Source organism: Sipha flava, unplaced genomic scaffold, assembly GCF_003268045.1.
Source record: "Sipha flava isolate LNK unplaced genomic scaffold, YSA_version1 127_pilon_pilon, whole genome shotgun sequence".
NCBI lineage: Eukaryota > Metazoa > Arthropoda > Insecta > Hemiptera > Aphididae > Sipha > Sipha flava.
Genome location: NW_020271753.1, coordinates 899,440 through 971,528, shown reverse-complemented (window position 1 = coordinate 971,528; position 72,089 = coordinate 899,440). Strand labels below are relative to the sequence as shown.

The window sequence follows — 72,089 nt, the reverse complement described above, 5'->3', positions numbered from 1 at the left end:
TATCGATCTACCTAGTACTACACAATTACCAAGATTATTATCTTGTGAAAAAAATACGTTTGAAATATGTTGTGCTAAAAATATTAAATCCCCACCTTCGAATGATGTATAGGCACGTATTTGCTAACAAGCAATCATATTCATTATAATTAGGGCCCGGATTTAAATAAAATAAATAAAAAAATAAATTTAAAAAAATAAAAAAATAATTTTAAAAAAATAAATTTTACCACAAAAATGACTTTAAAAATGACACATATTTTTTTTATTTTGGCCATAATTTAACACACTATTTAATACATTTAGATCACAAACACACATAAAGGTCTATTCACACACTTCCGAGTCCGATCCGATCCGTTCCGAGTTATAATTCAAAAATATACTCTACGGCAATATGACATTAGGGAAATATCAGTGATTTTCAAAATTCAATCTAAATATATCCCTTTTTACCATTTTAGTCTCCAGGTCCGGACGAGAAATATTGTTATTGATTAATCGTCGATTTCGTAAAAACAAAATAATGAACCCTGTCCAGCGTAAATTTGCTGACAAATAGTCTTTAAATCAAAGTTGCATTATGGGCGTTCTACGAGCAACGGTTTAACGTTACATTTCTTTATAATGAAAATAAAGAATTCATTTTCTTGGCGTTTTCCGCTCAAGCAAGCCTATTATAATGACCGCGCTCAACTACAGGAAATGACAACATCAATGCGTGTTCAATAAATGAACGTCTTAAAAATCGTATTTTGCTGACTATATGAACATCCGTATATCCGAATGTCTATATTATTATTCACACGCGTGCACACACACACACACACACACACACATACACACATACACGTACGCACGCATACACACACACGCGCACACACTCACACACAAACTTATGTGTACAGACGCATACCGAAACAAAATTCAATAAACACTGCGCAAAAAAATGAGAATCTGATAAAAAAAAAATAAAAAAATGTTTTTATTTTAAATTTCAATACGTTATGATGGTAAAAGGATATTTTATTTCTAATGAAACGTATTGCAGTTATTTTTCAAAACCAATAAAAATATCACATTATTATTATTTTTTTATAAATGTTTTTTTTTTCACAATGGGCTATACATGAAAGTAATAACGGTAAGTAAACAGCACATAAAGTACGTTCATACGTTCTTTTTTTATGATACATGTTAAAATTTTACTAATAATCATCAGAGTGAGACATTTAACGCATTGGAAAACTGTGTATTACATATCGTATATACATTGGATATTTTTGCACTAATTAACTTTGAGTATAAATTCATGCATAATAAATTAATAAAAAATTAAATGTACAATTTTATTTGTTGCCTAACGAAACAAAAATACAATTATTGTAAAAAAAATAAGTAGAAAATGACGTGTGATTATATATATGTAAAAAATAGGATAAATTAGAAAAAAATCAGTAAAATGCTATGCCAAAAATTACATTTCAACCTTAACATTTTCAGTAATTATGAAATAAAAACATTAAAAAATCGATTGATTTGTAAAACTACAATAACATGAAAAACGTGTATAATAATGACCAATGATAAATATTAGATCTGTATCTCAGTTATTTCGATTTCAGAATAAAATTCATGAACATGAAATAAAGACGAATTAACTATTGAACTCGATATTAATGTCAATTTCAAATAATTTACTAACACATGTGTTACATCTTCCCTAAAAGATAAACTTAAATACTAAAAAAAAAAAAAAAACTTTTCAATAAATAACTGGAGCAAATAATTGGTGTAAAAAATACTTTTTTTTTTTTGAAAGCAAGGATTACACGTGTAATAAAGTGTTATACTACACCACATTAACACTATTAGATTCATATATGGCTTCTGGAGGTATTTAGAATTAACATCTACAACACCTGGAATTAAATGTTTTTACTATCATTATAACTTATATCTTTTATTGGTTATCCAAGATTTATTTGAATATTTTACTTCTACAAAATTTGTACTACGATTTGAGAAACAATTTGGCTCTCGTATATTATTATGTAAAACTAAATATATAATTTTTACAAATTACCATTAACATAGAAGATTATAAAATTGTAAAATAAATAGTTGCAGTACTAAAATTACAAAGTTAAAAATTATGATTAGCTAATTCCGTTTTTGTTTTGTTACATCATTTATCATACATTTTTCATTTTTATATTTATGTTTATGTTTATGTTTATTTTTTTGTAGGAATATTTCACATTTAACATTTAATAACAAAAGGTTTAATATTTTAATGCCTTTTAAGGGTTAATAGTTTACTGATATCTTTTATAAATCATAAATAATAATTATAAATTCTTTTTAATAATTACGACTTAAGAATAATTTTTCTAAAATAAAAGACATTTTTCTACAATGAGTTATGAGTATTTTACAATGTTTTTTGATTTTATTTCGATACTATCAGAGTTTTGTTTTAACTCGAGATGGTAATTTCTGAAATATCATATTTTGAGCAAGAGTGGTCAATTTAAACATAGATACACAGATAAATATAAAATCAAAGTAAAATATATTAGTCATACATTTGAATGCAGAAATAAATTTTCTAGTTTTAATATTCAATTAGTTTTATTGATATTAAGACGACATTGTTCAAAATTCAAAGTGAATCTCTGGCCCAACAGAAACAGTTCTATAAAAGTAGCTTGTTGATAACATTTTCAGAAGCAAAAGCTTCACTGGCGTGGTCACGAGTCATATTAAGTCATATTAAGTATGAATAATTATAATACCAAATATTGTTGTTTTATTATTTGTTATGTATTGGATATTTAAATTTTAACTTTGTTCTATTTGATATACAATAAAATATATCCCTAGAGTAATACATATATTTTCCAGTAAATATACTCAACATCTAATTTTTTTCATTTACATCAAATGAACTAATTTTCAAGAAAATTCGATTTCTATTTATGAAAATGTTTTTGTTTTTTGCATTTTAAATATGGAAAAATCAATGGAGTATATTTATGAACAATTTAATGAATTTCGATAAAAATTTATTCTGTAATTTTAAAAATCTAATAATTCCTGAATCGTGATTTGCTAGCATAGAGCTACAATACTACATCTAGTACCGAATAAGGATTAAGCCGTATTTTTTTATTATTCTCAATCCTTAGAACGGAAAAAAAACGAGTTATAGAATTTTTAAATTCACTACATTAAAAATAAAAATCAGTTATTTCCTTATTCTTTCAAGTATTAATTCGATAATATTTTTTTCTTTACGTTTTCATCACTAAGTTGTCCGATTGCTGTAGTGTTCCAAAATCGCCCTACATAGTTTTTCTATTTTCATTAAAAGTGATACTCTTATTAGTCATGGTCAAATAGAACGGGTACAGATGTAAAAATAAAAAACCCTTTCATTATTATGAAACCAATGTGTACAAAAAATCACATTTTATTTTTTACGAAAATCGTATTTAAAGATATGGTTTTTATAACCATGTGTATACTCGTATATTTATTAATACGATCGATTGTATTTTATGTCAACATTGAATTATATTCATTGACTTTTTTTCTTTACACTGTCAACGATTACAGCTAACATCCGTTCGAGAAAATTATGTACATCACATAATAATGTACGTTACGCATTTGTGTACCCTCGACGAATATACGAGTAAACAATGTCTGAATCGTTTTGTATCGTTATTACGGTCATCTCTATGTCCTTGGACCAATTTTAAATCAAATAAATAGTCTTATTCCTGCGACTATGTTATGTCGATATTAGGCTACAATATACGATTTTTTTCCAATAGTCGTCCCTCTTTATTTATGTTTAAAACTTTACATATTCGGTACAACGACGCGTATTATATTATGTTCGAGATTGTTTTCAGAGACAGTATATTATTCGTCTCTATATGACGGTACTGTTGTCTGTCTATAGCACCCAGTGGTGGTTGTTTATAATGTTAACTATTCTTCCAATGATAATAGTGTCTGCCGGATTTCATTATTCAAAATAATGTAATTTTTGTGCATTCATATTGAAACAAGTTTTTTTTTTTTTATTTAATCGATAAAGTACGATAATCTAAATTTTAAAATTCAATCATTGGCAAAAAAAAATTTCTCTTTTGGAACAAAACTAAATTTGTTGTTATATAAGTAGTCAAGTTAAATAATATTTTTTGTCGAGCATAGATTAGAACACGATACTAATTATCAATTACTGATGTTAATTATTTCAAAAAGTATGGCATAAAAAAAAAGGATGTGTAAATATATCATATATTAATAGGTTTACTTGAAAAAATCATGACGATTGCACGCTCGATTAAAGCATCGTATTTTGTTAAACCGTGTTTTAAGTCCGTTCAACTACTTTAATTTGGTAAAAAACCTTTTTTTTGTATATTTCTAATAGACGCACTTATTGGTTCGTCAATTTGGTTTTCGTCCGCACTCTCATACCTATTCAAAATAAACTGACTTGTGTGTGTAAATTAGACTGTGAAAATAGATCGGGGTAGAAAAAAGGGTCGTTGAGCGTGTGGGCCCGAAGCCGTACGGCAAGGTGCTGAAGCCTTGTTCGTAAATCGCGTTAAGCACACACTTTCTGGTATAATTTTTCACACACAAATACACGTGCCTGTACATGGTGTAACAATCCGCATCAATATGCCCGTTGTCACAAGTACACACCCGGAAACGTTCGCGTGAGACAATATCGGCTTTTACTGTAAGGCAATCCGAAATAAAAACTTTTTGACCCACTGTGGAGCACACTGAAGGAAAATATAGAACATAAAAAAACTAAGGGGACAATTTATAATAGAAAAATACCGTCTAGTTGTTTTTCTTATAATAAGTAGGGATAAGTCCAAATATGCAATCATGTCACCGTAATAGCTGAAGGCTTATACCTATAATACAACAGCTCGGATATAAATTCGTCTAAATATTACGTATATATATATATATATATGGATGAAAGGACAAATATGACAGAATAAAAACTCATATATAGTGTGGTTTAGTTTCAATTTGATATGCGGTTAATACATTTCTACCGGAGTCAACTTGATGTAATGGAAAACAATTTGTGTTAGTTGTTGAATATATTTGATATACAATTTTCCATGCACAGGAAAAAAATACTCTTCATCACGATTAAATATTTTAAGACATTCAATTTATTTTTGTTAATGTTGTCAGAGCATACCTACTTTTATACACTAGAAATAAAATATAAATTAAAATGATTCAAATTTCCTTAATTCAAACACATAACCAGGGCTCGGGACTTAAAAGACTTAAAATCATTAAAATAAGTGCTTATAAAAGCACTTAAAAGTTATAAGCACTTAAATAAGCATTTAAAAAATATAAATTTAAACAAAAATATTTAATAAAAAAAAAAATTACCTAGGATAGGAAAAAATTAGTAAAAATTTCGAAATTTTCTTTTTACATCAATTTGATAAAGTGGAAAACATATTTTTTAACTGTGCTGAAAATATAATTAAAGATTAAAAAAAATATTTTAACAAATAAATGTAGTCCATATTATGATTTTTTAATCGAAAAATCAAAAAAAAAAAAAAAATAATAAATCTTTATATTGTAAAAAAAGTCTAACTTTGACTTTCGAGATTTTTGCCTTATTGTTTATGAATTTTCCGAGGAATTTTCTGAAAAATAAAATGTAAACAATATTTATAAATAGTTGAAAAAATCTGGGTTAGGTCCGTGGCCTACCCCATCGTTTATACTTAAGCAAATGTGCAAAAAAGCAAAAATAATCAGAAAAACAGGAAATAAGCATTTTGTTAAAAAATTGTCGGAAAAAGGAAAAAAAGCACTTTCAAATTACATAATTGAACGTGTTATAACATGCCATACACTTCAATAACTCTCTGTAATATTTTATGTCAAATCATAAAAATAAGCAAATGCTTTAAGTCCCGAGCCTTGCACATAACCAATGAAGTCGAATAGGTATTTTAATATTTAAATTATAATGATTTCAAATAAATTCTTATATTAATAATTATAATGTTTACAAGATTTTTTTTAACTATACGCTTTTTCGTTATATTATAAGCAGGATTCGGATTTTATACGAGTAGAATTTGCTACTTATTATAGTATAAAGATAAAGATAGTAAAGTGAAGTATTCATTTGTGTTATTAACCAGGGACTTCAAATTAGAAATTTTATTTTGCTATTTTTTGCATATTTTAAGTCTTTTTAGATTTTTAGTGCTATTTTTTAAGTTTTTAAGTGATATTTTTTTTTAATAAACATGATTTTATTTTGTATTTTTCATAAATCTCGTTTATACTGAATGAAAAATAGTATTAAATTAAATGAATCCAAAAATGTCCACATTTTCGTTTCATTTTGATAATTGATAAATAATTTGGTATCTACTATTTAACACGTTACTAGAATCTATTTTTAAGTAACGTGGCGATATCAAATATATATATTTATATATTTACATATTTGTGCCCTCTTATCTGTTTTATTTATTTTTACTTTATTATTATTGTACAATATATTGTCGTCTATCATACATATTCATGCATTCAGTGTCAGTTTTCCGTATTGTTTGATTTCGTTTCGTATTCGTTTATTACTCGATTGTGTATTATTTGATTTTCTGTTTCGATACTTAACGTAAAATGCCGAAAGTTAAAACATCGAATTATCGAGACTTAGATATTTTGTGTCTGAGTTTGGTGGCAATGATGTTTTTACAATTGACGCAAGTATTCTATTTTACAAATTGTGTGAATGTAAAGTTAATAGTGACAAAAAGTTTAACGTTGCTCAACACTTAAAAACGGAGAAACAGTTACATACAAACGATGTCATCATTCAAGGTAAAACAGGTATACCAGGGGCGGAACTAGGGGAGTTCAGGGGGTCAGCTGACCCACAGTTAGTATTTATTGACAAAATTGGCCTCTTGGAAATTTTTTTCTCTTTTTAGACCTTCATTTGGACTCTTGAACAGTTGGCCCATCGGAGTTACTTGAAAAATAAATGCCATGTATATTCAAAATTTAAAATTTTTCAATTCATAATTTATATTTTCAATTATATCGTTTTAGTAGAAAGTTAGAAAGTTAAGTAAATCATATTTTATTCCGTACGTTTGTTGCGCTGATAAAATTGGATTATATTTATTAATCGTAAATATATTGGTGGTATCATTTATTCTAAAATGTAATATAAATATACTTATACACTTTTATGAGCATATTGTGTTTTTTTTTTTTTTTACAAGGTATTCATTTCTAATTCAGTTTCATCCCTAATAAATGGCCTCTTGCAATGGCTTGACCCACAGTTCCCCGACTCTGGATCCGCTCCTGAGGTATACATACAACAAGACGTACCACATATAAGTTTTTTGAAATTGTTAACAGAATATGGTCATTTTAGTTTTTTTTATTAATGTATTACTTCATAAAATAATACCTATAATACATTTAATAAAATTTTGACTTACATTTTTTTTCTTTTTTTGCTATTTTTATTATCGATCGCCAAGGCGGAAAGAGCGGCATTTGCCTTAAATAAGTTCTTAAAATCAAAATTATTTTCAAAAAAGCCTAAAACCAGACTATATACAGTAACAATAAGACCGACTCTCACCTATAGCTGTGAAGCATGGACTACTACCAGCACAACCGAAAGAAGACTTAGGACCTTTGAAAACAGAATTTGGAGGACAATTTGTGGACCAATTTATGATAGCGTCAATTTAACCTGGAGAAGAAAATACAACAAAGAACTACAAGACGAATTGGGAATTGCATCAGTTATCAGCTTTATAAGAGGGCAAAAGATCCAATGGTTAGGACACGCGATGCGGAGAAGTGAGGATGATATAAGTAGAACAATCCAAAACTGGAAACCAATGGGAATGAGACCGCGAGGAAGACCCAGGAAAAGGTGGTTGGGTGTTGTGGAAGAAGACCTTGAAAGATTGAGAGTACATATTGGAGGGAAGTAGTACAGGACCGTGAAAAATGGAGAGATATTGTGAAGGCGGCCAAAACTCTTAGAGAGTACTAAGTGCGAGAGGAATAAGAAGAAGCTATTTTTATTGTTTTTAGGGCATATTTATAGAACATATTTTAAGGTTTTTTTGGTCATATTATAGTACATATTTTAATATTTTCAGTGCTATTAAGTCCAAACCCTGATTATAGGGTTCAAAAAATTCCACTCTAAAAATAGGCAGTATAGTTGTATATTTTAACTACATAATATTTTATTTTGAAATTTTGATTAGTCATAAACCGCACTGAGATCCATGAATACACATTAAGTTTCTTTTAATGATTACATAATTTAAAAAAGTTACTCTAATACTCGTAGTTTGTATAAACATGATAAATCACATTTTTGTAAATTAGTCCAAACTCATTTTCGGTGTACTACACGAGTATACTCGATTTATTTCATATATTTTAATACTAGTAACTCATTGATATAATAAATATAATTGAAACCTTTAAAAGGACCGAATATCCTCGAGACATTTTAATATAAAACTAATCGTAACTATTCGCATGTCATGTATTTCAAACTTAAAAAATATATGTATTCCAAAGCTTAAGATTTTTGCACGTTTGTGTAAAATGAATTACAGTTAACCTTGTACTCGTATGACATTATAAACATAAGACACATAAATACATACATACCGTAGCGCCGAACTCGAGGTTCAAGTCTGTGGTGGATTAATTATGAAACGACCACGACAAGTATACGAGTAATACGTGAATTAACCTAATAAGCTATAAATTATAATACTGCCCATTTATTAATTACTATTTAAGATATATGCGAGTAAGTACCTAAATGCTAAAATTTAAAAAAAGTTTTTAGGATGGGTTAAACTTCCAACCTCTGTACGTCCATGGGTGGCTCATATTATCGTGGGATGGACTATAAATTGTAAATTGAGTGAGTATTGACAAGACAATTCAAAAATTTGTTCAGCGCCACTAAATATATACATGAGCCAATAAATGATTAATATAGGTACGATCGTCTTGTACCACGGAACTTAAAAATTAAAAATGTTAAACGCTTATAAGCCAAAGTTAAACATAAATACAGAATCTATTTTTTATCGCTTAAAAATTATTTTTTGTAATTAAACTACCCCTACAAACTCAAATTTTGAGATATTTGAATATTTTTTTACTTTACCTAAAATATTATATCTAAAATAATTGTGAATAAGCATATATTATTCCATTAAATAATCCATTACAAAATAATTGTTAATTAAAATATTGAATGTCGATTAAAAATGTACAATATAAAAAACACAGATTGGAAATATGTTACATGATAGCATTTTATTTATTTTATACTCTTGTAAATAAGTATTTAATATATCGTTAAGTTTCGGTATTTGTTAACATTTCAAATTATAACCAATAGTTATTATCAAATTTAACATTTTAATTAAAAGTTGTGCATTTCATATTTGATGAAAATCAAAAATATTTTATTTGAAAATTAATTATATTTTAAATCTCAATTTGAAAGAACCAAATCAAAACATAAGCACTTAAATGTTGTGATAGTAACTATTAAATAAACGCAAACGAGATACTTCGGTTACACTACAATATATTTGAATTGCAAATAATTTTGAAAGACATCAATATTATGATAATGATAATTAAGAAAATGTTGACTATTTATGAATAAACTAAACTTACTCAAAATGAATAAATATTTTTATAGTACTTTAATTTTTAAAATTTGTTATCATATATATGTAATACTAGTTTGCATTCAATTATTCTAAGATAATTTCAATGTAAATCTAATTTACATTAAATTAATTTATAATATATTTTATATATTATTGTATATAATTTATTTATAAAATAGTTCTAAAGCTTTTCTTAGACATTACGACCCTAAACTACAGTGGAATGGTATATGGTTATAAGATCGAGAGATTATCATTTACTAATTTTACTCCTATGACAATTTACTGATGGAGCACATACAGAGGGTTAAAACTTGATAACAATACAAATAATCGATATGTTTTTAATTGTAAGTTATAGAGAAATAAGGATTCAATGGATCATTATATTTAAATAACAGACTGAGTATTATGTAGGTCATCACAATTGATGTATCATAGTTGTACTTTTTTCAAACATGTAAGTAATACTAATCACCACAAATAAAAATTATTCTAAGCAAAGGTCGGAGATATATACAGATACAAATGGTACCTTGAATATTTAATTTAAAAATAATTAAATCTCCAAAGGTTAACATGATACATAATTTATGAACTAAATTATACGCTGCATGAAACTTTTGATGCATTTTTAGAGTCTTTATAAATGTTAAGAGAAATGTACTTCACTTAAAGTGTAAAATTTCTTTGAAAAAATATATTTATAAAAAATTTCAAAAAATATTAATGATAAATAAACGCGTAATGAAAAATTTAAAAAATATTACAGATTCAAAATAGATTCAAAATTCAAAGTAATAACTCTGTTTTTTCAAGAAAAATATTTTTAAAATTAACATTTAAATAAATAATATGTATCGCACATTATGAGTGAATCATAATATTATTGAATTATAAATAACCGTATTATTGGTATATTGTCCTGCACAATTATATTATAATCAAATTAATACTAAATATTGTAATGCATAATGAAGTATTAAAAATATTAATTTAATGTAAAGTTACTGTACATTTTAACGATAAACTTCGCCGGAATATAAATACCAATGTATTAAGATAATTATATAGATTTAATAATAAATGGATAAAATGAGTAAAATGAATGTTTTTAAGAAATCTAAAATGGTTTCAGTATTTTTAATTTATTTTTATAATAACTACATTAATATAATAACAGTATATATTAATATTACTGTACAATATAAATACGCATTTTTAATACTAGATCAATTGCTGTTAACCTTAAATATTATTTCTTAACACTATATTCGCTATTGAGTGATAAAAATATTTATTAATAATTTAACGATATTGTATACTTTTGGTAAACTTTATTAAAGTAAAACTATTAATAACTGATAATTATAATTCGTTGATATATTTTACCTATACCTACTCATTGATTTTTAGCAACTATAAATTTATTAAATTAAAAGTATATGAAAAAGGTTTGTTGATTTCTCCTATCTAATAAAAAAAAAAACAACTACCCGTGTACGTACGTGTGTACTATTTGTGATAATGACCATATGGCCCCCTTCCATCAACGACTGATAACATTTTTTTTTGGGAAACGAACGCTAAATAGTTAACTTATGTTTGCTGTTACGGAAAAGAAACCCGGCAATGGCAATTCACTTGATACGAAATATATTAAACATTACTTACTTTGAATCCAATCGATATCCTTTTAGATTTGTTTGATAGAAGTTGTCATTGAAATAACATTGTAACGTATACTCATTCAATATTACACTTGCACAGTATTTAACTCGTTGTACAATATACAAGCTAGTGTATGCTTTCGTGGTGTTTCATAATAGTAGTTATGAATTCATTTTTTTTCTCTCACAATCAGAAGTTATGTGCTAAAATAATAAATAAGCGTATATAGAATATTTTGGCAGATAAGACGCACAGTGGGATAACTATGTAACATCTAATTACTACTCAGAGTGCATTAAAGGTCGGGCACGTGCAACATGCATATTTTAATGACGTAATTGATAATAGTTTTCTTGATAATTTCTATTTTTCGGAAGTGAAGTCCGTTTTGAAAATGATTTCTTTGCCGTCAAGCCGAATAATTGGCGTGGACCTTATCGACCCGCCTTTTTATAGAAATTTACGGTAAATTAATTTAACCATAAACAAGGAACTTTACGTTACCGTTTATCTTTGGTGAAAACGTAATTGTGTTTCATCTGAAACCGTAATTATAATATTAACAAAGTTAAAGTTTCCGTACATTTCTAGTTCATGTTTTATAATAACATACTGCCATTTAAGTGCGCGCATTACTTACCGTGCCGTTTTGTCTATCGCTATTAATATTATTTTCCATAATTACGGACTGCAGGACATATCCACAGGGTATGTTCACAACCGTGTCCGTCAGTAGTCAATTTATGTAAATTTTTTTCTTCTCGTGTTGATTTACTTTATTTTTTTATTTAATATTCAATCGTCGAGAGTTTTAATTGAAATCAAATTTAGTTGAGACCGATACAGTTGATAGGTTAATGACTCATTTTCAACAGATAAGAAAGCTAGAGCAAAAAGGTCTCGAGATCATGATTTTTCATGATAAGCCAAATGCTAGTTGTAAAGATCCTTTAAGCTCAATATAAGATTGAAGAAATTAAATGTATTTAAAAATCTAATATTTATATTCTACAAAATGTGTATATTGTACCTATATGATTTTGTTTTCTAAAACTATATTAAATATTATCTAAATACCATTGGGTATTGGTTACTAGTATGTACGATATCACTCTATCCGTGAATTATTATTCAATTCAAAATTTTAAGTACAATGAACATTTCTAAACAATTGTTATAGTACACACATATTAATGTTATAATAGTCATATAAGTTACAATTTTTAAGTTAAAGGTTGAAAAATTGAATAAAAGCCTCGGTTTTTTAACCGTCTAATCATAATTATTTTAAGCATTTAAAGTTGAAATGCGTTTTAAAGTGTAAATTAAGAAAATATTTACAAAATGTTTAGTAATATAATATAATAATATAATAATAACATATACGTATTCATGTTTTATGTGATTTAAAATATTATATTTTAAAACAAAATTATTTCTCACCACTAGTTAATAACTAAATCGAAAATATCTAGAATTTAAGACTATCAATATTCGTATGAAATACTAAAATCACAAAATAATATAGTTATTCGATCAACATCGTAACCTCTCACGTAACCCGGTAAAATACCACATTATTTTCGCTAATTGAGTCTATAAATTAGTTTGGCTATATAATGTCAAATCGGTTGTATACATACACGTACGTATACATAGTTATTGTACGGTAATTTTTTTTAAATTACATTTAATTATACAAATATAATATACACATCCATAATAAGTATTGATATTATATTATCAAAATCATTTAAGTTTTATAAATGAACGTTATTTTTTTTAAACGCTTTAATATGTACACGCTAAGAGTGAACTTTGAGTATTATTTATTATTCTGTGAAATTGCAACGGGAACTCCGGTCTAAACTTTGTGCAATAGCGTGTAGTTAAAATTTTATTGCAATTACGATCGTTTATCATCGTGGATTTTATCATCGATCGTTGCTCATACCCCTCCCCATCCCTTCTCACCATCAGTTATAAGCTATTTCAATAACGATCTCTACAATAAAGATTCTGTAATTAAAATAAATGATTTGTTGTATCGAAACATATTTATTATAATTTATAATAGTAATGAACGGTTAATAATTTTTAACCGTTACCCGAAGCAATCCTGTCGAGTAGAACGTAATCAACAACGCTGAAAACACAATATAAATATGACATGTACGTACGCGGTGTTTATTTCAAGGGGTAACCGGTTGGGGGGGGAGGTAATACCTATGGTGACCATATATTTTTCTTGTCAAATCGGGATTAATTATTTTTATTTAGTAATTATTAACAAAATTATGTACTATTATGGTTTTAAAGGAGAAAAAATTAAATTTGATTAAAAACAACTTTTTTTTTTTTTTTCAAAATACGTAGGTACGTAAAAACGGGACGTATGGTCACCTTACTAATACCCCCCGGAAAAGTGTATGACATTATTACGTAAACTACATATAATTGTGATGCGACAATATGTGAAACGAGTTATTGGACAATTGAGAGTTATTTTGTGTGTCACAATTGATAATAAAATAAAATTAATATTTACTTTACTAAATACTATTTAGTATAATAAATTTTGCGGGTATTACCTTTTCGTATACCAATAATCAATTAATGTGTATCAAAGTGTATATCAATATAACTGATTTTAGATACCTTATCGCACGTGTGTAATTTTTAAAATGTGCTGTCGTCTGTCCACTGGTAATATTTACTGTAGTGGTTTACGCGTTTACGACTACGTCTAATTTTAAGATTAATTAATTAATTAATTCCTCTAGTTTTGTGCAGTGTTTATTTTTTGACAAAAACAGAAATTCCTCATACTACTAAATATGAACCATTATTAAATAAAGTAGTGCTAAAACAAAATCAAGCTTTACTTGAGTGGAAAAACAAAATGACAGATCGACCTACGTGAGTAAAAACACAGCTATTGAAATATTAAATTGTATTGGCACTGTTCTTGAAACTCATTACTTATGTGAATTAAAAAATAAATACTTTTTATTAATGGCTGACGAGTTAACAAATATTAAAAATATTTGTGAAATTACAATAATTATTCGTTTTGTAACAGATTGTAGTAAAATTAGAGTATTATTTTTATATATTGTATAATTATCTGGCACAAATCCGCAAACCATAACAGAAAATATTGATTGAGAGTTGAAAAAAAAGTTGTGTATAAGTAACGTATGTATAGTAAATGTCTGTTCTATTTATTTATTTTTTTTTTTTTTTCATACAATTAACCAAAGTTAGATTTTTTAAGAATCTACGTATTCGTAGGTATCTATCTAATATCAATAAATTGAGCTTAAAACGATACAATTACTTTACTTAATTATTTACTTCTAAGACATACACCCTTGGAAATTTATGATACCACCCCCCCCCTCCTCCACGGGATAGAAGGTCTGAAATAAACACTGTACGTGCGTATACGTTCAGGAGAGTTCAAGACTCGAGAGGCGTTGGTTCTCCGGTGGAAATTTTATTCGTTACAGATTCCGAAACGTTTCACCTCGAGTCTCTTCCGAGAACATTCAATGTGGTCCTCGGCTGAAGGGCTTCCCCGCTCTTGTCCCGCCCTCTCTGTCGGTTTTATCTCGTCTCGGTCGGTATCGGGGTTCTTCGAATCGGCACGCGGCCGGCGCCGCGGCGCACCGGAGTTTTTTTCTCTCCCCCGCCGTCGCCGGGAACGCCCGAACGTTTTGTTTGTTTCACATACAAACATGTCGTGTGAATAATAATAATAATTGATAAAAAGCTGTGTCGGTGGCAAATTCGAAAACGACGGACGCGAGGAGGGGAAATGGAAAAAAAAACCGACAGGAAAAAAATTGGCCACAACAATAATGATAACAATAACAATGCATCGTGGAAATTCGAGAAGAGAGAGGTGTTTACCCACGGCCCACTACGACGTAGCGTTCTGCCCACGGGCGCGTTACGTGAAATCAGCAACCAGTGTTGTTTTTCATCCCGCACCGGCCGCCAACAACACAAACGTTATGTGTGTTACGACATAGTACACGCATACACGCATAACGTGTTATATCGCAGACGGATCCCGTCGTCTTTTGCCGCGGTTAGCTGCGCGTGAAATAAAACGTCAGCGGTCCTCGGACAGCGTGTGCGCCGCCTCTGTGCACGTCTTTGTCGTCGTACAGTCCGTCGGCCGCCCTTAGCGTTAGGAAAAATGTCGTGACTTCGCACATTTGCCCCGCGTAACCTTACGCGCGCGTTAACGTTTTCTCTCTCTCTCTCTTTCTCTCTCTATCACTCTCTTTCTCTCTCGAAATTCACGTTACACGCGCGCGTGCGCGCACACAATCGTTCGTATTATTTTCCCTCCGTTCGTCTTTCCAGATAAAACATTGTACGCACGATTGTTGCACCGCCGCGCGTTTATCTCGACGCAGCAACAACGTATTTCCGAATCCCACGCGCGCCAGGCCGATACGCGCCATTTCCAAGTTCTTGCGCGGCGGACCAGGGTGATTAGATCCGACCCACGGCCCTAGAAGCATTTATTTTCGGCCCTGCCCCGTAGAAGACTTGTATAAAAAATTATAATACAACAAAACCGTTACACGATTGTATTATTTTTATGTTTTTTAAGTAGGTGTACGTGTGCAACGAGTAAAGTCCATGATTGAATTCAGCTCTCTACTACGTGCGTGTGTGGGTATTTTTGGCGGCCCGTAGTATTTTTATGAAAGTGTAAATTGGCCCGCCAACTATAAAAGGTTGAACCACCTTGGTATAGGGTATCCCGGTAGCGTAGCCATCGACACGGTCGGCACGTTTACGGTCACAACCATTTCGGTCGCACTTGCGGTCACTCGTTTTTTAGATATACCTAGGTATATCATATACTAATATGAACTAATAAAACATTTATACTTGAATAAATTAAATTTTACCTTCTCACGTCAACGTTTTACGTCATAATGTCATAGTATGAAATTTCTTGGTTGTGGACGATTTTCAATTCAGACAAATGAAATTGGGGATGTAAAGGTATTACGATTAATATTATCGTTTATGTGGCTTTGTCTAGTAATTCGTACTTGATATCAGTGATTGAAATAATCGTGTTCGATCGAAACCATATTTATCAACAATTTACATCAAGGACGTATTTGAGTTTCAATCATGATGGGAGGGGGGGAAACAAATTTTGCTTCAATACAAACTTAAAAATAATTTACTGTTCATTACCTACAGCTCATGTTTCTGTTATAATGATAACATATTATAATGATAGATTAGTGATTTATATTCTTAATTATTTGTACATTACATTTTTTAAATAAATCAATGTATTATATTCAAAAAAAATACGAGCCATGGGGGGGGGCGAATGCCCCCTTCGTCCCCCTTAAAAATGCCCTAGATTTACATTCGTGTAAACCTGACATAGCAGTGATTAATGTAAAAAAAAACAATTTAACCTGGCTGGAAAAAATGTGTAAAAATTATTATGTACACCATCTCAAGTTTTTCGTTAATAAATGGTCCCTTTCCTTCACAAAGTTTATCACTATGTAAATCATATTCCTAAATATACTTCCACTAGGACAACTTTAAGTAAGATTAAAAAAAAAAAAAACAATTGGTAGTGCTTTAGATCCAAACACAAAATAAAAATAAATGATAAAAAATAATAGTTGTCCGTGATAAAATTTCTCAATTTTAAATAACGGAATGTTTAAGATTATTTAAGTGTATAAAAGTATGAATTATATTATATATATAAAACAAATGACCGTTAGTGCGACCAAAAAGGTTCTTACTGAAATAATGTGCCGACTGTATCGGTACCACAATCATCCTCATATCTTGTGTACCGCTGACCCTCTGATTATTCACAAGACTTTTAACAGTCGCATCTCCAGCAAAAAATGTCTGGTTAGAACTGAGTAGGGAAAATATTTGGCCTATGGTATGGGGGGAGTGCATTGTAGATTCTCTATCCACATGCCTGGACCATATCCAATATGCTCTACAAATGTATTTTATATGACGTGATAAAAGAAAACCTACTTAAATTCATCGCATTAAATTGTATCGGGTCTAGTACGTTTGTAAACACTGCGCGGAGACTCGACTCTCTTATCCGCTGACCATCCCTGCACAGTGCATGTCATATAGTGACTATATATTTCTGATCGACCACCATTGATTTATTGATTTAGTAATAAAAATAATATTGTACAGTTGGTTTTCGATTGTTCCGTAACACATCGTTTGTAAGTTCGACGGCGAAAACGCTGCATCGTCGACACGCCGTTCGATTGCCGCACGCCGACTGCCCAAAACACGGTTATTTCACGTTCTTGCAGTACTAATGGGCGGCGTTGCACAGCTATTACGTTGTAAAACAATAACCAGGTACCTATTTCGTGCACCATTGTACCGCGTGTGCATAATACATGATGACTAACAATGTATTTTTCAAATGACCTTTCCATAACCTATTTCCTAGGTAAGCCATTTTAACACCTATTTGCTTGTGCAGAGGAGCGCACAAAACGAACTATATCTGAACGTTTAACGATAACTATTGTTACATGCATTTGAAAACATTTGCCAGTGGCAAATAATATATTGTCTTATTCCTGTATAACTAGACGGGCAGAATAAACATTGTACGTGATTCTGAACACAACAGTTTTCATATGAATCGGTGATATTACCCAGTAGATCATTCTTATCGTAAGACATTCGCAGACCATTTTCGTGGTAAAGGTACGTGTTTGCATTCCTTTGCGAGAACACGGTATATTATTGCCGTTTTAAATCAATATCTATTTTTATCATTAGATTGATAGTGTAGTATAATACAATACACATTTTGGTAAAATGGAATTCGGGTCAAGACGTAGTTGTCGACTTGAAAACAAAAAGATTTTGCTTCTTCTTTTTGTAGAAGTTCCTCTATCCATTTCGAATGTTAAAAATCATATTTGATGTTGCTTCTTTCACCAACGATTAACGAAATAATTTATTTATTATTGCACTTATCCAGTCGTGGAAATTTTTCGACAAAGATATCCTTTGTCTAACAACACTTCTCAGGTATTATTGATTTATTTATTTGTATATTATTATAAATGTATTAATTTAAAGATAAATTAATAGATTACTATTCTAATAATATTCTTCTTACAGATGTATTCCATACACACGTTTAATTTTAATATTTACTATTAATTATATTTCAGTTAATATTTCTGTCTAACAATTAATGTTGTTCTTCAAAAATAAAATGTTTTTGAATGTTAATTACTGAATGTAAAATTTTAATATTTTGTAATATTTAATTTTTCGTTATACTCTCAATAAAACGAAAAACATTCTTATCCAGGACAATAAAATAAATAGTTTAGTTTGTATAAATATCGCTTATTATTTTAATTTAATAGATATTAAAACTAAAATGCTTCTATCCTGTTTCTTTTCCGTAGCGCTGAAATGATCAAGAATTTAAAATTCCCATACATATACACAGAATTGTAATCGTATATTTTTGTAATTTGAGAACTTGAATATGAATAGATCGAGGTATTAAATAATATTACAGACATTTTTTATTTTTTTTTCACAATTCTATTGTCATAAATATAATAATATAATATTATACGCATTCAAATTATAACAAATTATATTAAAAAGTGACGTAAACCTAAATTTAGCTATATTTTTACTATATAAAGATATATAAGGTGTTTTAATATCAGATTATGGTTTTATTAAATAAATACATATTGTAGGATTATTACGATTATTGTTGGATTATTATGATTATAATAAAAAAAAATAATCTAAAAATAATCAATGATTAGTTGAATTGTTTTCATTATTTTGTATAGTTTACTTCTTCGTACTTACCATCTGTTCCTAATATAAATAAAATACAATTTTTTGTTTGTTGATTGAATATTTATAAACATTAATTTAATTTAGCTAAATATATACTATACTTATATATCTAAAAAAATTTAAATTTTTTATTTAGATGTCCATATAGGTGATATACGTTTTATAAGTTTAAATTTTTTGTCGAATTAAGCATTTAATTCAACCATGCTTTAATTAGCAGGGACAGTAATAAAGCGCATTAAGTAAACTGCATTAATGATTTATGCATTTAGCTTACTATTTAGACGAGTAAATAAATATGAATTATACCGTAATAATTATAATTTAAATAGGTTAATCAATAACATTTTCTAAGAATAAATAAAAATAATTTCACTAAATTAAATAATCAATTAAATAATTTAAAAAAAGAAAAAAAAATTAAACGAAATAATTCAAATATTTATGTGTAAAAATGATTGCAAAAATATTTATTCGTGCACTTTAATTAAAAAAATACTTTAATAATGATTAACATACATGTTTTTAATAATTACTTCAACCTTTTTGAATATATACTGCAAATAATGATAATATAATATAAAGTAATTATAAAAATATTTATTCGGTTTGTTGACCCTTAGCGTCTTCGATGAAATAATGAACAAATCTCGAACATTATGACCAATTTATTATAATTCAGTTATTATAGCTTAATGAACATAATAAAAATATCTGCCAAAATAAATCTTAATTGATAACCATGGTTTTCGTTAAGTGCATTGATTTACGGTACATCAGTTTTAATTGATTTTAATGTATACACGAAATATTATAGTGTATAGATGTTCTTAATGTTTCATCGGAGTTCTCTCAGTTGATTCTTATCTAATATCGGTAAGACGCGTACCGATAACTTTATTCTCCGTGCACCCATTAAAGTTAAACAAAACCGACCGATCTTACGTTCATCGCATTACTTGAAAAGTTCAATAACATCAAAACTGTTATTAACAGATAGTGGGTACTCGTATCCCTCTTTTGGAAATAAATGCACGGATAATCATCACGGTTCATGACTTTCAACACGAAATCTTAAACAGTTCTTACGAGTCGCTAAGAATGCAGTACTGTTACACTCGTATCTACCTACTTAACTAAAATGGTCGAAAGAAAAAAACCACGTGCGCATACGTTTTCCTGTCAACATTTTAATAATTAGCCACCGAAATCATTGCATAACAAGCTGGAACCGTTTGAATTTAAAAAATTAAAAAATTAAGTTAAAATTAGTTAAAAAGTGTCGGAACTGGTTCCTGTAATCAGTAAAATATAATATTAATGTAGCGTTAAACGAAAAATTATTTTATAATACTTGTCAGAAACCAATCCACTAAAATAATATTTCTTACTAACTCAAAAAAAAAAAAAAAAAAAATGATTAAAAACAATTTTGGTTTAATGATATTTTTGTGGTAATTTGAAGAGTTCCACACACTTTTCCCAACATTTTTGGTCCAATCGGTTAAATTTTTGAAGCATATGTGAATGTCCCTTGATACCTGAACTTTATTATATTATACATAAAATATAACTTTTTTTGGAAGAACAATCGAATTCTAAAAAACGCATTACACCCGTGGAAAAGTTATAGGAGTGTACAAGTGCGTTGTTATAATCGGTATAGTAAATAGTCGGTATGAATTAAAATCACACGGTCGATTTGGCCCCGGAAAAAACATGATATTTTGTGTTCATCTGGTGTAATGTAAAATGACTGGTACATTGAATTTCATACTTTTATTTTTGGTTACACGTTTTCAAAGGGTCGGAAAACTGGGGAGGAAAAAAAAACAGGAAAATCGGTGCGTCTTGGACACGGGACACCACGACGCAAGAATCGACGGAACGACCGTATGCGGTGGCGTGCGATAGGGGTGTGAAACGTTGGCGCACAGCACCGCCGAAGACCGTGTTCGCAAAAAAAAAAAATCCCGTCGAGACAGGCCTCCGGGCACAATTAAGAGCGTTATTGTTTAACCCGTTTTGTCGAGAGCAATTGTTGTGCAGTGGCGGCGGCAGTTTTAGCGTACCTGTTCCGATTCGTTCCGCGCGGTCCCGTGAACAATGCGGCGCGAGAACGCTCGACCGCGGCCAATTAAATAATCAAAACGCATTCACCCACGCGGCGCCGTCAAATTGCCAACGTGCGCGTACCGTTCTGAGTGTTGAGCAATGCGTAAAACGATATTGCGACCGGTCGATGATCGCGACGGTCCCATGGGGTCCCGGCGATAGCACAAGCCCCGGGTTTCTCCACCCTACACCCCTGTCCTTTCGGATCGTTGAAAATTCGTATTAACGAATCGACAGCCGTGGACAGATATACGCGGCTACGCGATTGTTTGATTGAAATTACATAAAACGTATAATATTTCGACTGTTAACAACAAGAGAGAACGTGGTGTTATAGTTAAGTTACCAGCGTAGGTAAACGGATAAAGATTATAGAACGACTAATTGGTGTCTAATAATTGGTGACTAATTTTCGTCCGTTGTTTGACAAATTATATTTTGCACAGTGCAGCAGCAATATCGCTCGCGTGTATTGTACATCCGCGTACGAGTATATGCTAGTAGGGAACGGGTTTGAATGCGAAATTCGTTTTTTTTCTGAACGTCCGAAAACACTGCTTTCTGACCACAAAGTTCAATTCGTACTTGGATGAATCGAAAAATGTAACTTTTCTTTGCATTTTTTCGTATTTTCAACACTTTTTTTATATTTTAGAGCATATTTTGACATTTTTAACACATATTCATGTCCATGAGTCATTTTTATATATAAATGTTAAATATAAATTTAGTCGAAATTAATTTATTCATTTGAAAACAGGCTTAATTTATTACGAATATTTATCTATTTAAATTGTATATTCGTTTTTTGGAAATAATTTAGATGATAAAATAAATATAAAAGAAAATAATAAAACAATTATACGAATAATTAATAAGAATAAGCATTTATTTAACAAAAAAAATCTGTTACGAGTGGATAAAATTATATGTTGTAAAAGCATTTTTCTTATATTTTACAGCATTTAAATCCGTTTCTTAATTGTTAGTGTAACGATAGTCGATATTTTACGAATAATTGAAGACAAATATTATATATCTCAAACCCGAAAAATTTGTTATTACATAATTTACAAAAAATTTAAATAATTAGAATACATTTATTTTTTGTTCGATAAAATAAATTTGTTGCTCTTCAAATTTTTCCGCCGGGTCTCACGGGCCTTGGCCAAAATTCGGCCCTTACTGTGAAGTATAATCCGTACGCACGTGCGTTGTTACGCGAATTCAATAATATTGATTTTTTTTATTCCATTAAGTTATTCGCGTGCGACGAGACAAAAGGAAAATGCGTCGCATAGACCGCGATCCGTCCGCATAATGTAACACTTATTGCACGTATGTTATAACATTTCATAAAATGCCGCACGAGTATGAAAATAAATAAAAACGCAATAAAAAAGAAAAATATCAAAATAAAATAAGTACTAATAAAATTACGAGTAAAAACCAATTTACGTGGATTCACGATGAGACGTAGTTTTTTCGATGGTAAAATATCGCGTGAAAATGTTTGGAATTTATGCGTATTTATTGTAATCCCATTGTTTGTCGGTGGAAGATATCAAGTATCCGATATCTTTTTTCGTTTTTCATTTCAAACTAATTATGTGAAGTATTATTCGCAGAGATAATCATTGAAAATTATAAGCAATAATAATACGCATGTCACTTTTGTTGTATTTATTGCATTGACAGTTGATGACAACAATGGTTTAATAACCTGGAAAATTAATAACACTAAACGGTTTTCGATCGCATTGTTTTACGTTATTATTAATATGCACGTTATTCAAACATACGTTCCAAAATGAAAATAACCTAGGGATTGGATTTAGAACAAATTTTTAGTTTACTTGATATAGACCTACATAACTATATTGCGTTTAAGATAACACTATTTCCGAAGACACATCACCAACGCATCATTATTCTATAGTATAGATAGAATCTATACTATTGCGGACAGAGCCGAGTCAAACATTTCAAAGCTCCGGGGCAAAATTTTTTCTTTGGGACCATTTTGGCACAGGTACCATATTAAATGCTAATAAGGGCGTCCCTTTTACAAAACTACGGCGCCCGGGGGTGATTGCCCCTTTGCCCCAACTTAATACGGCCCTGATTGCGGTAAATGTTAATTTTGATAGGAACGCATTGCCGTCACATTACAAGTGCGATCGATATGTTCAAGTATTATAATACGTTACATAATATGACCCGTGTGCAATGATCAAACGGATTTTAACCTATTACAATATAACCAACCGTTTCGTTCCGTAAACCAAAACAGTCCGAAAGACGTCCGTCCGTCTGCATGTTTAACTCGTGGTGACCGAACGTCCAGCGTTTGCCGCGTCCCCAATGAACCTTTGATCGTCCGAGAAAACTTCCTTGCGCAAGCACGTCGCGTGCAGCGTTCGACCCAAAGTTTTCTTCGTTCATAAGTTTATAGACGTGAGCGCGCCAAAATAATAAGTGATGGTGCCGTCCCGAAATGCGATTCAAGAAACCGATCATACGATATTGTAATCTTGTCAAGCCCTCTCCTGCAGCCTATACAAGAAATGAGGGTTGAGAAATTTCCGGTGCACACATAATACTCGTACATATAGGCATAATCTCGCACTGTATTTCACGGTAAATTGCATTTGATTGAATTCCCCTTTTGCTGCCTTCGTTCCCCGTATTATATCCATTACGACACACGCCCGGGCTCTGGATGAACCCATTTTATTATTTACGTCCGATCCGAACAATCTGTGACTAAAATAATATGCATAAAATCGCAATTTCCTATCTACTTAGTGCGCGTAATCATCGTATAACTAGTATTAATATTGTATTTTACACTGCGATGAAATATTTTTATTTAAAACAAATTCCAAAACCATAACAATTAGAAAAACATCGTCGTGAGATTTCGAACTACAATCAATTTTCATTTTACATTTAATGTAATTAAACAAAAAATGATTTTCTTCGCTTTTCAGTAATACGTTCTGATATTTAAAGTATTGGTCGTAAGTTATTATATAAAAGATTCCTAAGATGAATTGTATATATATGTATAAATTTATCACTTGTAACACAAGAACAGTTTTTTATAAAAAAAAACATCTTCATAAATCTACAGGTTAGGAATATTGGGAAAGTTTTTTTAGTAAATAGTCAAAAAATTGATGATTACCTTTTAAATATAAAAGACACTATTATTATTTTTTATTAGAATAAAGGTAATGACTTATCTACATAAAGATCTAATCTTATTCAATTGGTTTTATACTTTGTTACTCATTGAAATTAAATTAAATACTTTAATTTATCTTGTTTGGTTAATAATTTACATTAACTATCATATGAAATAATTTTTATTTTACTATTTACCGTTTCATTAAACGATTAAAAACTATAATTATAAAATAATATTTTAACATTTATTTTATTAATATTAATGAATTGAACTTAAAAGTTGTACACTATTTGAAATTAATAAATTAACGATATTTTAATAATAATTATTATGAATAATTAAATTAATTTAAAATAAACTAAAAATATCGATATTATATTTGAAAAGAAAGTAATTTTGCTAACAAATTGCCATAGTCATTAATTATCATTCGATTAAAATATTCTAATAATCAATCACCTATTTATTAGGAAATTAAAGACTGTATTCAATAACTTTATAGTTTTTCTATGTTCAGCTATGCTATTCGTAATAATACAACGTTTTATCGTTTTTAAATCTATCTCTCTCTTTCTCTAAATAAGTATTTAAGAATAAACTCATAAATCCATTTTGTATTACATTTACCCAGTTTTTTTTATGAAATAAAAGTGACATATTCTTTTACACGAATAATAATTATATTTGAAGTTATGAGCTTATAACTAAAATACCGCTTATAAATCACGCATTTATAATTAACTCACTATGTCATCCATGAACCATGACGAGTTTCCATTTAATATACAGTTATAATACTGTAAGGGTACATGTGAGAACCTCTCTTCCCTTTATACTGCTCGCTTGGAGTATCTCGTATTAAATTTTCATCCCTTAATTACATCCACATCGCGTAGGGCGCATTTTGAAAACAATTTCCATTTTTACTGTGATGTAAAAATTAACCTTTGAAAAAGATCTACCCAGGGTATTTTGAAACGATAAGAAATAAACACGCTCAAAATTGTAGGTGTAATATACATGAGCGTTTAAAAAAATTCGCACAATCAAAAAATTACCATCAAAATGCAAAATCACAATGACAATCATTGCAATTATTATTCAAGTTTATATTATTATTGCCTTTTAATATCGATTGTTAAATGTTATTTATAAAATGGTAATCTTTTTTTTAATTTGATACAAGTCGTCTAAGGTTGACTGTATAAACTTAACCACAAAATATGAAAATTACAATTTAAATTATTATTTAAACTATTATTATTATTTAAATTATTTAAATTACAATTTAAATAATAAATTTCTAGCATAATGCAATTAAATTGTATACGGTTATCTATTTGAACTTTTTAAACGATGCCATTAAATTTATTATTTAAAATTTAGATTTTTCAATGTGATCAATAGTTAAATTATTTTTATTTTACTTTGGAATTGAATGATATATAGTACATATTATATACTAACGGCTATACATAATTTGAATATTATAAATTGTTTTCAATCTCGTAAACCTTTATTCCATTCTTTATTCGCTGATTTTAATGACTACTTGATAATGAATATAAATACACATCTGTAGAAACTATACAAGTATATCAAATATCATTGGCAAAGATTGTCTATTTTTAGTTTTGAGTAAGGGAGTTATAGTTGAATACTAAAAACGATTAATATTATAAATAACTAAATGTGTTCATTTTATTTATAAAAAAAAAAAATCCCATTCAATAAAATAAATAAATTTAGACAAAATATAGTTTTTGATACCACATATATACTAATGGATTATTTTTTAATACTGTAAATTTAAATAAATCATTTTTGAACAAAAAAATTTCCCATAAATCTAATAATGACTACTTTTTATTGTTGACTTTGTTTTCACAAGTAATTTACGCTTGGTGAGTTCATCATGGTACGCTTTGCCGGTCCACAGCAATATAATTGATCATTGCACACAAAGTTATACATATCTACTAAGAAAATCGTTTTGGCGTCTAACTGTTGACATCCGTATGTTACGTCATAGTCATGTTTTTTTGTAGAGTCGTTGATGTCATTAGTTTGAAAGTACGGCCAATATTCCACCATGTTCATTTGATCCTAAAAAAAAAAAATCAGTTGTTACGGTAGAATTTAAAATATAATTACATAAAAATTTACTTAAAAGATTAAAGACTAATATAAAATATTTAAAATTATGTTTGAATCATAAATAATAGATGTGATAGTTAGTTCAACAAAAAAAAAAAAACAAATAAATAAATGAAGTCCACCAAATGTATTATGTCGAACAAGTAAAAAATGTATTAAAAAAAAAAAATATCGCAGGTAAAAAAGTTAAAAATAAACCCCTAAACACCAACCATTTTTTTCTCTAAAACCTGATTAAATGATTATGGTGCAATACTCTGAGTACTTTCCACACTTAGTTTGGCCTCTAAAAATATTGTTTTTTTTTCTCAGTTACATACTTTGTTCGTTGATCTTTTCGGTGATTCCTTGATGTCGTTGTTTCTACGACCAATTCTAGGCACTGACTTTGAAGCCTTTAAGAAAAATTCTTCTCCTGCGAAACCTCGGCGGGTTATCTTTGGATATGCACTGGCATCTTTCAGTATAATGTCACTAGCTGTTTCAAACTGATCGCTCCGTTCGAACCTAGATGAGGGCTGTTTGTCGTCCATATCCGTTAACCAAATGTTTTGCAGCTTTTTATCTGTATATTCATTAACTGATATTGCGCTCAGTGCATGCAAACACACTAAACCTGTAAAAGTGATCGTATGTTTTGGATTTTATTTTATTTGTTAACTAAATAAATACAATGTAGGTGTATATTCTCCTAAATACCTATAGTGGTTGGAAAATTATAGGGTTTTATCCAAAAAATAAACGTAATATTATAATTATATGATGAGGTTTTATGATAAAATTATACCTAGGTAAAAAATAGGGGAAAATTAAAAATATAGAAAGTTTAAAATCAGATATAAGTTGTAAGTTTTCATATTCATTGTTTTATGATTTAAATACATTTTCATTATCAATTTAATAATGTAGACATTATTACATCAACACGTAAATATACATTTATACATTTATGATACATTTGAAAATGTTATTCTCTATTATATTTGAATATACATTGCTGTATAATTGATTATTATTTATTTTTTATTTTTTTACTAGATGATGATTCATAAAATATAGTTATTTCGTGTGAAACAACTTTTGTTTGCGAATAAGCTATAATCAACTATGATTATATTTTATAATATCAAGAAATTAGAAAATAGTATATATGTAATAGTCCCGTTAACTCAAGGTAATCAATTTTTATTTTAACTAATATTTAATAAGTAACAATAATTAAAAACAATTTTCTGCTTAAATAATAATTACACAAGGAAGAATATTAATTTTTTTTACACAACGTATTAAATGATAGAAATTAAGATTAAATATTTAAACTGATTGCTGATTTTCTTAGTAAAGTATTATTGTAAAAAGTTTTTTATTGTGTTTTGTCCTTCAAACACTAGGCTAGTTACAAAACGATTATTGATAACCACTATAATGATTAGCAAGCGAATGATTTATATACCTATTTTGATTTATGATTTCCTATTAATTAGAAACTCTTACGCCTAGATGTTTATTTTTAAAATAACACTTTAATTTAAATATTAGGTTACTATAATATTCAGATTGAACAGTCATAATTTTAAGGGAAAATATCTTATTCATTATTTTATTTTTTTATTTTTCATTTCACCTTTAATGACGATTTAAAAGTTACTATTTACTACTAATAGTGTCATAGATTTTTTTTAAATAGTCATAATTTAATCACTTAAAATCTTTCTACCATTATTTTTAAGTACAATTTTAATAGAAATTATGGTTTAAGATTTTTCAACGTATATGATTAAATAACTAACGATTCACTATAATTTTAATATTATTAATATTATTAAAAAAATATAATAAAGTATAGTAAATTAAATTAAATAATTGAGTACAATATACAATATACAGTTAAAATATTTAGTTAATTAATGTGTTCGTGATTTTTAACGAAATAATAAAAACAAGTTACATTTTAACAACTACAATAAACTATGGATATACTGTGAATTTATTTTAAACACTAAACGGTTTTACTGTTCTGATATTTTTTACAGAATATAAGACTATTCGTTTTTGATAATAACTCAGCAATACATGTTTTTTAAATCATACTAGTTTTATAATATATTTTTTACAATATCATGGTTTTAAATTGTACAGTAACTTCGTGTGAACGATATTTAGATTTTATTCTTTTTAATAAATATTTAAAACTGAATTAATTATAATATATTTTATAATCAGCACTAAGACATTTTCAATTCGATATTTATAAACAATCAAAATATAATATCATAACATTTTATTTCACGTTAATAATAAGTCATTTATACACTACCTCTATACCACTGTAATTTTCAATATGAACACAGTTAATATAATTTATAATGTAATTAGTTATGAATAATTTTCACTGTAGGGCCTTTTTAAAAAAAAAAATATTTTTGTATTATACTCTAACCATACTCAGAATAATATCATCGAATTAATTAAGTGGATGGAATTTTTCGAAGTTTTCCATGGTTTATATAATCATTTGGAAAAACTAAAAAGAAAAAAAACTTGGTTTTTCAAGTAATCATAATTTTTATGTAATTAAATTTATTAGAATCGAAAATATAATATAATGCTAAATATTTTATAAAAATTGATTAAATACCTACATTTTTTGAGTTTATCGTTCAGTGAACAACTTAAATCATTTAAAATAAATTAAGTTTTCTTCAACTATCATAGCGTAAACTGTTTTACATACTATAATACGAATTAAATATGTGCTACGTGGCGCATGTATGTTATAGATAGAGTGAATGTACGTAGGACGTTGTGTTAAATTATGCATATCATATAAATTATAAATAAAGAATAATAAAAATAAATACCAATGCATGGATTGTGCTACAATGATCTTCGAAAATAGTGAATACTTAATTAATTGTAGTTTAATAATATTATTAAAATATAATAAGATACTTAAAAAACGATCGACTAATTATTACGTATAACTAATTGAAAATAAAATAATAATCCTCGCATATTTATATCATTTAGACCACTTTATATAATAATTACCGATGATAGTCAGATATCCACTCATTTCTTTTCACTGTATTAACTTTCGGTTCGTCGAAGAAATTCTGTAAAATAAATATTAATGCTATATAATGAACAGATTTTGAACAATATTTTTCATTAAATTTAATTATTTGTACGTCAATGTCATTAATGGAAAAAATAATTTTGCGAAAAATTTCTCAACATATATTAAATACATAAATATTCTATTTGTCTATACATTAAAAAAATATATATATGTTAATTTGAAAACTATTTTAGTTTGTAGACCCGAAAATATGAGAATTTAATACCAATGTGAATATTCCGTTTAATATTTAATAAATTAACAAATATGCTGATCTGTCATAGTAAAAATTAATCAATGAAAAATTAACCATCAACTTTCTTGTTGACTATTTTATTATTGTTTTTTTTTTTTAAAAAAAAAAAATACATTTTGATATAATATTAAATTACATATTGTCAATGAGTGGTTTGGATGTTTAATTGCTACGAGAATGTTTTTTTAGTAATCCACTAAAAGAATATTTGTTTATTTTTTGTGAAATATTTTTGCGTTATGTTTGTTTGTAACATAAGTATTTATTTGTTCGCTAATCAGAATCGTTCCAACAAAATGTACGTCTTAATTTGTATGCGTAAATAATATATATATATATATATATATAGTTTTAAACCAAACGTTTTAAAAAAAGTAGTAATAATAATAATTAATAATCAACAGCTCCTTTTATTTAATACGGCTTAGCAAGCAATTTTTTTATTCATCGAAGTACGTTTCTCTTGTTAAGGTTCTTGACGTCTATCAATATACTATTTGCTATGTCGCTTTCTAATTTTTGAAGTGTTTTCCCCTTGTTTTGATTCGATCATGAATGAAAAACATTTGTACATCACGCCGAATTAAAAAATTCCAGGTTAACGAAAAAGTAATACAAAAATAAAAACTGTGCTTAGAATAAAACAAAATGGAATGTAGGTACTTACAAAAATGTCCGGTTGAATACGAAGTCTACCGTTGCTGTCCAATGACTATCTGTTGAACCAAAGCGAATGTTCATATATAAAGAGCAAAATTTCAGGAGGCACTTGTCATATAAAATTTACAAAAATGTGTATAATAGGGGTATCGAGTGAATAACCTTGTTAAACTTCGATATTCATTAAGTGGGTATGTCGAAACATTGATGTAAGGTTGTAAAATAGTCATGTAAAAGCAATAATTAAACACATTTCGAACAAAAAACAATGAAACGCTACATGGCTTATAAGCGATCCCCGTGAACATCTAATGGCTGTTACAAAGTATTCATTTTTTTTCTTCTTGTTTTTTAGTTATAACAAATTTTAACTATATGGTATTGACCTCAGCAATGACGAAATACAAAATGAACGTGGTACGGTGAATAACCGAACGCTACAGTTTAAACTAGTCTGATTTCGGATTAATTTCAAATATTACTTATTTATAACAACGTGATTCTACTGCACTCATAAATGCTTTTCACGATTCGCCTTTTTCCGTTAACTTTATTGACTCGTTTTTAATTGCGTAATGAGACTCATCCGATGCAATTATGCGTATGTACATCTCATACAATACAACAGATGTATTGATTCCGAACGGCTACGTAATATTTTTAAATGAAATTCAGTTTATCACCGAATAACCGAGAGCCGAGAATCTTATTGTTTTTTACACGTGTGTTTATTAATTTAACGTTTTCCGTAAATCATAATCAAAAGATTTTATTCAACTGTTCAAAGTTAGATACTAATTGTATGTACCGTAGTTACAAAATTCGATTTTAGTTTATGTATAGTGTACGAACAATATAATAATAATCATATTCTATACATTATGTTTACTATACAGTATGTTAATTAATTGGAAAGTCAGTAGTTATTACTTCTAATATAATTCAGGTTAGCTATTTTCGAAATTGTTCAAAAAATTTTTTTTGAAAAATTAAAAAAAAATGTTGGTAGTTTTGAATTTTGAATTTTTTTTTAACCATGGTAAAAGATGGACTATAAATTACAATTATGTTTAAAAAAACGAAATTTCAATATCTGCATTATATTATGAGTAATAACTACTGACTTTCCAATTAATTTACATACTGTATACCACTGTGTTCATAATATAGAATTGAAATACAATTGAACTTATGATACTTTCAATATTTGGCATTATAATATAATATAACATGCGAGATTGTAATGATAAAAAACTAAGTAATATAAAAAATATGTTATTAGGTTTGTAAACAGTACTCGGAATAATAAAATAAAAAAATAGTATGAAGTATTTGAAATTAACAGAATTAAAATATACTTACATATTAATAATGTTGAAGCAAATTTAACTGTATTAATATTTCAAATTAAATTGCAGTATACGTTTTAAATTTGTAGATGAATTATCATAAAACTATATAGTTTCTACATTAAGGTATAGAAAACAAGTTTTATAAAATTCAAGTTTTATTATACATACAAGCATCTTTTTATTATTAATTTTATACAATCTCAAAATTAACAAATAATAATTGAGTATGGTATAATATATTATACTTTTGTAAATTAAATTACATTTTTTAAACATTTCTTTTCTATAAAATAGAAAATTTCATAACTTAATTAGTGCCACTGTATTATAAATCAATTTTACCAAACACAAATACCTACATTTAACTTACGTATCAAGTTTTTTCGTACTTAGCTGCTTAAATTCATTACTCAATTAAATTATAAACTTACCACTTTAATAATAAAAATACTCGTGATATATTTTATATTAAAATATAAATTATATGAATACATACTTGATGTATCTGTAAAAACTACATGATATTATACCACATAGTGTATAAAATATTACATATCAAATCACCTATAGTTAAACTATAAATTATGAAAAGTAAAACGATACATATGAAGTTTTATCTTATTAGTAAATTACCGTTTAAAACGTGTCTATGATGTGTAGTATATTTAACCAAAAGTTTGTTGATTAAATTTTAAATACATTTTTTCACGATATATTTTTTCTATTTAATCAAAAAATCATGAAACTGTAACACTAAATAAAAAACAATAAACATATTTTAATTTTTTCACTCAATACGTTTATAATTATCATTATATCGAAAAACATTCACTCGATTCCTTCCAAATAGAATGGACTACAAATTAAAAAAAAAATATAATATCTGTATTCATTTAAAAATCTAATACTTATCTATTAAATACTTATATTATGTGTAATTGTTGGAACAGTGACAAATATTTATTTTTATTTTTTTGATTTCGCGTTAAATTTACATTCCCAACGAATTGTCTTTCGATAAACTTGCGATCAATTGACATATTACACGTATCCGGTCTAATTTTAAAATTAATTTCATGTTTATATCTCTGATCTTACAACTTGTGGGGTTTTCTAAATATTTTAAAGCAACGATTACATTGAGATATTATCGGTCAAATCTAATTACATCAGATAGAATGGAAAATAAACGTTTTTAAAAATTGTCAAAATAAATAATAGTATAACAATATGATTTTTATAAATAAAATAAACACATTTATTAAAACCAACAAGTCATTTTGACTACACCCGAAGAATCTAGTGGTGTCTCCATAGTGCTTTGCTGTCTAGTAAATTTAGGTCTAGCGCTTCCCGATGCAAGTGCTGTTGTTTCTGTTGTTGGAGACATTTCTAGTCTTTCGGTAAGATCTTCATACGAGTTTGAGTGCTCTGGTGGCCTGTAAATGAAACGTTTTCATTTATAATGAAATATTATCCAACATCTAAATACTGCCGGTACAGCATATTATCGCGATCCGCGCACGTGAGAATAGTATAAAATGATAAAATACAACTATAAATATAAATTAAATATTCATAAATTATTTTTGCAAACTATAAAAATTACCTTTTAGGAACGCAGTTTATACAATCTGTCACGGACCAATTTTTTCCGAATTCTTCACCCTCTTCGACAGTTTGCGGCAACTTATAATGTAGTGTCTCGGGAAGTCGAAGACCTGTTATTCCGCCAATGACCGACAATATGCCCATGATCAACAACGGCAATACTAAGTTTTCACGGCCCTTCGGATTAGCATTTAAATTAAAACAGTGTAAGTACTTGTTTGATTTTACTGCATACAATTTACATAATTTGATGCATCAGGTATGTTTATAATAGGAGTTGGTTTCACATATAATGAGAAGAACCCAATAATATTTTTTAAAACAGTATTTCATTAAACACATTGAGTGTTTAATAAAACTAGGCCGTAGCATGTCATTCATAAATGCATACAACTATTTATTCAAAAAAGGCATGTTTTTTTTTTTATACACATTCAATTAGTGGTATTCAGTTCTCATACAACAATATATTATTGATAATAATATTCAAAGCCAACTTATATGTAGTTCAAATTGTATTAATAAATCAGATGATTCGGTGCTAAGAATTGTAGGTATTACTTTGTGTGTGTTATTAAATTATTTAAATTATTTAACAATTGCCGAATTTTGGCCTAATCCCGTGAAGCCCGGGCCTAGGGCGCGGGAAAATTTGAAGAGCGGCAAATCTATTATACCGAACCAATAATAAATGTATTTTATTTATTTTAATTTTTTAAAGATCTCGTATTAAAAACAATTTGGGTTACGGGTATATTATTTTTTTCTATATTTATTCGTAAAATATCGGCATCGTTATACTGATAATTTAATATGTGGATGTCATTTTCAAACTTTGCAGAAAATATTATAAAAAAAAAAAAAAAAAATTAAATAATATTATTTAATAATGTTTTTCTAATTATTTTATTTTCAATATAATAAAGCAAATTTCTAATAATTAAAATTTGTCTTTTTTTCATGGTAAAAAGGTATACATTAGGTAAAAGAGTGGTAAATCATATCGGGACCAATAGCAGCACTATGGCTAAATTCAGCCATCACTAAGAATATTAAAAATAACAATAATACTATTTTAACTACGATAGAAATGTTTTACATGTTGTAATATATTAATATTATGATAAATAAATCTTGATTGCGAAGAGTTTAACAAGGATTTTAAAATGCCTCGCGTAAAATAGATAATGCAGAAATACTCGATAAAAATTTTTTTTTTAAAATTATGGTTTTTGTATACTGCCCAAAATGGTTGTCGGATACTTTGAGCCTTAAACGTGTATACAATTCAAACTGAAAACTAATTTTTGTTTTTAAAGTATCTGTTACACTTTGTTTTAAGAGGCAACAATATACGTATTTTAATATAATTTATATCCCAAAAATCGTACAACTTACTGTGCGTCATTACACAAATAAACCATTTATTAATTATTTGATTATTGACAAAACTTTTTAATATTATTATACACAGTAGACAATAGAAAGACAATTATCCGCAGTAATTGGTACCAAGGGAGTTTTAGTTAATCAATTTGTGTAAAAATTCAAACGGTAATTAAAAGTCCATTTGATACATTCAATGTATACACAAATTATTTTTATATACAATCATAATTCGTGTGTATTTTTTTTTCTAAATGGAATTTTTCTTAATGGAACGTTTTTAAAACTGTAAAGTTTTATTTTATTTCAAATAGTAAATACGTACGGATTAACAAATGTTCGCAGTTGCCCTATCGAAAAAATGTGTGTTCTATAATATGACGAATTTGTTAACGAAAAATAAATATATCACGCAACTACACACAAAACTTTTTAACAGTATTGATAGTTTGAAATATTGTATTCATAAACTGTACGTGCATACCTATCATAATTTTTTTTATAAATTATAGAGATTTTTTTTTACTCTTCGCGTTGAATGGAAATTATTAAAAACTTACATAACCAACTACAATGTTCGCTCGTTTATCTACCATTCGTATATATATACTATATATTATATATGCTTTGTGTTGCTTAAATAAATGATACAATCTAAATTATTGTCAGATAAATACTATTGTTTATTTTTTTTTTTATACAGACTATGTTGTATTTCAGCTTAGGTTTTTGACCTCACGTCATTACTGCTCTAGTTTTTTTTTTTTTATTTAAATCAAAGAAGCCAAAAAAAAAAATTTAAAAAAAACTGATATTTCATTCGTGTTTATTAAATACTATTAGTCTATACATAAACTCAATGTTTATTTGTTGTGTCTAAAACATATATTATTGAACGGTCGGTTGTTAATTCGGCATACACATCAAAGTTACATAGACACTGTAATTCGTAGCTCAGGAAGTATAATTCATTATACACTTATACACCTATTGTGTTACATAAAAACACATCTATATCATATATCACGCGAATGGTTAACATAATAGCTAACCAGAGTACGAATTGCCGATTCGTTCTCTAGTATTAAATTTAATAGTACCTACCTTTCAAAAATGTCTATGACAATAAAATATATTGCTCAACATATTTTGAATTTGGTATTTAAAAATAAAAACACATCAATAATTATTTCTAATAATGATTTATTTCCTAATCGTTAGTATCAAAGTTTAAACCATAAACAGTATATTTTAAAAAAGTAATAAAGTATACCGACTGGCAACTACTTTTGATATTAGTGTATTGTGTACCATGTACGGTTTTAAAATGAACGTATATCTAAAATTAAATGATTTTTTTTTTTTTTTAACATTGTATTTTAGATAATGTGCAATTTACTTCAATTTGTAATAGAACAATACCTATATAAATAATTGTATTTTAATTAATATATAATTTATTCATACAAATATTGAACAGTTATGTGGATAACTGATCATATAGATTAGGCAGTGCCGAATTTAACCATTGTGCCGCTTTAAGCACTAAACAAATTGCCGCCTTTTAATATAAATATTTTTCTAGTCTAAAAAATGTTATTAAAGCGTAAAATTATAGTTGTTTCCTTTATTACTTAAAATTGTAATAATGTAAAATAAAAATATAAAGCTGTTATAAAAATGCATACATCCATATGAAAAACTTAATTATAAGAATATGATGTAAAATAGAATGATTTTATAATTAGTTGCATTTATTTTAGTTCTAGTTACATATAATAAAAATGTAATATTAAAAATTATTTGCCGCCTTAAACACTAGCTTATAATGTTTACTGGAAAATTCGCCACTGAGGTTAAGTTTATATATTATATATTCAAAGAATATACTTGCTATTTAAATTATTTAAATGATAATTTTAACAAATTAATAAAATAATTTTTTTTTTTTTATTGGTAGCAGTTAATAATTGGTATTAAATAATTTTGTTTTGGTCAGGCATAACTAAGAGCTATTACCGAACTATAGATATTATAACAGTTATTATAATTGACTAATAACTAATTATTAGTTTAATATATTTACCAAATAGTTAATGAATGGTATTAAAACAAGTCCAAGGCCAGCGATGTATGCAGAAGTTCCAATACCAACACCACGTAACGGGGTTGGATAAAGTTCGCCAGCAAACGGATAGATTATTAGAAATGAAGCTGATATTGTGAACTTCGAAAATAGGAACAGTACCAACGTTGTAATAACAGCATCTAAAATAACATTTAAATCGTTACAAATCGATATCAATAGATAAATATTATGGTACTCGCAGAGCCGTCCTAAGGATTTTTAGGACCTAGTGTAAATTAATTCTAGGGCTCCTCAATCATCATAATAAAAAAATAGACACCAAGTTTGTAAAATGTTGGAAAAATATATTTTTCTAAACCTCAACCAATCAAGGTCATTTAAATGCATCGGTACAATGAATTTTATTTTTAATAAGTTCTCTACAATAAGTAACCAAATACTACATTTAATACAATATTAAATATTTATAAACTAAAATAACTGAAAATTAAACCTAAATAATAGTGATTAAATATAAATCTAAATTAATTGTATTTATTTAATAATTCAATTGATTAATAATTTTTAAAGAAAAAATAATTTAGAAATAAATAATTATATTAAGATCAGTATTTCTATTAATTCTAGACTTTAAGGAGGCCCGTTTAAATTTTTCTAGACTGGGGCCTGGGGAGAAATGATCCCATTGCCCTCCTCTCGTGGTGATAGCCCTGAATACTGACTCCAACACACTTCAATTTTTATAAATCATTATTTAAATAAATATTTTTGGAAAAAAATATCCATAAATAATGTTAAATATATTTTTGGTGCGAAATAACTCCAATAATTTGAATAATAAATGTTTATCCTGTCAGCTTCAATATTTTCTCATCGACCATAACATGTTACATTACGTTTCTCGAAAATAATAGTTATAATAATAATAATAATTAATTATTAATCGATAAATTTATTAGAGAGAATTGTGATATGCAGTGCGCTCTAGTTACGAAAAAAGTTAAGAACCGTCATTACTTTTCTCGATACTACATTGCAGTGCTTTAACGTTTTGACGATCAAACTGTAAATATTTTATATATTTATATTACTTGAAAAATTCATTAAACAATTATTGTACTTAAATATTACATATGAAAATGAGTGCATAACTGTCCTTTTTTTTTTTATTTATTTTTTTTTTTAATTCTATTATTATTCGAATAATCATAATAATTGCTAGCGCTTAAAATTGTTCACTTCAAATTATATAATGAATTGTAATATTTCTCCAATCATACGTAACTCGTCGAATAATGTTTACCTGGTGGTAATGTAACAGTGATAATGCAACTAATACCACTCAAAGTCATTGCCAGGCACAAAGGCCATCGGCGGCCCCATCGGTCCATGAGCAGCCAACACACCAACGAGCTTGGTACTTCCACAACGGACGATAGTAAAAAGCTCAAATAAGGATTTTCTCCCAGCGCTGGACCGTAGTAGCTAAGCCCGATATACACCATATCGTTGGCGAACCTAAAAAACAAATGTAGTGAACGGAGTTTATCTCAGTGTGACAAAAACAAAAGGACAGACCAATTGAATGTAATCAAAATTGTTTTCAAACGCATGTTCGGTGTACGGCAAAGCGCTAGCACTCCTGGTCCTTCTTTTAAACGTTTTTCTTCGCTCAGGGTTCTTTGCATCATCATTTTTTGCTGCAAATGAAAATTGTATTCATTATTTTACTAACGCGATGAAATATTTTACTATATAAGCAAATTATTTATTTACATAAAAATAAATCGCATATCGTTATGCCGTTTAAGACTGGACGACTAATTTTACAGTATAGTTTAAAATCTAGTATAAATCTATTAAGAAAAAATAACTAAAACGTATTATCCGTTTATCAAATCGTATTTGAGATTTTGACAAAAGGAAAAAGCGTGCTGGTTTGACTATAGATTTTTGTTATTAATTGGTCGGGTAGTGAAATTGCATCGAAAGTTGCACACAGTGATCTATATACTATAGAGTTCAAAACATATCCTAATCTATAGTACATAATATATTGATGGTAAACGACAATAATACATTATTTTCGACGAAATCTGAACGAAAACGTACCTTCAGTTTTTGTTTAAACGATTCCGGCAGTATGGTTCCATTGACCATGGCTAAAGTTTCAAGTATTTTTAATGCTTCTTCTATTCGACCTTTGGCCAGCAACCATCTCGGCGATTCCGGTAGAAACCTGAGTGCACAAAACCATCATCAGATAAGCGCTTACTGCTTCGATGGTAGCATTTATTTAACATAACAATTCTAACTTGCCACCAGTATATAAAATACAAAATAAACGGAGTAGACGTCGCCAATGTCAAGTACACCCAATCGCGTACAAAGTAAGTAATGCCCGACAAAAGTACTAGGCCCAGTGTATAGAACATGCAAGTCATCACAGTAATGAATGACCTGTAGTTGGGCCCGACGAGTTCAAGAGCTAAACGAAAAAAATCCAATTCAATTATTGCGATTATGTTCAGGTTAACAAAATTCGTTAACGAGTTGATTACATAAGATTTTTCACAGATATTTAAAATGTTTTGATGCAAAGCAATAACAAGTGGTTACAACATCTTATAATGTTGACTGCAGTCATTATACATACATGTATTTGTTCGATATAACGCATAACGTTTTAACGGTCGACTACGAGATTATACTTTATTGATTCAATATGGCATTCGGTATGGATTTACGTTTTCAAAAAGAATTCTGTTCAGATAAAATTACGCGGAATTTCCTTGAAATACTTTTTTTCATATTTTTATATCATATTAACGGTTTCATATTTGCGTACATTTTATTACCTCGTATATATTAAATATATTTAAAAAAAAATCAATTGTTAAAAAGTGCATGATAAAGAACACAATAAACAAAATAAATAATATCAGGCGTTTCGCATACTACGTGTTTTGTCTTTTCGGTGACGGTAAGTATAAAGAGTTTATGTTGATACCGGACACTCAAGCCTGACAATAGGGACAAAACTTACAGATTGCATTACAATTAACTGAAAACGCTATCATCTTCCCGTGATACGACAACAGCATGTTGTTATTAAGTAATTATACTTATAACACTTGTGCAAAACTAGTACTTCGAATTATTTCATGACTATCAGAAAATATAAATACGGAACGCATATTGTTTTGTTTGAAATTACCGAAGTCCCACGTTGCGAATTCCGCCTATTCAAATAAAATTAACAAGGTTTATGATTTTCATCAAAAATTTCGTTTGAATAAACGTACAAAAGTTGTAGTGTTTGTTTTCCAAACGTTTCAGTTCGTACTTACATATGATGAATGGAATTTGATAGACAGCGGGTATAGTCAAACCTACGATCACTCTAGATGTGGCCCACCACCAAAAGTTCATTGCACTCGCAGTCAGTAGGCTACCGGTAATTAATGTAGCCAAACATAGAAAATATGATTTCCGTCTTCCGATTCTGTAAAAAAAAAGAAACAATATAGTCTTAGTGATATAACGTAAATACTGACGTAACGTCTAGTTTTTCCGTCATCGGATTATTTTCACTCACCTGTCATTCAAAACGCCGAAAAAATACACGCCAATAGGTCCTCCTAAGTTTAGAGCTGCTAGTCCGACCGTCGGGTATATGTCGTTTTCACAGACCAAATCGAACTAATAGAAATAAAATGAGGATATTACACGTCATAATTATTTTAATACGACGTTTAATAAAGCCCCTTAACAGTGTACCAAACACTTTTTGTATATTACACATGAAAACATACCGAGTTGCCTGCACGGTACGCCGTGCTCTGTACTAATCGTGTTCAACTTACGATTTTTAAGTCACGAGAAGGGCTCAACTTGTAGCATTTAAATATTATTTTTGAGAAGTCCTAGAAATATGTCCAACGTGAGCTATAAATTTGTTTCAGATAACTAAGAAATTAAATACGAAATTTTATGTTGCAATATTATTGCATGTTTAGAAATTTGTTATTTGCTATTTGGCTATTTTAAATCTTTTTCAGTTCCGTAGGTTTTAAAACATTTTTTCTTAAATGTAAAAAGTAATTATAGTAGTATTAATTATTTATTAACTCATGTTAATTGATTAATTCTTCTTCTTTCGGTTTAAATTATATATTTATTTGTGTCATATAGCGATCAGTACTTTAATAATAAGAGTTAAGACATTTTTTTTCGCATATTTTTGTATTTCTAGTGCGTATTCAAGCACTTGAATGAAAATTTTTACGAGCATATTATAGCGCTTACAACTACCGTTTTTAGAGCTATAAGTTATGAGCCCTGGTCATAAGTGTTATGCTTCATTTGTATTTAATCGCGTTCTATTGTTATATTACTCGTTGCCTCAGGCCGAGTAGTAAATCTGCATCGAGTGTTAATGTTTTAGCCAGTTGTGCAACCCGTTCTACCGCTCAACCTACCAGTTCAATCACTTCCCGATCCCCGGCCCGATGATTGTTCGTCTCACGAAACGTCCGGTGTAGCAATCGTATCGTTACCATATTGAATCCGTTCCGCTTAACTCCCGTTCGTCCCCGATGCGTTGTGTTCAATAGCGCGCCGTAAGTGAATTGCCGGTCTCGCAACGTTAATTATAATTATTATTATTACGATGATGTGTGCGCTCGGAAATCGAGAAAGCGTTCGACGACGTTTTCCAAACGTTCTACTATCGACCGTGATCGATGACTCGGATCGTATGGCGATTGTTGCGTTCGGATCGCATACGTTGTCGCGCGCGATCGTAAAACGTCGCGTGTACCGTCACGCGCGCGCGCGCCCCCTCGATCGGATGACGATTACGGCCCAATGTGCGCCCGCAACATCGTCGATAATTATAATGCTCCGCGTTCGCTACCCGAAACGCGCACGTAACATAATATACGACCCGTTGGACGTTACACGCCTCTGACCGGTACTTGTCCGGTGGATGACAATTGACCGACGTCCGTTTGCCGACGTTTAATGTCGTAACGGATCGTAGCGTTAATTTTCAGCGGTCTCCGTAAATTTTTTTTTTTTCGTACGGAAAACGAATACGCACCGCCGTTGACGGTACCGGATAGAGGTTCCGATACCGCCCTGCAGCAAATAATGTTCGCCTTCCCCCCCCCCCCCCCAAAATAAGGTTTAAATGAGACCAAAAAAAATAATAATTCCTGATTTCTATTTACAAATTAAAAAAACAATATACCATTATAAAATATATCTGATATAATAATGAATCTATTTATACTAAAAAGTATAACTATATGTTTAATGTCCTAAAATAGTTTTCCAAAGAATGATTTTAAATTTTATTGGAAATTAGTTACGATTGTAATATTAATAAATTGATTCAAAATTATCGATAAACAATCAAAAAAAAAAAAAAAAAACTAATAACATTATTTATTTTTCTTTAAATATATTCTTTTATGGATATAATAGTTGCAAATAGTTTTATTAGTTCTTCTCATTTTATTTCCTCGACCAAATTAGATTTTATACATAAAAATGATAAATCGGACATTTTTTCTTGTATTAATGACGATCTTAAATAATTTTTTACACGTTTTAAAACAGTAAACGATGTTTTGCCATTTACATTTGAAGAAGACAAAGTGCAAATAATTCTTAAAATGATTTCGATATTAGGGAACGATGCCTCTAAAGACGATGTTTTCATTAGTGATGTAAAAGTATTTTTAGCTTCTGATAGAATATTTTAAACAATAATAATTTTGAAATTTACCAACTCTTCTACAAAATATATTTTTATGTTTAAATTGTATATTTCAACAATTAAGAAAACGACAACTGAAAATCAAATCGGAATCATAGAAAATACTATAAATGACAATAACACATCTACCAACAAAACATGTAAAAATATTCAAAAGTTTTTTCACTTTATGGAACACCCTGTATATTTTTTTTTCTAATCATTAGTGAAAAACTTTTGCTTAAATAATTATTGTACTTAATATTTATTTTTATTTTTTTTTGTGGCAATTTTATTTATGCCACCCTAATAAATTTATCGCCCTGTAGCAAATTCTCCTTTTGCATCTAGGTTAATCCGGCCCTGACTGTGAATCGTTGTATGACCGATGCGAACGTAAGTCGTGACACTGGGAAATTTATATAATTCTATCGAATCGAAATAATAACGTGATGAACCTGCGATCGTCACCGTCGCCGACTGTACATATTTTTATTGCACTTTGACACCGTAATCAGGTCCGACCGCGAAAGTCGATTTAACCGTTATTTGCTGTAATGTGCGAACAAAGACAAATTAAAAAAAAAAAACTGTTATTGCCACATCGAAAACATAACGACTGCAATGATGATAATAATAATAAAAAAGCGTATGGGTAAAATCTTTTACAATTTTACAGGTTCGAATTGCGTTATTAAACAATAACACCGCTGCCAATGTTTTCAGTTGACTAATCGAATTTCATTGATAATTTGTAAAAAGACTGCTGTAGTTATGCAATTACGCCAAACGACGAATTAATTGTATATATTTTTACATGTATACCTAACCTAACCACATGTCTTGAGTAAACGTGTGAATAAAATTAAACATTATAAACAAACGTAAAAATACGTATAAATAAACATAATATACAGTGATTATGAGCTTATGGTGTTTTTTCTGTGTATTATCACTTTAAAATATATATTTATATATTTTTAAAAGCCTATGCTATACAATAAACGAATTAATATTTTAAATGGAATCAATATTTTGAATTTTCTAAGTTTCAAATAATATTCTATATAATAACGTGTACGTACATATATATATATGAGTACAATAAAACATACCACAAAAAAAAATGGAGGTATTTACACTAAAAGATATCACTAAATAATTTAGTTTGATTAATTTGTATTGTAATGGGATTTTCGGGAAACCAAAGGGAGTATAAAAATATATAATTTCAGCTAAATTTCAAATTGTTAACCTGGACTGTACGTGTATGCTCAATACAATAACATAATTAAAATTACATCAAGATCAGATTATTCGTAAATATTTTACTTCAACATACTACAGCTTTGCCAATTTTGTAATTAGAAAAATACTTTTTATACAAATTTTGTTTTAAAAAATATACCACTCTATTGGAATGTATAGAAAAAATATGGTGTTGACTTTCAAAAAAAAAAAAATTTGTATTGCATATGTGTGTACAGTCCGGGTCAAAAATATGAAATTTAGCTGAAATTATGTATTTCGGTACTTCCTTTTATTTCGCGAAAATCCCATTCCAATACAAGGTCAACCAACTAAAATATTCTGTAGTACCTCTTGAACATACTGTATACTTACACATACTCGTATTGTATACTTAAATAATATTTAAATTCTAATATACGGTATACCAATTAGTGAACTGTCGTAAATTATGCATTGTTGTTTTTAAATTATATATTATTATGTGTACTCATTGAATAGTAAACTTTCTTAAAACGAATTTTCTTTTTACGTTACATAACACTTTGAATTGGTTATATTTCTTCTTTAAATAATGTTTTCTTAGGTATGTAGGTACTATAATATAATATAGTATATACTGTAATATTATTAAATAATTTAAGTACTAATATAATATATTAAATATATACTATAAAGTATAAATATAAAGTATATAATATATTAAATAAGAAAATTGTGGAATTAATTTAATCTACTTACATCGATTACAATTGAAGACTTAACAAGACTAGTATCATATTCCCAACTGTTACATTTCTCCAACGACCAACTTTCGTTTACTAACTGTTCAAAGTTTCTGGGGATTTCAGAAAACATCAAAACTTCTGTCCAGTTCACTGCATACCGCATACATCCTTTTTTCACTTGAGTGACGTTACTCTGAAATGATAAAAGATCTATAAATATGTTTAAGGGAAAACATAGTTTGTAAGCTATTAAGTTGTAATTCTTTTATTATTATACTCATTTGAAAAATACATTTTTACTGATGCAAACGAGTATTCATTATACAATGGGCCTATTACTAACATTTTGTAATTAAAAATCCGATTAATATACTATTACGTATACGATGATGGATTTTAAATATTCCAAGATGATAACTTAGAAAATAATGAGAAACCAAAGGAAATATTATACCTCTTTAGAAAATAAAACAATAGATTTCGTTAATTTAAACAAAACGTATGATGGCTACAAATATATTCAAGCTGTGATCAAATTATGTAGGTACTTATTTATTTCCTACAGTCGTAGAGATTGCAATATCATGCTATATTAATCAATAGTATTAATAAAACAAATATTTAATCATAATAAACACGCTTTGAAAACATAATTATAACATATTTAATACGTCATTAGAACAACTTATGGATTTAATATAATGATGAAATATGCGTGTAACAAAAATTAATTGAATTTGGGGAATGTGTTAGGCACTCGACAAGTTCAACAAGTTCATTTTAATTTTATACAAATATTTGAGCTTCTGAGAATTCTTAAACGTTTTCTTAATAGCATTTTATTTTTATTTCAAAGTAAATATACATTTTACGTATTTTAAGATCAATGAAGGTAACAACAATTAATATTTTATTATACATTTTAAAATATTAAATCCTATAGTTAAAACATTTGTATTAAATTATTACAAAATATAAAACTAAACTTATCCGGCTGTTCGTAGTCTTATATCATAGCAGTGATAATTATTAATTTCGTTTTTTCTTGATTATATTTACTAATATTTTTATTCGAACTAATAAATTTGTTTGTATACATAGGATTTGGCCGAGGTGGCATGATGTAACACATTTACCATTTTAATTTTAAATAAAAATGAAAATCCATCAGGAATAATTCAATAAATTATTTCATTCTACTCACATATGAAACAAACAAGTGAATAATTTATAAATCATGTATAGTTTTAGCTCTTTGCGTTAGGCTAATTCAGAAATTTGAAATACATTGCATTCAAACATGAACAATTACAGTAGTCTGTTTGCAGCTGGTAATATTCTTTTATAAATACGTCTTATGAAGTGTATAATTCAATTATTGTTCGATTATTACTTGTTCGTAAATTTGTCTTCTCTGTGCTACGGTGAAATTAGACAGCTGTGGCTCAGCGCACCAGTATGGCGGAGTATCGGACATGAACAGTTGGTTGAATGCTCCGAAACCACATGGTATGCATGCGGGCAAACAAACAAGCCACAACAATAACTTTTGATAACGACCGAACTCTCCAATGACCGGCAAAACTTCGTCCAAGTCTACTTCGTCCTATGTACCAAAACAGTGATGTATAACAGGTACTTGTTATAAATAAATGGTACCAAATGTTTTTTTTTTTTTTTAAAGTTCAACAATTGCGGTGCTAAGTCGAAAAAAAATTATTATGTCCTCAATTTGCTTTTAATATTCGTATAAGATTAATAGAAAATTTGGGCGAATATTATACCAAAGTCTCGTATCCAATACAAAAGGAAGCTAACTTAATGATAATCAATTATTCCGATGCCGTTGAACACTAGAATTCTTCTTTGTAAAATACACTATTAATGAAAACAGTTCAATATACTTTAAGAATTATTACGTACATTTGGTTTAAACGATAGAGAGAATGCGCTGTAGTATATATGAAGCATTTGGCACGTAACACTAAATGCGATGGAATTTAGGCCAAAAACAAGTCGTGAAACAAATTAAAAATATTTATAAAAAACATGTGTTTTTTTAACAAGATTAACTATATCCTATGTTTATTTTAGTATAAGATGTATTACCTATTTGTTTCAAATAAAATTAACCAATTATTCACTTAAATAAACGTTAAAATATCTTACGTGCTGTTTATAACAATGTTTACAGGAGTTTATAATAAATAAATCATATAAGTAAGATAAGTAAATCATAAAAGATTGAAAAAAAAATCGTTACAGAAAAATTTTCTTTAATATTTAAAATTTTAATTTCGAATCTTAAATTATGACGTGTTGCTATTAATCAAGGAGATGTATGAAAAGGAATTATTATTAAACTTAAATTAATGTTTATGATTAACAAAATAATTATTTTTGTAGTTAGAATATGATATAAGTAATGGTTATGTAATCATAATAAAATGTTAAAAATAGGAATACTTACTTGTTTATACATAAAAATAAATCATAAATTAAAATATGATTATCATAATAATCAATTTTCAAATTTTAAACTCTTGAATAAATTATTATGACTCATTATTTATAAGCTCTCAATAAATTTAAAATGAAGTATGCTATCTTTTTAGGTATTTAAAAGATTTTGTATTGCATAAATTCTCAATATTACAACCAAAATAACTAGAATACGGATTGATTTCTATCCCAAAATTTAATAGATACTTTGTTTCAATAATTTTAAGTATTTATAAAAGTAAACTATGTAATGTAATTTAAAAAAAAATTGTTTTAACTGATTTCTTTCCAATAATACAGTTATGCTCAAGTCAATAATACTGATAACACAAAAGAAAGATATGTTTTAATCTTTTTTTTTTAAATTATATTTATTATTTTATTATGAAATTCAATTTTAAATATTTTTCTAATTTTTCATTAAATACCTTTGATGACAATAATACAGTTGTAAATGTATTTAGTAAAACGATAAATTTCTTCTGCGTAGTAATTTCGAAAAATAATTTCCTACGCTTCCGAAATTATATGTGATCACTGTTGCTTTATTTTATAACTATCGAGAAAAAACAAGATTAAGGAAATAAAATATATTTATATAAATATAGGGTTGACGTTCCTTTTAAGAAACGTTTTTTTATAAATTTTAAAAAAAAACTTGGTGATTAGAAAAGTTATCCTAAAGTAGCACTTTTATTTTTGTCGATAAATATGTAACCTTACATTTTATATGTAATTAATTACCAATAAAACTTTGGATTGGACTTAGAAAAAAAAACAATCGTTTAAGACTCAATTATTTCTGAGAAATAAAATGTAATCAGTAAAAACAACTTACTTTGAATCATACAATAAATGTATTATCTTGTTGGGTGCTTGAGTTTAAGTGCTATCACAAATTTACTCAATCACTTAGTAATAATTATATATTTCTATCTACAAAATTAAAAAATAATATATTACAGTATTCTAACGTTTTCCGAACAAAATTAATTTACATTTAATTATATAACGTTTCGGAATTTATTTTAGAAACATGATGTGTAGGAAATTCAATTAAATATAAGCGCATGGAATTGCCTATACTATTCGCCGTCCAACATTTAATTTTCCGCACACAAGTAAAAGTTTATATTATTGGTCGGTACAGAACACGGTGCAACTCGGCGGTTCTACAAAATTGTTCGAACATGATAATATTGTTTTCTGTAATACTCACAATTTTTTCTTTACTTCCCGAACGACTGTTATCCATGACGAACACCACAATAGACTACACATCGGACAACATATCATTATTAAATTAACACTATTTAGCCTACATTGATTTTTTTTTTTCGTTTTATCCGAAGACCTTCAACTATTACGAATATGTGTTCGAAGCATTAAGCCACGTAGGTACATGCCTACGTATAAAACTACGAATGAATGAAATGACCGTAAATAAAAATCCTACCAAAATAAAACAGGCCGGATCGATTGTATATAATCGTTTGGTTAATGCGATGCAGTAATACGTTCACCGATATCATTTAAGTTTCCAATAACCGCTTTTTGTAAATTTCAATAATACTACAGCGTAAAAATCTCATATTATGTATGGTTTAAACATAAGTCTTATCAAATATTTTTGGAAATAATATGTGACTCCAAAACACAAATCAAATACTTATTATTCATTAATAGTTCTTTAACTTATACGACATAAAATACTTAAATATTTATTAACAGTGTGATTTAACTTACTGTTTATATCAGCGGTTTTCATATTGTGGTACATGAAAAAACTACATGGTGGTACGCGGAAGACCACATGGTAATAGAATGGAAATTAAAAATTTGATATTTAATTCATATATTAATTTAAAAACAATAATAAATTTGTATTAACAAAGAAATAATAATTTTACTGTAGTATTTTACTACCTTTTTATTTATAATAAATTTATTTAACTATGTAAAGTTTATATGATTCTATTTTTAATCATTAGTGATACGTGACTGATTGATAATATACTCAAGTGGTACGCAAAAAAAAAAAGTTTAAGAACCGCTAGTCTAGATCATATAAATTACAGTGAGAATTAGACACTGTACATGATTGACAAAAGTTAAAAATCTGTTTAACATTATATTCATGGCTATAATTACACCGGTAAAAAATAAACTAATTGAAACAATCGGATTACAATACGTTGATTACAGTATGATATTTAAGAGTTTAAAGTTATTTGCATCGTCAACACCATCAGAGAAAAACATTTAAAAAAATATCAAATATAAGACCGATTGATCCGAAGAATTTTTTAATTTTTTATCCCTCACGAGTTAACTACTAAAAAAATCGTCCACAGCCGTGGTTTACTATGTCCGTAACCGTCAATTCGAACGTTTAAAGCGGGCCACAACAGATGGGTTGTAAATATTTCGTTTCACAACAATAATTTAAAAATTAACTAATACAACGGTTACGGTATGTTAAAGTGTAGAACACGAAATAACCCGTTTATTCATAATCGTTTTTATGGTATGGTAAGAATTCGAAACTAAAGCAATTGATAATTATTATTCTCAGAAAACTACGCCGGACCAAGTTCACGAGTAGCGTGCGCACGAGAAAGGCACAAACACTCTGCTGGGCGTGCACCCGACATTCGGTTGCATTGACAATGATCATACGAATAGAAGAGAGAAAAACAAAAACGCATGCCAACACTTTCACTTCGGTTAGGGCACCGGCGATCAGATACGCCACTGTGTGTGGCAGTGAGGAAATCGTAATAATACCAAAACATTATTATTTAATATGTATTATCTCCGTTTCATAATGCCAATGGGTGTGGAGGCATGCCCGTTGAGGCCACTGCCGACTGGACTTCGAGATAGTGTACGCGCGACAACGTGCGCCGAACAAGCTCGTGGAACGACAATAGCGTGAAGACATGAATGAGATGGTGCTGTTCATTTTAGTGTACTTTGTGGCCGTTGCATCGGCTAAGGATCCCGATTTAGATATGGCCTCATCTAAAATCGAACTTACTCCCAACAACACGATTCAAGTAAGGTTACAGCTTTTGATCCAATTGAATATTAATACTGGTTTGATTTTTAAACGGTTTTTAAACACCTACAGTTTAAATATTGCGCGCACAAATTATTATACTAACTATTCAAATTTCTCCGGAACGAAAAATAAAATACACCACCGGAACTTATTTTTATGCTTTTACATGACATAGTCTTAATATTATTTGATTACAATATTTGTAATACGCTTACAGTTTAGGACGGGTTGGTTCAAATGTTGAAATCGCAATAATATAGTTATGACATAAGTAATCGAAAACAGTATTTTGTTCAGTGAACAATCGTTTTGGATACGGGTGGAGTGTGAATTGATTTCATTACTCTGATTCTAATACTAAATATTAAGAACTTATACTGATCAGAGTTAGTTACAATAATTCGATTTTTACACTCTGGAAAAACATAAAACAAATTACCATTTACAAATTCTTATGATAACAAACTTTGGAATACTTATATCAAATTAGTTAACCCGCTATTAATATTATGACAATATTCTTATACAAGAGATTCATCACTTATATATAAATATTTAACAAACTTTTCTTAACAAAAAAAAAAATGTATTATGCAAATTATTATTTGATACGGAAATACCCGCATTTATTAATAAACCAACACATGTTATGATCCATTAAGTAAGTAACGGATAACAAATAACTATTTTAAATTAAATGAGTATTTGTTTTGTTGTAATTATTGCATTAAAATAATATACTAGTATTAATATTATTATTATAATTTAAATTAAATTAATAAATATTTGATCCAAGTTAAAATATTGATTAATAATAATTTAAAATATGATTACAGACTAATTACTAAGAATGTACATAGCACATACACAACAATAAAAACATAAATAATAACATAAAAAATGTAAATTTGAAGTCACACTTGACTATTTTTTTATTAAAATGTACTCCTATTAACTAATGTACATAATTAAGATTAGTTAATCATAATAAATTCTTTACATTTATAATCTCTTAAGTGCAATTAAATAACAACCGTAAATTATTATATTTATTTCAAATCACTCCAGAGTTGAATTATTTGATGATTATCTAACATTATATCAACTTACAACGTATACCAAAAATCTATTTTCAAATAATTTCTGTATCGTCGAAAAATTATTACTAAAAACAAAGTAACATTTGTAATTATTTATTGTACTTAGGGTTGAAGTTTTTTTTTAATTATCACTAAAGAAAACTTTAAAATATGTTGGTGTTCCTAGTAGTAGTACGTTGAGTGCTTACTGTACAATTTTACATATGAAAAGTAAATTTCAAGTACACTTTGTAAAAAATATTTATATCGCTCAACTCTAGAGATAAATATTTCAGAGATAACAATTAAACAGTAACAACTTAGATGGTTAAAACTGTCTAAGATGGAATCGTATGGAACCCAGGGCATATTCTGTTTTAGACAAGTTTCCAGCTTATATCAGTTCAATATTTACAATAAAATTAGTGACTAAACCAAGTACAATTTCTATTAAAACTGGTTTCCAGCTTCTTCAAGGCTCATCTTAGACAGGTTTTACTGTTTTACTGTATTTGATCGATAGTGAAACAGAAAATAAAATTAACCTATTATAAATTATTATACTTGTTTTTGAAACAAAAATCAGTTACCAACAGTTATTTATTATTGTTTCCATTATTCGTATGAAAGTTAAGAAGATGTAGAACAAATTGAAAACTCCTAACACGCAGTGATTTATCGACCTTACAATCGAGAATCTAGACTTTTGTTGTCATTGTGAACAACGAGTTGTTTCCCTGTACAAAATGTTTCACAATAGTGTCGGTGCTTTATGTGTCTAAAACATCATAATACGATGTTTTATTAATGCGTTGATTTTTTAAAATTATGTATATTTGTCAACTGAAATCTGAAAGAATTCGAGAAAACATGCAAAGCTCAAAAGCATAAGTTGTTAATAATAATAAAATGCAAATGTGAAGTATAAACATTTACGGTAATTACAATAAAAATCCAGAAAGTAAATAGATCGTTTAATGATAATGTTACGGATAAAGTGTAGGTAGTGTTGTGTGATAATAAATAGTCGTATATATTGGTATAGTTTGATGTACGGCTTTAGATGAGTACTCGATAATATTATCCAACGTTGAGGAAGGGTCCGAGTATACGATTTTAAATTCAAATCGTTATAAATTTTACGAAAAAACGCATAAACCATAAAAATCTAATCGTGAATAGTTTACGTAATTATCCAATGAAAGCAGCCGACACTTTATACTAAACGAAAACGCTTATGTTTGTTTCAGAACTTGCAGTTTGAAGATTTAACGTACAACCTGACGGACTTCACGATTTGCACGTGGATAAGATTATCTAATTTGTCTCACACGCAGACCATTTTCCGCCTGGGTAAGTTGCATCGAATAAAATGTGCACGGATACGAAGCGCAAATATCGCCGAAATATATGCTGTACACCATGGTATTCAGATCAACGGATCTGTAGGCAGTGGCGGTTTTCGAGAAGCTACAAAGGGGGGAGCGAAAATATTTTGCATATACTTACAATTTGCATACATATCCCGTTTATTTGTTTCTATTGCTTGATACATGAGAAGTAATTTTAAGTTCTACACATTTTATACCACAATGACTTAACATAAAAATATAAATATCAATGAAAAAATTAAAATAAAAATTATTTTTTATTGAAACTTAATTAACTGTCAGGAGTTTACCATAGGAGCGAACATTTTTGTAAACAGTAAACAGTTTTAACATAAAATTATCATCAAAACGATTTTTAGTAAACTTTTTGCTCATTCATATTTTTAATTTTTACACGGCTCAAGGGGGGGGTCCACCTATTCCGTAAAACCGCCACTGTCTGTAGGATACATCGAATCCTTATTTCTTCTTCGTACCAGGGCCACGTTGGTTAGAAATCATCTGTAGCTTATTTGATACACTACTTGATGGTAGTACGAAATTGTTATCCCCTCGGTACTCCCAACACCTAGATTGTGGGCTGTAGAGCCTGTGGTGCCTCCGTAGTTGTTGTCATTTACGTTATTTGTAACGCTGTTCGTTTTCAGGGAGCAAAAAAGAAACGCTGATATTATGGCGGATACACGTGCGCCCGAAACAGACGATGCGGATAACGATCAAGAACCGACTGGTCGCCTCAGAGGGCATGCAACTGCCCAAAGGCCAGTGGAGTCACGTTTGTTTCCAGTGGAAGGGACCGACCGGCGTCTGGGCGATGTTCGTCAACGCAAAAATCCATTCGGTCGGACAAGTGCCCGCCGTCGGCAATGACGTAAGTGATTGTAGATCTCGTAAGCGAAACCCAACACGTAATGCATAACCATACAGTTAGGTAGTTTAGCGCGTACAGGCACCCATGTTTGAATAATACAAGCAAGCGTCGGACACTTCACCCGTCCGCGTGCAATTGAACGCGGTTTTTTATTTTTATTTTTTAAAGCGTTTTATCAATTTGTAGAATACGAAAAATACGAGAGTTTCTTTTCGCCATTTTTCTTCCGCTGCTCTTTTTTTTTCTATTTTTCTTTCTTTTTTTTTTTTTTTTTGCAACCTTTGTGACGCACCCGAATACTTGACGCCGTGCCAAAGCTACGAACTGTATCAGATAAAAGAAGTATTTTCACCCAATGAAACCAACATTTTTTACGGCCGACACCCACGTGTTGGATGGACATAAAATCTAGTTTGCCTTCTTTGTTTCCGAATTAACCGCGTAACGGCCGCTGACCGGAATCCAGCCAGCATTTCATGCCCGTATAATCAACTCGAAAATGTCTCCAGAAATGTTTTCGACCTCTCTGAAGTCAACGGATTAGGTTCGACGAACAAAATACTACGCGTTTATGACGAAAATATTCCAAACTATTTACGTTTAATACACAAGCATTAGGTAATAATATGTTATGAAACTGAACACGTAGATATTACAGTTATTATCAGATCTCGGGACTTGATGCATTTAAAAACACCAACAACACGTACAATCCTAATTTTTTCCGTACATTTAAAAAGTCTAAAAATAAATCATAATTTTTTTCGAATTTCCTATGCAATATTTTGCATTATTCTTCTTGACAAATTTCGACCGATAGAAAAGTGTACAAAGTTTATATTTTCTCGTAAAAATAAATAATTTAATGTAAAATGTACAAAAGCATTTGTTGAAACTATGCAACAAAACTGCACGTATTGATTTTAAGCGGGGAAAAAACATGAAATTCGGATTAATGTGCAATTAATTACGGTCCCGCTGTCGCTGCGTAATGCCATCCGAGGCGACATCGAAAACGAGTGATTCGTTACAATTATCTCATACACTGTAATATTGGCCGTGAATCAGTTATCATATCCGCATTCGACGCGTTTTTTTTCTAATAATATCAATACGTCCGTCGTTGGTTTATCGAAAAAATTCCGCTTTACACATCGACCTGTCTGATTTGGTTATGCGTCCGCCGCACCGCCGTAACCCGGGACACCGTCACCGTCACGTTGACCGCTTCGCGTACGTAAACACGTAACCGCGAACACGGCGCTCGTATTTTTTTTTTCGTTTTTAATTTTTTTTTTTTTTATTTACAATATCCGGTTAAAGGTGTTAGTGTACAATAATGCGATACACACAGGCGAAAATAACGAGACGGCTGCACGCCGTGCGTTTGATTCGCAATACTTGGCCGATTGCACAACACACGAACGTTGACGGGAATCGATTAACCGATTGACTAGGCGGTTTTTTTGTCGCGAAAACGGTACAATATATATTTGCCCGACGATGGTTTACCGACGGAATACGATTTGCGGTTGCAGTGTGGTGTTATTATGCGAATCAATCGATGTACGCGGTTCTTTATGTAATTTATTACGCGATAATTAACACCGAACGCGTGTTTTATAATTATGTAGTTTTTTTTTTTTTTTCTTTCTTTCTCGCGGTGGCGGTATTAAGATTTTTATTATAATATTATCGTGGTGAACGAACCGCTGTTTAAATACCCATCACTATGCCTGATGGTATTTTGCGTTTCTAATTATAATTGATAGCGAAAGAAAAAAAGAAAAAAATCGAACAATATCTTTTACTACATAATGTGTGATATTGTCGATCAAAAGAAAATATCAACGGTACACTTATTGCATTGAAAGTGTGTTATAATTGTCTCTCTCACACTCCTGCTGTGACAAAACGTGTTTTCTACACGTACCGACGATATTAAACAAAAACAATCGATAAAGTGAAGAACGTAATGCGAAGGGTTCGTTGTTGAAATAATATTTACTTACTCGCATCATTTGTTAAAAGATACACGAGTGTTTCAGTTGCGCTTAAAGCATTTTCGTTTTCAACATAACAAACACGACACCGATTAATCGTGGTTTTCCCTGATTTCACGTTTTCGTTTTTTAAACTTCGAAAACCAAAAAAATGACATTCTAAAGTCTAGTGTTCAGATCACTTTTTAATGGATAACAAAAACCGTCGTATATTTGTATAAAATTTTTATAGTTATAATAATAATTTAAAAAAAATGTAAAAAAAGATTAGTAAATGCGATGCATGACTTGTATATTCGATCATTATCTAATGTACTTAAAAACCTGAGTTTGTATGTCTGACGTGATTCAATATATCTATTCAGTAACATGTATATTACCGTGTTACCACATTCGTTAATCGAAAACGAACAAATCGATAAATGTTCGAAACAATAGGTAAATATAGACTAAATAATATAAACAATGCGGTTTCTAATCTAAAATGGAATTTTAATGTCCCTTCAAATTAAAAATATATTAAATAATAATAATAATAATATATATAAATTCTCTATAGGTATAATTTTGCATAGTATATAAGTACAAAAAAAAAAAATGCTCAGTGTTCAGTAATAATATTTTTACTCGAGTGACTATATATTGTATTTAATATTCCTGCAGTTCAATAGTACCGATATTTTAAAATAAATATTTAAATAGACATATAAAAATAATAATTTTATCAGTCAATAATACACATTTTGTTATGAAACGTATTTATATTATTTTATTTATTTACGACCTTCGTTGTATTCTTACACAAATTGTATAAGGCGTTCAAAAGTAAAATTCTACAGAATATAACGATATACACAACTACACAAAGCATTTGGTTCGTTTACTTAGTTGATAAAATGTGTATATAATATCAATTAAATAATCCAATATAAATATTTAGATATAAAATATAGTATCAAATATAATTTTAGTATATAACTCTTTAAATCTGTTCGTGAACACCACACCAGCAATCGAAATCATCACTTAAGACCATTTTGGCATGCATCCATGTGAACTACGTCAGTGAAAAATCATAAATTACTGTTATGTGCTTTTAGTCATAATGAATACTTTTATCTTATTTAAATAATTGGGTACTTAAATTACTCTGATATTCATTAAAATAAGTATCTTATTTAAATAATTACAATATTGGTGATCATAGTTGAAAGTAGTACGTAATATATTAAATAATTAATATTACATATCAATCTAATAATAATAATATTATTTCACTGCTGGTCAATTTACCACACAAAGTCAAACATTATAACAACGATTAGAAATCCTTAAATAATACGTGAAATTATAATACAATTTAGTCAAATTTCAAGTGCATTTTCGTCCACTATTCTTTGCTTTTACATTTAATTCAATAATTTTTATACAATCAAAATTTTGGGTTTCAAGACTTGACGATTTAAACAGAATTTTAACAAAAATAACTACACTTGAGTTATCATAAAAGTCAAAAGTTTAGTCCAACAATCATTTTTTGAGTTTTTCGACGAAATGTAAACTTAAATAGTCAAAACAGTAACAATATTATATGTATAAATAATGGAATTTGTGGTATAAAATTTTACCTGCCATAGAATATATTTTTCATTCATTATATTTATTTATTTGCAAATACTAGCGATGTAATAATAGAGTACTTTTAGTTGAATATTAAAAATTAACAATGGAAACTAGAATCAATAAAACATCGATAAAATTATATTATCTTTTTTTACGTCCCATAGATGTTGGTTAATTCAATGTAATTATATCATATTTTTAATGACCTGCGATAAATTTGTTTGCGGTGGCAAGTACTGCTTTATCGTTACAATATTACAAACAGGAAGACGTATTAATTTGAAACATTTGAATGGAATATGAACATAACAAACCAGTGTTTGTAGGAAATGTGTTTTTTAAATTAAATTTTTTTAAAACTCGTCCAGTATGCATAGTAATACGAACTTATTTTCCACATCGATTAATGTGTACGTACTGATAAAATACTTAAATCGAGGTGTTAAGAAGGGTAGCCCTGAGCCGGTCACCCTTAACATTTTACCGGCCACCCATCGGCCATTTTGTTATTAAAATAATGCAAACTAAACCTAAAGTTCAACTAAAACTGCTATTGTGTTCATTTATATAGAAAATAAAGGAATCTCCACTATAGAATCAAAACCGGTATAGTCACCTGTATAATTCGATAGCCCTTACAACAATAATTTTGATCACGTCATATCTATTATTATATAGTGCTGTTGTTGGACACTACGCGATGCATTACCTTACGACCCATGTATTATGTGTTATACAAACGTATATGATATTAATTTTACACGAAAGTTTGCACTTTTGAGGATAATGGTAAACATTATTAGCCATTACTAATAAATTTCGACCCTGAGTAAGCCGTCCTACTTGTAATAAATCGTACCGGCGTGTCCTATGTCCTCTATGTGCTTTTTAATAGTTTGTCATATGGTTACACCGTATACTCGTATCCCATACGTATTGATTTGCTTATGAGGTGAGATTTTATTTTTCGCTGAAGATCACAAAAGAAGTTCAACAACATAATTTTTAATTTTTTTTGGTTAAAGACAGTTTAAACAAGTATTCCTATATATTAAAGATAACTGATAGTTGATGAAACAATTATATGTTACATCGAATATAGTTTCACAAGAAAAATTAATTTTATTCAATCTATAACTTTTTCTGACCTTTAGAAAACTAAAGTATTTGTATTTGAATACTGTAATTTCAAATATATATATAAAAAAAAAAAATTTTATAGAAGAATATAGAAGAAGCCAGTGACGTGTTTAGGGAGAAGGAAGGTTAGGGGTTATATCTCCCCATTGTCTTTTTTTAAACCTACAGAAAACAACTTATTAGTTATTAAAGCCATTTTAAAGTCATAACTTTTTATTAGTTATTAGCAAAAAGTTATTATTTATGACCCACAACAAACATTATATAGACTATAAGGTACATATATATATATATATCTATATATATATATATATAATGTCATTGACATGCGCACAGGTACGGCTTATACGGCCAATACTTGTAATCTGTATTAATATTTAATTCCTTAAATATCAGTTTTTTTTTTAACTTTCTTTAAAAACTTTTATTCCTATTTTTATTGTTTTTTTTTCTAATTTTATGAAATTTGATGTTGTTTAATATCTGTGGATGATAAGACATGCTCCATAAATATTTTGTAATTTCATTGGTAAAACTATAATTTTCTTTATATAATTTTCTTTATTATTTATGTTGTCAACTTGATAACGCAATTTCGATAAACTGATTTGCGCCAATAAGTCACGACATTCCGATGAATAAGATTCGAATTCAGAGAAACTCAAATTACTAACTGCAGTTGATTTGATAACATAATTGAAAAATATTCCTTCTGAATTGAGATTGAATGACCACTTCTAAGTAGTATTTGATGATACTTTAAAAGTTTGTGTTGAATTTAATATAAAGATTTTAAAAGTTAGGAAATGGACAATTTTATGTATAGGTGATTCTAATGAAGATACACAATATTTTAATTGAAAAAGTTGGTATTAGAGTCTGTGGTGAATTTAGAGGGGGGGGATTCAGGAGATTATCTAACCCACAGTTAATATTTGTTGACAAAATTAGTCTCTTGGAGACTTCTTATATTTTTTTTAAGTATGCCCCGACTATAGGTTGAAGTTACCAAATACTAGACTGGAACAATGTCCCAATTAACACCGCCTCCCAAATGACGCCACTGGTTTAATTGTACAATACAGTTAAACATCTATGCCGGAATCTATGTAAGACGGGATTCTCCATAAAATAAAATATAAGTTAATGTTTTCAATAGGGCTTTGCACCCGAATTAACCCGAACCCGTAACACCCCTAAAAACCCTTAAAAAATCAAACACCCAAATCCCATATAACCCGAATGATTTTTTTTTTAAAGGCCCCCATACACGGTCAGTTTTGAATGACAATCAACGTGATTGACATTCATGACTAACCGTATATGTATATGACTGATAATGACTGACAGTCAAATTTTATGACTGATGAAATTCAAACATGTTTGAATTTTTATCATCAGTCAAGATGATTGACATTCATGATTGACCGTGTATGTCTATGAATGTACAATTTATCAGTCGATCTAGTCGAATTGTGTGGAGCAGTCGAGTCTTGTTTTGTCTTTTTTTGTCGTAAATTATGATAAGAGAATGAGTTTTTTTTCATCAACCATTCTTTAACCCAGAATCTTTTCTTTCTCTTTTTGGGTTTCTTTGCATCATCACACGCGAGATAAATGGCAATACCAATAAGTGCATCTTTATCTATTTTAATAAATTGACAAACTCAAAAATATTTATAAAAATACCTATAAATAAATATAGGTATATAAAAAAATTAATTAAATGTACACAGCACAAAACAATATAAAACAGCACGAATAAGTACTTATTCGTAAAGTGTACACTTTTGAACTGACAGAAAAATTGAACGATTGTCATTCTTGATTGATTGTGTATGGAAGTTATCAATCATCAGTCAATGATTAGTTTCGACTGTCAATCACGTTGATTGTAATTCAAGACTGACCGTGTATGGGGGGCTTAAAACACCCGAATTAACCAAACCCGAATAAAATATTGGTTTTAACTCGAAACCCGAATAATTTTTTATTTTAAAATATTTATGTGACATATCATTTTGTATGTATTTTTTGTGGTTGTTTCAATTTTGTCATTAGTTGTTTAATAGTAAAATTATTATTCGAAGGAATAATTTCACAAATAATATACAAAATTGTTAATTGTTAATTAATCTAAATTTGTCTAAATAAAGACAATATCAATATATCATATTGGCAGGTGTGCATGAATGGTATGGTATGTTGAATGTTCAAGTGTAAATAATTGGGATACTAATTTTAAAATTATCCCAAGCGGATACGTCGTATTATTATAACTTTATAGGTAATAGGTCTTCTACGAATCACCGAGTCGTTATTTAACGCAATACTGTAAGTTTGAAATAAAATTGATGGCTTTCGTATGATTACCTAAATTGTTGTTCGCGTTATTCGTATTTGTTCAGTGTATGATTGTAGTACACATGTCTACGGCGTGAATTGTCAATTTTTGTTGGTGTAATAATTTCATTGTAACATTCATAAGTACAAATTGTTATTATTTTTGTATTACGCTATGTCCTAGCTAGAACGATTTTAGTGTGTGCACGCACCACAAACCATAAACGGAAATTTGGTGAAATTTGTGGGGGGACTGAGTATTATTAACTTATTATACCTATAGATACCACTATACGCAATTATTTATTTCAACAAGGCAATTTACGAAGTTTGACAATTTGATATTTTTAATCAACAATTTAAACAAAAAAAACAATTAGGTGCCTTATCTTAAACATTTTTGGAGTAAGTATTCTAAACAAAAATTATTAATTAATTAAATTAAAAAACTTATACGGGTACTATTACATATTATTAATATTACATTGAAATGGTTCCGAGTCATGAAAAGAAGTTTGTAAAATCTTAAGAATTTGATTTAATTTTTATCACAGAATATTTTTTTTTAATTTACAATTATAATAATTATTATATTTTTAATCACTTAACAATATTTAGGGATAGGGGGCTAAGACTTGTACTTTATATTTCTGGGGGGCTTATTCCCTTGAAGCCCCCCCCCCTCGATTTCCACCTATGCCACAAACACAAACGAAGAATACAAAAGAATTTGTTTTTGTCACATGCAATATGTCCGTATTAACTAGGAGTAGAATATAGTGTTAGTATTTTTAATTTTAATAGATATTATAATTTAAAAAACTTTATACACATATTAAATAACCCCTTCTTCCCCGAAAATAAATTTTAGTTACGCCATTAATTGAAATTAACATAAGGATAGTTTAATTTAAAAAACTGTTGCATAGTTGTATAAGAAATTGATATTTTATTACATAGGCAGGTAATAAAAAATATAAATATTTCATTATTGGAGGGGGGGCTCAGTCTCCACCAATGAAAAATAATATTTTTCCTCGATTACTTAACACTCGTATTAACCAATATTAACCCGAATAATAACGGTTATTAACACCCAAACGTTTGTTTAAATGTTGTATTGCGGTGTTTGAACATTCTAATATATTCAACACCCGAAACCCGAAACCCGAAAAAATTATTCGGGTGAAAAGCCTTGATTTTCAATAATAATTACGAATAAACTTAAAACACATATAATCGATCGTATTTTTTTTTTTTTTTTACTCGTACATTTACAATCCAGTTTCAGCCCTAATAAGTGGCCTCTTAAAATAGTCTGACCTAAAATTTTCTAACTGTGGATCCGCCCCTGATTAAAGTATTACAACTTAATTTCTTTTTAACTATAAAACAATTCATAAATGCTCATAATTATAAACTATTAAGTCCCTTAATTGTGTTTTTGATATTACTACGATCATTCATTTAAATATATTATTTCTTCGAACACCCCCCACCCTTTAGAAAATTCCCGAGCTTAACACTGGAAGAAGCATATAGTATATTATCATCCATATGGACATTTATTTTACTATAACTATTCGAATATATAATATTAATAATAGTAATTGGCCACCGATGGTGAAATTAAAATGCGAGGCAAATTTGTACATACAATGGTCAATAGTCACTATTTCTGTTTATCAATTTATGTACCATTGATAATAATGTATTTCCTAGGCAATATAATTCAACAAACTCAATATAATTTTCCAGTCATGTTTGATTAATGTACACAGTATCAATGCGTTAGTAAAAATTTTATTATTATATTGTGTACAAGATTATTGCGTTGTATGATATAATGTGTCCATCACAATTTTTACGTTTACAAACAATATTCTTCTAACCTACCTGTTTTCGATACTAACAGTTATTTTTTTGTTTGTCGAAATAGACACATCATTTCGATTGTTTTGTTCTTCAGTTAAGGCCACCGAAACCTGCAAAAGAAAATATAACAAAAAAAACATTATTATGTTTGAGACTATTATATATTTTATTCAACATTCAACTGAATCATTGAACTAATATTGTCGTAATGATACGATCGAAATATTTAGTTCACAACTAATAATCCTTTTATGTTTTTAACCTTCAACTATTGAAAATAGAAATATACTTATTACAGATTCCCAGGTGTATGAATGGTGAATATGAACACATATATAATACAATGTAATAACTGTAAGAGTTAATAGTTCAATAGATATTATTTTCATACTATTCACTGTTAATATTCTTTACTAAATAAACGTACTGCAGTAGTCTCAGTGCACCTTCCCACTGACATGCGGTAGAAAAAAATACTCACATCTGCACTCATTACACTAATCAAAACTTTTTCATCGATGCACTCAAAGTTATAAGTATATTATGTGTCTATACAAACCCATAAAGTTTGCATGCAAACAAAACATTAGGTTCCATTCTCAACAATAATTGTTAAAAATAATGGTACCTAGTTATACAATATACATATAATTATAAATTTTGTTACGCTATATTCGACAACGGTTAAAATAATTAATTTATTATCAACTGACAAAAATGTAATTTTAATGTAATTATTTACATGGGTTATCTATACGAGTGCTGTCTGTATATTTATCATTATATTTTTTAATGATGATTAAAATTTGAAAGTAGTAATTATTTTTCTTAATCTTCTAACAATAAAGTAATCAAAACTGTAAAGATAAGCTTGCGTCGATAATCTCTTATTTTTTTTTTCTTCTTCCTCGAACTGATTGTAAGTCCTATATCTCTTAAAGATATTACACATAACTCAGAGTCCGACTGAGAAAAGGTAAATATATCTGATTCATCTTGTTTTGATGCACAAAATCGCATACCTATCAAACTGCTTCCCATGATTATTCGTCAAAAACCGATGATTTCTGCTTCGCATAATAGTATATGCAATTAATTTTTGTCACGCCCTAGATTTCTCGAACCGGGTCCTGTTGGTTATTACCGTAAGATTTGACATGGCGACATGATTGTAACTGTATTATTTTTATAAATAATCGATGGCCCAAATATAGGTAGACTATATATATAGCTACAGTATATAATATACAGCTATAATATAGCTACAGTAGAGGACTTCCCTTTTGAGCCGATCCTTATGCACACGGAATGTTCATTATTCATAAATTATGACAACCGTTATATTTATAAATGCACAAATTTATATTACAGATGCGGCAGTCAATAATTATTTAACTGTACGCATAATAATTATTTAGGTTAGTACGCTCATGCTTGAAAAATTATAAATTTAAATTATATCACCTATGTTGTGCATCATGACATAATTATCCAACAATACATACATTTTATGTATTATTAACTGTTGAACATTTTTATAAAAGATAAAAAAAATTAACATATCGCACTAAAAATACAATCCCAGCATGACGCATTATCTATCAACCATATGAATCGTATAATAAATCGATTCGAAAATGTAAATTTGATACGATCCTAATTCAGTCCATTCTTGCTTAAATGACCGATGATTTATGTAGTACATATTCGTTAACCTAAATATATATATAACAATAAAACAAAGTGAAACGTGATAGAATAATATTTAAAACTATGTCGATGAGATGATATTTCATAAACGTACGTAGACTATTTCGACCACATTTAGGATGATATCTAGCTGAAATATTTTCCCAATCGGGCTTATACGAAATATGATAGTAAAAAAAATAAAAAAATATTTAATCAATAATAATGTTGATAAAAAATAAATAATAATAATGGGATCGGAGTATTTAATGAGGATAAATTTTTGAACGTGATGTAAAAATATTTATACTTGTACGTGACAGTGGCCGATTTAAAGGTTCAAATGAAGTCGACAAATCCAAAAGAAGGACTAATAAATGTATCACTAACATTCTTAGCCCCGTTTTACAAAGTTGTTCGCTACACTCGCGTTTCCGCGATATGAAAATGGAAAAATAGTACATTACAAAAAAAGTGATGCTGCAAAACTGATAACAAATCATTGTTCACATAATAGTGTTCATACTTGGAAACTATGTAGAATTCTATGATCGATGCTAATAGTATTTCTAACTTTGTTTAAAAATAAAACTATTTTTGAAGTATTCGGAGTGTTCCTGAGTATTTCCTGTACATTTAAATTATTTTATTATAAATAAAAACGGCAATTGTAAACGATATTACGGTTTGTATTATATATTTCTTTTTCTTTTTTGTGGTAAAATTTAAAAAAAAAATTAACTATAATATTTTTGAGCCTTAATTTAGTTTAACGACCGTTAAACCCGCCACTGATACGTGATATCAGACGTAAAGCTTACTGTCTGGTACGATCACGTAAACAGTAATGATAAACATGTCGGATTGATCGCCGTAAACCAGTGCGTTGTAATGGTTTTATAATACTTGTTGAAGAAAAAATGATCGAACGATAATTGCCGTTTGTATTACGTGAACGCTGAGACAAAAATGTTTTACCGTTTAAACGAAAAAAAAAAAAAACATTCCGATTCGCCGTAAACCAAGATCTGCAAACGGATCGATTGTAGTTTTTATCGAAACGTTAAAATAGAAAAACGGTGTCCGCGAAGGTTATTCGGGCCCTGTGTTCCGGGCCCCGGTAACGATCGTAAAATGGTAACGTGTGTGCCCGGGCCCTATTACTTCGCGATAAAGATAAAACGAACCGCGGCGGCGATTTTACTGGCTAATAAAATTATGTTTACACGACCGATATTTGGCCGTTTTTGCAGACGGCGACGGCGTGGACGTTGCGCGGCAAAGGCATCGGGACCGTCGGCGACGACGGCGCACCCTGCCGGAACGCGTGGCAAGCGTACGGCCTGTACATGACCGGATCGGCGGACGCGAGCGGCACACCGGCGGAAACGTCGCGGTCCCGCGACAGGCCCCGGAACAACGGCAAGCGGCAGGCGGTGTTCGACTCGGAACCGAACGACAAGGGCACCGGCGACGGCAGTTCAGCGACGACGCCCAAACCGTTCCAGTGGCTGACCAAAACGTTCGCGTTCGTCAAGCGCATGTTCACGTTCGTCATCATACCGTTCTTCAAGTTCGTGCGCAACACGTTCTTCCAGACCCGGTCGTCGGACGACACGGTGGTGGACGTCAGCGAGACGCACCTGACCGTCAGCGAGGTCAAGTTCGAGCCGCCACCGCCGTCAAAAGTGACGGCGGCAGACGATTTCCCGGACGGCGACAGCGACAAGAGCAAGCGACACGCGTCCACGTCGTCCGAACGGGAAGCGAACGGCGCCGACGATCGTCCGTGCCGCGCCGTCAGCGAGCGCGTCAGCGTGGCCGACCTGGTGGCCGCGGGTGCCACCACCGCTGCCGACGACCACCCGTTGTCGCCGAACGCCGGCCGGTACTTGCGGATGGTCAGCGACGGGCTGAACGACGTCGGCGTGAACGCGGCGTTCGTCCGCCGGGCGTTCGCGTGCTGCGGCCGGCACGAGCTGTTCGGGCCGCCGGCCGACCACGTCGTCATCGACTGGCACCGTACGCCGGCCCGAGCGCACAACGTGACCGTGTCGCCGCACGTTTGCGGCCGCACGTCTTAACGGTCGGAGCAACCGTGTAGCGGTCCGCGGGCGAACGACGTTGACGGTTCGTCACCGCCGCAACTCTTATCGCTCAGGTTCGGAGCTTGAAGCAATAAAAACTGTGTTCTCGTTAACAGGTTAATGGTTTTTTTTTTTTTTTTTTGTAAATAATAATGTTCAACGCAACGCGGATCGCACTATCGAATTGACTGGTAAAAAAAAAAAAAAAAAGAAACAAAATGATCGAACTATTTAGTAAGTATGTGTAGATTATAAGGTCATAACCGCAAGGGAATCATTCGGTCATAAGTGTGCGCATGAGGTAGTCAGGTTAGGCACTCGACTACTATGTGAACCTTCTCTCCCTCACCAAAATATTCAATATTATCACATTAATAAATAACCATATCAATCACTTCGAAACGTCCGTAAGTTGTAAATACACGTATCAGAATATTGGAAAGTATAATTATTAAGTTACATTAAATTACGCCATCAAAATTTGTTGTTAATATTAAATGTTTAGAATAAACCGATTTCGCGCTGCGGATTTACACCGGTATGCAGACTAAAGGGTGAAAACCGTTTAGTTTAACAACGGAATTCGGTGCGATTGAACACAGTCTCCGTACACAGTCGGCAAAGTCCGCGAACCCCTCATCACGCGTATCGCTCCAGTCAAGGGTTGATAATAAAATATTACCGTAATGTCCCGACGCTCCTCCCGACCCGTAATCATCTGATTTCGTCGATTTATCGATTCAAAAATCCGTCGAACGGAATCGCGTACTCGCCATCGTTCGTTGTGCATTGCGCGCGCGGGGACGACGCACGTCCGGAGATTACGTGAAACAATTTCTTCGGTTTTCGCACGTTCGAATGCGTACAACGAATTCAATACACGCGAGTACACCAATCCTCGTCTTCGTCCGACACCGTTGGTAGGGCACAACGCGCGAACGTGTTATGATGAAAAATATATAAAAAAATAGTAATAACAATAATAATAAAAATACTGTACTGAAATAATAATAATAATAATAATAACAATAATGTTAAAATTTACGAAACTCCGTTGCCGCTATCGGAACGCGTGCGTTACATTCGCATTACAATCGAAATGTCATATTACGCGGTGACTGCAGCGATGTAAGTAATGAATTCAATAAAACGCGTTAAAATGTGGTGCGTAAATTATTCAACAATAATAGTTGTAATAGGTATATTGTGTTGAAAATAGACCTTTATATTCCTTCTTCGGGACTATTGTAAATACATTGTATTCAGATAATATATATTGATATTTGTATTATTTTTTTATAATTATTATTTTTATTTTTTTTTATTTTTTGAACTTCGTAATCGTGTTAATGTTACACATATTATTATTATGATTTCTCAATGCTAAACGTCGTCGTAATTTTTGCATTTATTTTATATTTTAATCGTTATTAGTCGTCATATTATTATTATTATGATACATTATGTAATACGATCGCTTTTGTTTAGTTTATTTTCTTTTCGACTATAATTATTTATAAAATCGTGTGTAGTGTATTTCATTGCGTTAATATTAAATTATGTATATACCTATAATGGTACATAATATAATGTTATACATACTTGATAAATGTGCAGCTTTTTTGTTACCTATCAAAATACTGTTTTTTATCCTTCATCGATTGTTGCGTGTGACACTGTCGCGTCAATTATGTATTAATTCAGCTAAACGTGTATAAAAGTGTTTTATTTTCTACATACTTTACTGCCACCTATACGTCGTGGTGCCATTTATGAAATACAAGTTTTACTTTGGCATTTCTATTATCTTACACGTCAGTGTATTGGTCCGGACCAAATTAATTTTTGACCCCATGAACACTAAAGACGTTATTATTGTGTCAAAATGGAAAATTGAAAACGATGATACTAGTTCGTGCCAAGATGAATGGAGTGTATAATCCGATACCGGGTCGTCTCTATGGTTCTTATTTATGTTAGCACGTGTTTGAATATTTTAACCTTGCTGGATCTGGGTGCCCTCAATTAAAATCTTCAACTAAACTATTATTACACTGACCCCATAGTCGTTGACTATTAATTACTGATGATCATAATTACCACACTACGAAGATCTATATAGTTTTACTTTATTACGCGTTGTACATAAATAATTATTCAACAATGAGATGTAGTGTATTAATTAAAATAATACTTACAAATTACAATCAGCCAACATGGTAAGTCTTGACTCTGGGTATATCGTTGAACGTGTATTATATATTCTTGCGTATTCGTATAAGCTATCAATATAATCGTACATATTTAATGATTTTCATCAAGTTAGACTGTATGATTATATAAAACCATAGATATCGGGTGTGGTTGTTTTTTCTACGCACACAAACATTTTCTGTTGAGACATCGTATCATCATTTTGTAACACAACTTTAAAATTATTGTACCAACTATAGGTTGTAAAAAACTCGACACATTAAATTATGATTATTTTGTAAGAAAAAAGACTAATCCAAGTAAAACGGTTTAATTTTTATTTTACTTGAGCTTTTTAACTATAACACGATGCACCGCCCGATACAAGTAATTTAAAATCGTTTAAATATGTTATATATTACCCATTCAATTAGATTATTACCAATATTCTTTTCGATAACTTTGTATTCACGCTTTTTAATCATTTTAATTTTAACAAGTCCATTAAACATAAGTTAAAATATAAAATTTGTTATTATTTAGTTTGTTGAAACGGTGAAAATTGTTTCATGATGACATGATATAACATTATAGCTATGTTTTAAAATTATTGTATATCTTACAAAATAAGAGGGACATTTCATATCGGGAGGAGTTATAACCTGTCAACCCCTCCTGGCTACGCCACTGCACACAGGTACAATGTCATTATAACTGAATCGGTATTTGCAGGAGTTATTGAAAATTATGGCAAAAAATAAATTTCTACAATAACTGTCAAATGGAATTTTAAAAAATATTATTGAGCCATAATATCGACGGAGGTGAATACAAATGTTGAACATATATTTATACATCTCGAAGGAAATATAATACGATGGCTGAAATCGACCAGCCATGTCATGGTAATAATTGTCTGCAACCGATGTAAATTTAATATTTCCCTGTGTGTACACGAAGTCAACAGCTATAATACAATACTTACTCACGTCTTGTTCTACATTCATTATTATTAGGTCAAACACGAGGTCGGTTAAAACCCGCGAGGACGGTAAAGGTATTGTGTATAGAATAACCCACGTCATCGAATGATACCGTTGTAACCCGGGAAAATAATACACTTTACCCTTTTAGCCAGCCACAGTCGGTTTTTTTGGAACACACCCGGCCACAACGGCGGGAATAGGTCACCGGTAGACGGCGCAAGGTGATATAATGAAAGAGAAAGAAATGTATATCCAACCTAACTTAAATTATATATATATATATATATATAGATACAGAGAGAGAGAAAGTAACTGCAGTATTCTACTACAGTAGCAGAAAAAAAGAAACAAATCATTCATTATTTTATACAATTAAAATATAATCCATACAATGTATAATACTGAACAAAAAAAAATGTTGAACAAATTTTAACGCGCACAGAAACAGTCGTATGCATTTTTAATTTTTACGACCAAATAGTGTGGAAAACGCAACAAGAGTTGATTTATTTTCGACATTTGGCAAACATCTCCGGACTTGTTTCGCAACACAGAGAGTACAGAGCTCATAAAATTATTTATAAATTTGAAAAACACGTTAATGCATATACGTACGTTTATTGTACATACACATACATTTATAAACCTTGAAACAATATTTTTCACTCAAGTTTCCACAACACAACACGGCCTATTATCAATGTACAATTACTGGTTTGATTGTATGCAATACAACTGAAACATTCCTAGCGCGCATGTAATAAACTGTACACACTGAAGCGATTGACGTAACGTAGGTGGTATCTACAATATATCTAATAATAACAACACACAATAAAATGTTGACACGTATGACACGTTAACTGGCAAACGGTAGAAACGGACGAATTTTTCTTTTGATTTCTCAAAAGCTGATTGACAGAATCGAAGAAGGAGAAAACGTGCTCAGCTCGCTTCAAATAAATCGGTGAAAAATCTTCGGTTAATTATTGTAAAAGTTTTTTTGATTGAATTGTATCGCAAACGAGTTAAAACGAATGATGTGTCAATATTTTGTTTAAATAACGAAAACTTGCTGAATTAAATATTCTGATATTCTTACATTCAACCCATGTATTATTGTATCGACAGTTTGCAGGGCCGAACTTAAAAGTCTCAGGATCCCAAGGCAGCTACTAAATAAGGGCCCATTTAAATATATATTAATAACATTGCTTTTAATTTTTATATATTCAACGTAATTTAACAAGAAATTATATTATAATTATTATAATTATAAAACATATGTATTAAATATAGAAGAACATATTTATGAAATAAATTGACAATTTTAATGATAGTGTTTACTTAATAATTAAAATAATTTTTAAATTGTTACACAACGAACTTTTTTTGCTGTAAAAGAACGTATGATTTCACTTTAGTCTACTGCTTGCATTATTTCTGACTCAAAGTATAACACGAAATATATCCCCGTGTTGATCCATTTGGTGAGAAAACTTCTTTTTCTTTTTTTCGGTGTTTGGCTGAGGGCCCTGGAAAGCTGGAAAGGTGCGGACCCACAGGCAACTACCTAGTCTACCTAGACCGAAGTTCGGCCCTGATAGTTTGATTGAACAATAAATAACGATTTCATGTTTTACTTAATGAGAACGTCGTATAGAAATTTGTCATCTCGAACTACATGGTCTAAACGCAGTACACGTTCAACATGACAGATTTATACTTTTTACACGTACCAGATGTCCGGCAGTATTTCGTCGCCTTGAGTGTAAATCAGCCCGGGTAGATTTAATCATATAATGAGAAACAAAAGAACATGGGGATTGCACGATCTTTCGTAATTATGAATTGGAGATAACACAATTCAGCGGGGGCGTATGTTATTCCAGAACACAATAAACCCGTTGCTTTCCAGTTTATTCCAAACAACAAAGCCACAAAAGTGCTACTCCGATAAGACGAAAATTAGTATGATAAATGTACACAACCAAATAGTATTTTATAATAAAATACGTGTCATTATGCTTTTCTTTATCAAATTATATTTTCTGAAAAAATTACATTTGTCTTTGTTATAATAAATAATTGTAAGTTGTACATTTTCTATTCGCCATCCCTAATGTATAATATTGCTAAAGTACACATTTCAGAATTTGAAATTCAGATAGCAAGATATATCCTCAAGATTTTTTTTTTTTTTTACATATAAGT

The 72,089-nt window shown here is 29.5% G+C and overlaps 5 protein-coding genes across 7 annotated transcripts in view; 2 read left to right on the top strand and 3 right to left on the bottom strand.

Moving 5' to 3' along the window:
• The window catches only part of LOC112694321 (transcription factor MafB), a 27,729-nt gene extending 16,087 nt beyond the window's left edge, over positions 1-11,642 (bottom strand). Inside the window, exon 1 of the mRNA XM_025569758.1 lies at positions 11,457-11,642. The gene's annotated coding sequence lies outside the window, so the exon portion shown is untranslated. The remainder of the gene's footprint in view (positions 1-11,456) is intronic.
• LOC112694330 lies at positions 6,718-8,057 on the top strand. The gene is made up of 2 exons (XM_025569767.1): positions 6,718-6,800; positions 7,703-8,057. The coding sequence occupies exons 1-2, from the start codon at positions 6,718-6,720 to the stop codon at positions 8,055-8,057; spliced, it is 438 nt and encodes a 145-aa protein (XP_025425552.1).
• A 14,865-nt stretch (positions 11,643-26,507) lies between the features above and the next one.
• Positions 26,508-30,961, bottom strand: LOC112694320. The gene is made up of 4 exons (XM_025569757.1): positions 30,859-30,961; positions 29,866-29,930; positions 27,135-27,430; positions 26,508-26,763 (listed from the first exon to the last, which is right to left on the bottom strand). Exons 2-4 carry the CDS (start codon positions 29,888-29,890, stop codon positions 26,542-26,544), a joined length of 543 nt encoding a protein of 180 aa, XP_025425542.1. The 5' UTR covers positions 29,891-29,930; positions 30,859-30,961; the 3' UTR covers positions 26,508-26,541.
• Positions 30,962-33,038: 2,077 nt separating this feature from the next.
• On the bottom strand, positions 33,039-48,817 carry LOC112694318 (carcinine transporter). 3 transcript variants are annotated; one of them, XM_025569753.1, is made up of 12 exons: positions 48,751-48,817; positions 46,423-46,635; positions 45,043-45,222; positions 40,888-40,991; positions 40,640-40,794; positions 39,609-39,777; positions 39,402-39,528; positions 38,868-38,989; positions 38,593-38,807; positions 37,287-37,468; positions 33,813-33,991; positions 33,039-33,642 (listed from the first exon to the last, which is right to left on the bottom strand). In XM_025569753.1, the coding sequence occupies exons 1-12, from the start codon at positions 48,784-48,786 to the stop codon at positions 33,465-33,467; spliced, it is 1,860 nt and encodes a 619-aa protein (XP_025425538.1). In that variant the 5' UTR covers positions 48,787-48,817; the 3' UTR covers positions 33,039-33,464. The 3 variants fall into 3 exon arrangements, with proteins under 3 accessions (XP_025425538.1, XP_025425539.1, XP_025425540.1); XM_025569754.1 differs by lacking the exon at positions 48,751-48,817 and adding an exon at positions 48,370-48,467; XM_025569755.1 differs by lacking the exons at positions 45,043-45,222; positions 46,423-46,635; positions 48,751-48,817 and adding an exon at positions 41,771-41,934.
• A 1,466-nt stretch (positions 48,818-50,283) lies between these two features.
• On the top strand, positions 50,284-68,130 carry LOC112694319. The gene is made up of 4 exons (XM_025569756.1): positions 50,284-50,590; positions 52,925-53,027; positions 53,713-53,936; positions 65,863-68,130. The coding sequence occupies exons 1-4, from the start codon at positions 50,474-50,476 to the stop codon at positions 66,691-66,693; spliced, it is 1,275 nt and encodes a 424-aa protein (XP_025425541.1). The 5' UTR covers positions 50,284-50,473; the 3' UTR covers positions 66,694-68,130.
• The last annotated feature ends 3,959 nt before the right edge of the window (positions 68,131-72,089 follow it).

Bases quoted from the DNA above. Each gene is read 5' to 3' on its own strand.
- LOC112694330 (XM_025569767.1), top strand. From the start codon at position 6,718: ATGCCGAAAGTTAAAACATCGAATTATCGAGACTTAGATATTTTGTGT. The intron at 6,801-7,702 runs GCAAGTATTCTA...TCTCACCTATAG, and splicing joins ATGATGTTTTTACAATTGAC to CTGTGAAGCATGGACTACTA.
- LOC112694320 (XM_025569757.1), bottom strand. From the start codon at position 29,890: ATGAGTGGATATCTGACTATCATCG. The intron at 27,431-29,865 runs GTAATTATTATA...TCACTTTTACAG, and splicing joins TGGATATCTGACTATCATCG to GTTTAGTGTGTTTGCATGCA. The intron at 26,764-27,134 runs GTATGTAACTGA...TTTTTTTTTTAG, and splicing joins CGAAAAGATCAACGAACAAA to GATCAAATGAACATGGTGGA.
- LOC112694318 (XM_025569753.1), bottom strand. From the start codon at position 48,786: ATGGATAACAGTCGTTCGGGAAGTAAAGAAAAAATT. The intron at 46,636-48,750 runs GTGAGTATTACA...TTTGGTACATAG, and splicing joins CGGGAAGTAAAGAAAAAATT to GACGAAGTAGACTTGGACGA. The intron at 39,529-39,608 runs GCAAGTTAGAAT...TTGTGCACTCAG, and splicing joins TTGTATTTTATATACTGGTG to GTTTCTACCGGAATCGCCGA.
- LOC112694319 (XM_025569756.1), top strand. From the start codon at position 50,474: ATGAATGAGATGGTGCTGTTCATTTTAGTGTACTTTGTGGCCGTTGCA. The intron at 50,591-52,924 runs GTAAGGTTACAG...TGTTTGTTTCAG, and splicing joins CTCCCAACAACACGATTCAA to AACTTGCAGTTTGAAGATTT. The intron at 53,937-65,862 runs GTAAGTGATTGT...CCGTTTTTGCAG, and splicing joins TGCCCGCCGTCGGCAATGAC to ACGGCGACGGCGTGGACGTT.